The 69544-nt window shown below is 44.4% G+C and overlaps 2 protein-coding genes across 2 annotated transcripts; both read left to right on the top strand.

The window, feature by feature from the left end:
• Window positions 1-9122: 9122 nt before the first annotated feature.
• Window positions 9123-40192, top strand: LOC311121829 (tripartite motif-containing protein 16-like). Its single transcript, XM_084196271.1, has 6 exons — window positions 9123-9795; window positions 12723-12818; window positions 37877-38110; window positions 38215-38374; window positions 38500-38559; window positions 38796-40192. Exons 1-6 carry the CDS (start codon window positions 9199-9201, stop codon window positions 39305-39307), a joined length of 1659 nt encoding a protein of 552 aa, XP_084052397.1. The 5' UTR covers window positions 9123-9198; the 3' UTR covers window positions 39308-40192.
• A 12297-nt stretch (window positions 40193-52489) lies between these two features.
• On the top strand, window positions 52490-68318 carry LOC311121828 (tripartite motif-containing protein 16-like). The gene is made up of 6 exons (XM_084196270.1): window positions 52490-53156; window positions 53581-53676; window positions 65418-65651; window positions 65806-65965; window positions 66091-66150; window positions 66375-68318. Exons 1-6 carry the CDS (start codon window positions 52560-52562, stop codon window positions 66896-66898), a joined length of 1671 nt encoding a protein of 556 aa, XP_084052396.1. The 5' UTR covers window positions 52490-52559; the 3' UTR covers window positions 66899-68318.
• The last annotated feature ends 1226 nt before the right edge of the window (window positions 68319-69544 follow it).

The raw sequence follows: 69544 nt of genomic DNA, 5'->3' as shown, positions 1-69544 counted from the left end.
CGGGGGCTGCCAGAGTGGAACTTTGAAATGGAAGTTATGGAACTCCTTCGCGTGGTTCTTTTTATGGGGGAAAATCCTCAATGAAACTGACATTAAATGAGGAGAATGATACATTTGCCTCTGTTGGCCATCAAGTAGCCTATTAATGTATATGCCATTATAGGCTACCATTTGATACAATAAATATGTTGAAATGACGATATCACTCAATTAGTGCCACTTGTGTAGCCTACCTGGAGCTGAAAAACCTATTTAATAAGTAGCCTATAACTTCAGTTTGTTGTAGACTTGTGTTATTATCTATTATTAATGGACATTTTTAGTTAATTAAATTTGAAATTATCAAAGCCGATCAGTTGTTAGAACGCAGTAGATTGATGGTAACAGTAGTCAGATTAGGCAATAGGTAAAACAAATTCTAAAAAAATAAACACTGGCTGTTGTTGACAAGCATATTTAGTTCATATACATATTATTAATATTTAAATCAGTGATTGGTAACCAGTTTATAATAGTAATAAGGCACCCCGGGGTTTGTGGTATATGGCCATATCCCATACCCCATTGGGCCTTATTGCTTAATCCTAGCAGTTAAACGAGTTAAATCAACATCCATTGATGGAAAATGATCTGGCGATTTTAATTAGGGCGAATTATATTTTCTCTTGCCACATATTCAAATTCCTTTATTATGTTATGTCATAGCTTGCAATAATTATTATTTTGAGGAAACTCGAATTTTGCTTCTAAAGCCGTTACAAGTTACTATGATATTCCTTCTTAATTGGCTTGATAACATTATGGAAAAAGGGTTTATTGTATAATGATGGCAAGTCCTCTCTTGCTGTGAAAAAAAGAAATGGGGCTAGTTTTCAGGCTTTTGTACGGGTTTTGAGTTGTCATTGGGTTAGAAATGTAGCTTCACCTGGCAACCCTGCCTCTGTGGCATACTGTATTGGACACGAAGCCGGCGCAGAAGAGTGTTATGGGTGGGAGATGGCACAATGACGCCATCTGTTGGTAAATGTTAATTACTGCAACTCCAGTGTTTTACCGGTGTACTTGAGATACCCGGATGTATTGCAATATACTGAACAAGACTGGTTACTCGCATCAATGCCTCTGTCTCGTCATTGAACATTCAAACATGGTGTCAGAAGTGGGATAACTAACCATGCTTTCCGCAAATTAGTCACCTGTTCTGGTTTACAAAAAAAAAAAAGAAGCTTAGTTGAGTAAATCTTTGCCGGAATTGTCCTTAGCTAGATTGAGTTTGCTAGTTAGCTTCCGTGTTGTTAGCACCATTTAGACATGGCAGCGAACATTCCCCCTCCCGCCGTTATGAAGCTCAGCAGAGATTGGAGCACAAACTGGGATACGTTTAGAGGTGAATGGGAGGACTATGCACTAGCAACGGGACTTCGGGAAAAGGACGATGAGGTAGTGGCTGCCACTTTGAGGACTATAATGGGAGCTGAATGCCGACACGTATACAAACACAACCTGAACCGAACAGCAGCTCAGCAAGGGAACGCTACAGCTATTCTTGATGCTCTCCAACTTTACTTTAAGCCAGCAAAGAACGTTATCTACGAGGGCTATGTTTTCGGTTGTTGCAAACAGGAGGACGGGGAGTCCATTGACAGCTTTGTCACTAGGCTAAGGGAAAAGGCAGCTACATGTGACTATGGTGCTTTAAGAGATGAACCGATCAGAGATAAGATAGTGCTTGGCATAACTGATGAGGTCACCCGCAGACGTTTGCTGAGAGAACGTGACCTGACACTGGTCTTGGCAGTGGAGACATGCCGTGCAGCAGAGCTTACTGATATACGGATACGGTCCATGGAGCTAGAAAGGCAACATATGGACAATGTCAATGCTACATTCAGGCAGCCAGTAAAGAAATTCCCTTTTGCCACAGCTAATGCTAATACTACAGCCAACTCTGCAGTAGACAACCCCAATGCATGCCGATATTGTGGCATTTCTCATGGACGAGGAAAAGAAGACTGCCCAGCCTATGGAAAAAAGATGCAAATCCTGTGGTACAGCTAATCACTTCGCAAGGGCCTGCATGAAAAGCAAGAGAAAGGAGGGTAAAGTGCACTCCATTGAAATAAACACAGATGAAGGGAACAACAGCACAGAGGATGTATATGCTAGCGAGTGCATAGGGGCAGTAAGGGCAAAAGGAAAAAAATGGTTTGTCACTCTGCTACTTAATAATAAACCACAGCAATGCCAGCTAGATTCAGGGGCCACATGTAACGTTATGAGCCTTAAAGATAAAAGGAGGCTCGCGCACAGAGACAAACTCACACAGAGTAGCACCAAGCTGAAACTGTATTCAGGCCAGTTCATGACCTCTTTAGGCCTGTTTGTGACAGAGTGTGTTTTACGTGGCCAGAAACACACTCTTGAGTTTGAAATAGTTGAGGCTAGTCAACAGCCATTACTGTCAGGTTCTACATGCGAGCGCCTTGGGCTTATTAACTTCACCATCCCAGCTGATCTTAACATTATAGACAAAGTCCAGGCTGGGCCCCTGAGCAAGGAGACACTCTTAAGCAAGTACCATGATGTCTTCAACGCACCGGTCGAGTCAGTTCCCGGCGAAGTCCACTTTGAGTTGGACGCAGCAATCCAGCCTGTCCAGTGTGCACCCCGCAATGTACCAGTGGCCATGAAAGCAGCTACGAAGGCTCAGCTTGACAAATACGAAGCAGATGGCCACATCATATCCGTCACCGAGCCTACAGACTGGATAAGTAATATGGTTATCGTCAAGAAACCAGACAAGCTACGGATATGCATTGATCCTAAACACCTCAACCGGGCTCTGAGACGTTCACATTACATTATGCCCACGTTGAAGGATGATCTTTACAAGCTCCCAAAGGCCAGAGTCTTCACGCTCGTGGACGCCAGAGATGCCTTCCTGCAGTGCAAGCTTGACGAGCCCAGCAGCTACATGACCACCTTTTGGACACCCTGGGGCAGGAAGAGGTGGTTGAAGCTCCCGTTTGGTGTCTCTGTGGCTCCAGAGGTGTATCAGCGGAAACAGCACGAGCTGTTGATGGGACTCAGTGGCGTGGAACCCATAGCAGATGACATCCTCGTAGTGGGCTGTGGGGACAGTGATGAGGAGGCAGAATGTGACCATGACGCCAAGCTGCTGGCCCTGATGGTCAGATGCAGACAGGTCAAGCTAAGGCTAAGCATAAAAAAGCTTCAGTTTAAAGTGCCAGAGGTTCGCTTTCATGGGCACATCTTGTCCTCCACCGGATTGAAGGCGGATCCAGAAAAAGTGAAGGCTGTCTTGGATATGCCCCACCCATCTGACGTGAAGGCAGTGCAGCGCTTCATCGGATTCGTCACCTACCTGGCCAAGTTCCTACCGCGGCTCTCTGAAGTGTGTGAACCACTAAGGAGGCTCATGGACAAGGACACCATCTGGCATTGGCTCCCAAAACATGACACAGCGGTGAGGGAAATAAAACAACTGGTCACCCAGACACCTGTACTGCGATACTACGATGTGTCAAAACCTGTCACGATTCACAGTGACTCAAGCCAGTATGGACTGGGCTGTTGCCTCATGCAAGAGGGCCAGCCTGTGGCATTCGCCTCTAGGGCACTCACTCCAACAGAGCAGAACTATGCCCAGACAGAGAAGGAGTGCCTCAGCATTGTGTTTGCATGTCAACGCTTCCACCACTACCTGTACGGGCGTGACAATATTACCGCAGAGACAGATCACAAGCCACTTATTGCTATATTCAGCAAGCCACTCCTGAATGCCCTGAAACGACTGCAGAGCATGCTACTGGCCCTACAAAACTACAACCTCAAGGTGGTGTATAAGCCAGGGCCAGAGATGTATGTGAGTGACACGCTCAGCAGGGCTACTGCATCAGGCACTCACACACGCTCCATGCATGAACAACACGCAGTGTGCAGCTTACAAACAGAGCAAGTGGATGTTGAACACATCAACCAGGCTGACTACCTCAATGTTACGGACCAGCGCCTTATACAAATCAGACAGCACACAGACAGGGACGAGCAACTCCAGGCATTGAGGTCTGTGATTCTGATGGGCTGGCCCGACTGCAAGGAAGAAACTGCTTTAGCCACCAGAGAATATTGGCCAGTCAAAGAAGAGCTCAGTGTTCAAAACGGAGTAATATTCAAGGGTCAGAGAGTCGTTATTCCCCGGTCTCTGCGCCCTGAGATGTTGGCGCGCGTGCACTCAAGTCACATTGGAGGTGAGGCCTGTTACAGACAAGCACGTGACACACTGTATTGGCCAGGAATGCAGAGTGAAATCAAAGACTATGTCAGTAAATGCACAATCTGCAATGAATATGCCATTGAGCAACAATGCGCCCCTGGCAGATAGTAAGTCTAGATCTCTTCCAGCACAGTGGCAAAGACTTTCTGCTGGTAGTTGATCATTACTCAGACTTCTGGGAGATTGACCTCCTCCCCGACCTCTCAGCAGAGACAATGATCAAACGCTGCAAGGCTCAGTTTGCCCGCTATGGCCAGCCAGATAGGGTAATTTCAGATAATGGACCCCAATTCTCCGGAAGTGAGTTCCGAAAATTGTCTGGAAAGCAATCCTGCAGTGGCGCAATACCCCGACAGAAGGCATGATTAGCAGCCCGGCCCAGCGCCTCATGGCACGGCGTTTAAAAGCAGCTCTGCCAGTAGCAAGCACTCTCCTGGAGCCATGTGTGGTGACAGACGTGCTGGTGAAGCTACGTCACAGAAGACAGGTCTCCAAGTTCATCTATGACAAATCAGCAATAGACTTACCTGAGCTCAGGGTGGGTGAAACGGTGCGAATGAAGCCACTACCAGGGGACCGGACGGGCCTCTGGAGACTCGGATCCTGTGTACAGAAAGTGGCACCACGCTCCTACTTGGTCGAAGTGAATGGATCACTGTACCGTCGTAACGGGGTTGACCTTCGGATTGCTGAGCCAGTCTCTACTCAGAACTCTGATGGTCATAGGGGTCGCATGACAAAAGACGGAACCCCAGCAAGTCACATGGGGCCTGAGGCACTGGGCGAAGTGCCAGGGGATCACAGGTCGGCCACTCCCTCGCCCATCAATACCCCCCTTAGACAGTCAGGTGACACGCCAACTTGACTAACGTTAGCTAACTAGCCACTGGGCTAACGAGACTGAGGTAAAAATAACCACGCCGGAGCTAACGGAGCGTGCAGTGCATGTAGCTAGTCGTTTTGCAGTGCTAGCTGGCTAACGACATGGAGCAGCTAAAGCCTCCAACAGAACTGAAACTGAACGGCAACGTTGAAGAGCAATGGAAGCGGTTCAAGCAGCGTTTCACCCTCTATCTGACGGCGATAGGAGCGGCTGGAAAAGACGACGCACAGAAGGTCGCACTGTTTCTCACAGTCTAGGACACTATTGATGTCTACAACAGCTTTCAGCTAATGGATGAAGAGCAAGCAGATTATGAACTGGTATAAGTCAAATTTCTGTCTTTTTGAACTCCCAGAATAAATTATTATGGACTTGAATCTGAATTGTCAGTGGTGTAATTTCAGTCAAATTGCAGACTTTCTGATATGAGAGAATTGTCATGGGGGTGAGAGACAAGGGGCTGAGAGAAGTTATTTGGTGAGAATGAATTGACACTAGAAAGAGCGATACAAATGTGTCAAGCTAGAGAGGTGACTCAGAGTCGCATACGGCCAATGGACAGCGGTGTTCTTAGTGACACCGTATGCAAAGTGGAGTACGTTAGCGAAGGAAGAGCTACAGCTAAACGGCTAACTTCAAAGGACAGCATCACACTTCAGGGAACCAGCGCTCCTGCAGCAACTGAGGAGGAGAGCACAGACCTTGCCAGTGCCCAGCATATAGAAAAGAGTGTTACAACTGTGGCATGAAGAACCCCTTCTCACTCAAATGCAGGCAGCGGAGACAACAAAATACAGTACACTGTGTCAACGAGGACCAGGACAACAGTGGTGACAACGAGTACAGTGATGGGTCTTTTGGTGATCTCTTTGTGGGAACAGTCGCACTTGCAGGACTAGACGAGGACTGCTACCTACAAGACTAATGGAACTGATATTGTGTTCAAACTTGACACTGGAGCACAGGTCAACATCATTCCAGAGACTGAATTGTTACGGTTACAGGTAAAACCAGTGGTCTTCAGGGACATGCAGGTTGGTGCTGGAGGTAGATGATGAATCTCACAAGGTTCCGTTTGTCATAGTAAAGGGAGAAACAACACCCATCATTGGGTTAAAGTCATGTAACTTACTGGGTCTAGTGAAATGGGTTCATATGGTGAAATGACTAATGTTGAGGACGCATATGCTGATGTTTTTCAGGGAATAGGAAGACTCAAGGTGCAGTACAAAATGGAGTTAGATCAGCCAAATAGACCAGTGATCCATGCACCTAGAAAGGTACCATTATCACCAAGAGACTAGCTAAAAGCAGAGCTGCTGAGGCTAGAGTCCTTAGATATCCTAGCCAAAGTAGAAGAGCCTACTGAATGGGTCCACTCACTAGTAATAGTTGAGAAGGAAGACGGCTCGCTCAGACTGTGTATGGATCCAAAAGAGCTAAACAAGCATGTAAAAAGGGAACCCTTTCAGCTGCCTACCAGAGGGGAGATATTCTGGGACATAGCAGGGGCTAAATACCTCTCAAAGCTAGACGCCTCATCAGGGTTTTGGCAGATCAGGCTAGACAAGGAGAGTACAAGGCTTTGTACTTTCAATACTCCTTTTGGTAGGTAGTCATTTAAAAGGCTCCCGTTTGGTCTCACTTCAGCACCAGAAGTCTTTCACAGGACAGTCCAACAGATATCTGAGAGTGTGTCAGGCACCACAGTGTCCATTGATGATGTGCTAATATGGGCTCAGACTCTTGAAGAGCACAACACCAGGTTGAAAGCAGCACTTGATCTAGTCAGAGTGGCGCAGTGGTCTAAGGCACTGCATTGTGCTAGCTGTGCCACTAGAGATCCTGGTTCGAATCCAGGCTCTGTCGTAGCCGGCCGTGACCGGGAGACCCATGGGGCGGCGCACAATTGGCCCAGGGTAGGGGAGGGAATGGCCGGCAGGGATGTAGCTCAGTTGGTAGAGCATGGCGTTTGCAACGCCAATGTTGTGGGTTCGATTCCCACAGGGGGACAGTATAAAAAAATAATAATAATGTATGCACTCACTAACTGTAAGTCGCTCTGGATAAGGGCTTCTGCTAAATGACTTAAATGTAAAATAATGGGCTAAAGCTAAATGCAGACAAATGGGAATTCAGAAAATGATAGTCCCACTAAGACCAAACCAGATGGGATGGTGTATCGCTGCAGAATGCTGTGGTAGCCATGCTGGTTAATGTGTGCCTTGAATTCTAAAGAAATCCCAGACAGTGTCATAAGTAAAGTACCCCCACACCATCACACCATCTACTCCATGCTTCACGGTGGGAACCACACATGTGGATATCATCCGTTCACCTACTCTGTGTCTCACAAAGACACTGCGGTTGGAACCCAAAATATCAAATTTGGACTCATCAGACCAAAGGACAGATTTCCACCGGTCTAATGTCCATTGCTTGTGTTTCTTGGCCCAAGCAAGTCTCTTCTTCTTATTGGTGTCCTTTAGTAGTGGTTTCTTTGCAGCAATTTGACCATGAAGGCCTGATTCTCCTCTGAACAGTTGATGTTGGGATGTGTCTGTTACTTGAACTCTGTAAAGCATTTATTTGGGCTGCAATCTGAGGTGCAGTTAACTCTAATGAACTTATCCTCTGCAGCAGAGGTAACTCTGGGTCTTCCTTTCCTATGGCGGTCCTCATAAGAGCCAGTTTCATCATAGCGCTTGATGGTTTTTGCGACTGCACTTGAAGAAACGTTCAAAGTTCTTGAAATGTTCCGTATTGACTGACCATGTCTTAAAGTAATGATGGACTGTCGTTGCTCTTTGCTTATTTGAGCTCTTCTTGCCATAATATGGACTTGGTCTTTTACCAAATAGGGCTATCTTCTGTATACCACCCCTCCCTTGTCACAACACAACTGATTGGCTCAAACGCATTAAGAAGGAAAGAAATTCCACAAATTAACTTTTAAGAAGGAACACCTGTTATTTGAAATGCATTCCAGGTGACTACCTCATGAAGCTGGTTGAGAGAATGCCAAGAGTGTGCAAATCTATCATCAAGGCAAAGGGTGGCTATTTGAAGAATCTCAAATATAAAATATATTTTGATTTGTTTAACACTTATTTGGTTACTACATGATTCCATATGTGTTATTTCATAGTTTTGATGTCTTCACTGTTATTCTACAATGTAGAAAATAGTACAAATAAAGAAAAACCCTTGAATGAGTAGGTGTTCTAAAACTGCCTTATTGCTATTAACGTACCAACGTAATTAGAGCAGTAAAATAAATGTTTTGTATACAGTCTGATATACCACGGCTGTCGGCCAATCAGCATTCAGGGCTTGAACTACCCAGTTTATAAATATATTTACACTCCAGACTCCTACATTGCTCGTCCTAATATTTATATATTTCTTAATTCCATTCCTTTACTTTTTAGATGTGTGTATTGTTAGTTATTACTGCCCTGTTGGAGCCAGGAACACAAGCATTTCGCTACACCTGCAATAACATCTGATAAATATGTGTATGCGACCAATAATTTGATTTGATTTTTGAAAGTGTTACATCATTCTCAATCCACGTTGCGTTGTGCCTAAGAACAGCCCTTAGCTGTGGTATTGTATATTGGCCATATACCACACCTCCTCAGGCCTTATTGCTTAAGTAGAACACATAAGTGTATTATAAGGCAATATAAAGGTCATTCAAATAATTATACATATGTACTTCATAGAAACTGTTATCCTTTATATATTCTAACAACTCACATTTTAAGATTCATTATTTCATTTGTTCCATGTTAAGGACTGTAACCTAGGAACAAAACTATTTGTCTCCCTCTTCCTGTTGCATGCAGTTCCTCTCTCTCTTCCTCCATTCCTCTAACCCCTCCCTCCCTCCTTTTAACCCCACCCCTCTGGCAGAACCAGGAAGTCCCTCCCCTCCACAAACTCTCTTCTGAGGAAACGAAACTGATCTGAGTCTCTGTGTCGTCTGTCTGTGTGAGAGTGAACAACCGTCCAAATGGCTCAGCAAGGAGTTCTGCTCGACCAGGACCAGTTCTGTTGTTCTGTCTGTCTGGATCTACTGAAGGAGCCGGTCACCATCCCCTGTGGACACAGTTACTGTAGAAGCTGTATTGAGGGCTGCTGGGATCAGGATGTTCTGAAAGGGGTCTATAGCTGTCCTCAGTGCAGAGAGACCTTCACTCCAAGGCCTACTCTGAGTAAAAATAACATGTTGGCTGAGGTGGTGGAGAAACTGAAGAAGACAGGACTCCAGGCTGCTCCCCCTCCTGCTCTGTGCTATGCTGGACCTGGAGATGTGGCGTGTGATTTCTGCACTGGGACCAGAAAGCAGAAAGCCCTCATGTCCTGTCTGGTGTGTCTGGCCTCTGACTGTGAGACTCACCTCCAATCTCACTATGAATATCCTGCTTTGAAGAAGCACAAGCTGGTCAAAGCCACCGCACAACTACAGGAGAAGATCTGCTCTCATCATGACAAACTGCTGGAGGTTTACTGTCGTACCGATCAGCAGTGTATCTGTTATCAGTGTGTGATGGATGAACATAAAGGCCATGATACAGTGTCAGCTGCAGCAGAGAGGACTGAGAAACAGGTAAGACCAGAACTACTTGTTGGTGACTGTCTGATAAACAAATAATTAAAGATACAGTAGGAACTAAGGCTGTTTGAATATGAGATCATTCAAATGATATCGATCCACGGCAGAACAAATATGAACACAAACCTTGAGTATATTGTGTTTGCTCCAAATGTATCACCATTTTCTAAAGTCAAACACTATTATCATTCCGAATGCCCTTTTAAGAGTTCAAAGTTCAGCCTCAACCAGTGGCGGCTCCTGAAAAAATTCTCAGGAGGGTCAATTTTTCTGATGATTTAGGTGACCTACACACATTTAAAAAAAAGATATGTCCAGCAACAACATGAAGACAGGGGCAGCATATAAGTCAATACCAGAAGCATTTATTGACTGATCTCAAAAGTGTTGGCTTACCAGGGTTGGTGGAGCCCTCAGTTTCATCTTTGCCTCGCAAAGCTAACTCAAACACTCCGCAAAACTTCACACACTGGATTAGCCGGCTGAGGATGTGGCGGTTCTTGCTAATGTCGTAGTAAATATATTTGTTATAGTGAATATGGAATATGATATGTTGAGTAAAATGTTGTGCTAAGATCTATTTAGGTCAGGAGCTGGTTATAAGTTCTGTTCCTATCCAATAACAATGGACAAAAGGGTCCTATCTTGTCAGCCTTGTCAGCAGGTGGCCAAGGACAACACCCACGCCATAGGCCTCTCAGTTCTTCCAACTCACGAGTTCTTGCTCTGAGGACACACACACACACAAACACACACACACACACATCATCACTGTTAAACACACACACACACATCATCACTGTTAAACACACACACACACACACACACACAAAAATCCCCTCTCTTAGGCTGAACATTTGAAGACAGAGAACCCGACTCAGAGCCAATGCAACAGTGACAGTAGCCTGGAGGGGACCTCGCCCAACTCATCAGGACCAATCAGAAGATCAGAACTACTAGATTGAACCTACTTCATTTATTGCATAAAATGTCTGCACACAATGTTTCGGGGCTCTCTTCAGATAATAATAATAATAATAATAATAATATGCCATTTAGCAGACGCTTTTATCCAAAGCGACTTACAGTCATGCGTGCATACATTTTTGTGTATGGGTGGTCCCGGGGATCGAACCCACTACCTTGGCGTTACAAGCACCATGCTCTACCAGCTGAGCTACAGAAAGTGGATACTCATGGATGCGCATTGCAATTGTAAAATGTCAACACAATTGGAGACACCACGTCATTTTTGGAGACATGTTATTGACAGTAAACTATTGTAGATGCGACTGCTAACTAAATAAAACATTTTAGCTGGCTAGCTAATCATCTTAGCTAAATGTGGGGCAAACAATTCAGTTATTTACCGTTAATTTGAGGGATTGGGGTGAAAGAAATCGAGTTACATAGTGATACTTTACGATATACTGTATTGACAATATCGCATTATTTTAGCGCTAGTTGGCTGTACCTGCACCAAAACACCATTATTGTTCCTTCATAGCTTGTTCTCAATCTTTTCAATTTGTTTTCAGCACTTTTATTTCCATGACTGATCAAAACTCGTTCTCATGGCTTTCTGATCCCTCTGCAACAGACATATGGTGCGCAATAAAATCACAGTATCGAATCGCAATACGTATAGAATCATGAGACTCGCAATGCTGATGCATATATCTTATCGTGAGGTTCCTGGCAATTCCCAGCCCAAGTTCATTTGCCACAACAAATCTCTTCGCTAGCAAACGCGATGTCTTCTCCAAAACGGCAATGTGTCTCCAGCAATGTTTACTTTTTTGACGTTCTATGGCATCTCCACTTTCCAAGCATATATGACCACATGTAATATTTTGGTAAGTGATGCAAATAGTGAACTATGTAGGGCCAGGATGTAAAATATATGTAGCTGCAGCAATTTCTCTTATCTGATATGGTAAGTAATGGGGCTTAATTTATAGCTCCCTAAGAGTTTGACGAACGGGTCCGTGAACGCGATTCCAGATATATTTACCTCTGAATAAACTGCCTTTATTACACCATATCCACCCTGTCCAAAGTCTCTACTTGGTCTCAGTTGGTTCTCCAGTAAACTTGTGATTATCAACACTAACCTCATCGTTGTGGCGGCGGACAGCTAGCCTGTATCCCTCGTCATCCAGTTGAGTGAGTGGCAATGTCTTTTTTCGTTCGTACCAATTTTTGGAAAATCCTCGGGTGTAGGACTTTCCGCCTTTAGTAGAAACCTGTTGAATTATTAAATTTGGTCTGGGAGGTCCTAATTGTTTCGTTGCCAATTTATCTTCATTTGTTCGCCGACAAAAAGGAACTTCTTTCAAACAATCCACTCTTTTCTCAGTTACGTTCATGGTTACGTAACGTATGACGAAAGCGCGTAAGTGCAAGCCCACAGACACCCATTGAGATTGTATTGAAGGCTCTGAAATTTGAAAAAAATAGATTTTACATGGGAGTCTATGACAGACTTCTGGGCGATTTTCAACCTGACTGAAATCGCCCCAAAAGGGGGGGGAGCCATTTGAAATACGACTTTAGCCTGATTCGACATTTAGTGGCAGTGTGGCACTGTGGCAGATCAGACGTATAGATTACAACACTGATAACTACTGTTGCCGTGATATAATTGATTAGAAAAAAAATCCCTTCCTTTTCCCGTTTGGCAGTGCGTCGTCCATATCGCCCTATTGAACAGGCCGCCCCTGGCCTCAACCCCTTGATACATGTACGTCTACCATAAAAACTATAATCATTAACATAGCAACATAGAAAATGTCATATGGTAAAGGGACTTCCTCAAGATTTTAGACCTTCCTCTCTATGGACCCTATGTCCCATTACTATACTATTGATCTACTGGACAAATAAAGCTTGATAGCTCATTGAAGAGTGATTCTCCACAGAGGCAGCTGGGGATGAGTCAGCAGAAGGTCCAGCAGAGATTCCAGGAGAGAGAGAAGGAGCTGAAGGAGCTCCAACAGGCTGTGGAGTCTCTCAAGGTGAGTATTGTTGACCAGAGGAGACACACCATTTCACTTCTCTCCTCCAGTCAGAGAGAGAGAGAGAGAGAGAGGGGCCCCTATCCAATCCCACTGGCTCCACTGTTGGGAACAGGCTGTCTGGACCCCTTTCAGAGAATAGACTGCTTAATGTAACTGACGGGTTATGAACCCGGGTCTACTGTGGGAGAAACCATCATCTTGACCAAAAGGACATTCCCTATTGTTCTGACTGATTTAAAGTCGCAAGCGGCTCTACCTCTTCACATAACCATGAGTAACCATGAGCGACTCATGTCTGCTATACATTAACAGGGAGCTCTCTCTCTCTCTCGATTCAATTAAATTGGCTTTATTGGCATTGGAAACATATGTTACATTACCAAAGCAAGTGAAATAAATAATAAACAAATCAGAAATTAACAGTAAACGTTACACTCACAAAAGTTTAAAAGGAATAGAGACATAAAAATAAATCAAAATCAAAATCAAATGTTATAACTCAAGTGCAAACAGAGTGAGCCATTCGCCAGACTGAGTTCTGGAGGTGAAATGGAAATGAATGAGGGAGAGTTAAGTGAGGTAGAAGGTGTGGTGAAGAGCTCAGAACCAGAGCCTGGCATCAATGGACATGATAAAGAAGAATCTGGTGCAGTAGGAGATACATTGTAGGAGAACGTGGATCCATACCTTTTGGTAGATCCATTTGTGGTTTCAGGGTGGGTGGGAAAGGAGTTGGGTGCAGTTGAATCAGTGAAGGTAACCTGTAGTGGACTTGTGATATTTGTTTGTGTTTCTTCTGACCAGAGGGAGTGGGCGCTCCGTGTCACGCAACTTGGATCAAGATCTGTTTCTTGCTTTGCTCTTAGGAACAGGACACCATTGAAAGGAGTGATTTCTGGGATAGCGTTAAGTGTAGAAGTGGAGCAATTCAGGTTGAAGACTGCTGGTGTTTGTGATTCCCGCCGTTTGGTGCAACACAGACCCGGTGGTGAGCGTGGTGAAACAGAGGAGTCACTGTCAGTCCTTTTGAGTTTTGAGTCTTTACCCGATAAAGTCATGGTAGGATATATCAGTTATCCTGTTAGAGCTTTTGTGGCGAATCCACTGCACTGATTCTGGTGCAACATTTATGGTAATGTTGCAGCAGTTTGTAGGAGGGAGATTCCAAGATGTGGGAAGTGTGCAGGAGGGCATGGGATAGAGGATTGTGTAGTTTCGGTCGATAAAGTTGTGTGTGTCAACTGTTGGGATACCCATGTTGCTGGGGATCGGAAGTGTCCGGTGCGAGAGAGGCAGGTTGAGGTGGCTAGAGTCAGAGTAGTGCAGAAGGTGTCGTATGCTGAGACAGTGAAGAAAGTAGAGGAGGATGGGTCAAGGGTGAGAGATCCTGAGAGGATCCCTGTGAGTAGTAGATCTGTGCCAGCACAGAGGGATAGGCCAACGAGTGATATATGCTTTAGTAAAGTTAGCTTCTTAGAGTTCATAGCAATGGTTATCAACTGTACCGCACAAATGGAACGTAAATCAAAGAAAAAATATGTTGTGGTGGCAGCTGCAGAGAAGTATTTGGGCATACAAGATTTGACTTCAGAAGAGTTACAGGGTGTGTTGAGTTGTGGTTTCCTGTCCTCCCAGGCCGTTGGCATGGTGCAGGAGCAGATAGGGTCAAAGTAGTGGAATGGGGTAGTGGGTATTTAATGAGTAGGGTTAGTTGGAAGGGTGTTTTTTCTGTATTATTATAATTTCCCCTTTTCCCATTTTGTGTCACAAAGTAAAATAGATTTATATTATAGTCCAGTTGGGGGCGGTAATGCAACATATTGGATGCCAACCACCGTTAAACTCCAAAGAAGAAGAACCATTATATTATGGCTATGTACAGTGTTGTAACGATGTCTCTGTCTCTCTCATTCATTAACTTTCATGGTAGTTGGTTGTGTTGGTCTCTGGTTATGAATAGGGTGCTGACAGACAATTGTTGATGGATATTTATAGAGCTCTGATCAGGACGCAAATTGATTACTGGTGTACAGTTTATGGAACAGAGGTAAAGACTTGGCTTCAGAAGCTGGACAGAATCCAGTATATAGCTTTAAGGATATGTATTGGTGCATTTAAATCAACATCTGTATGTGCCTTACTGGTGGAGGCAGGAGAGATGTCTTTGGATATACAGCGTAAAAAATTGTCATTATCTTATTGGGTTGAAAGGCTGTGAGGTTGAGCATCCCACTGCTACTGTTCTAGATGACTGTTGGGAATATCCTAGTAGACAAGGCAGTGATTTTGGTTGGACAGTTGGAAAGCTTGCTGATGAGAGTGGTTTGAGGGAGTTGGAGGTTGGCCCTTCTGTGGTGATAGGGGATATTCCTCCATGGTTACTCCCAGACCCTGTTGTTGATCTAACCTTGGTAGAGAAAAGGAAAGATTGGTCAGAAGTCAGTGATATAGAGAAACTGGTTGACAATTACATTGGTAGAGGTTTTTATGCTTTTTTAATGCTTTTCACAGACGGATCCAAGGACCCAGATAGTGGGCTCACAGGAGCAGGCGTTTACGTTCCTGAATTTGATGTGCAGATATGTAGAAGACTAACAGATGAACTGTCAGTATACTCAGTTGAACTGAAGGTATTAATGTTATTATGGAGAATTGAGAGAATGGGTTTAGTAGTGAGATTCTGCTGGGTCCCAGCACATTCGGGTGTGGAAGGGAATGAAATTGTAGACCAGTTAGCTAAAAGAGCTTTGAAACGAGATATAATTGATATTAATGTTCCACTGGGTAGAGGTGAGGCCAAATGTAAGATCAGAGCCATTTTGATAGATGTGTGGCAGAAGAGATGGTACTCTGAGCACAAGGGCCGGCATTTATATGAATAGTTTACAGTTTTACAGAAAGGTTGATGGACCAAGATTCAAAAGTCAGATTAGGAAGGAAGAGGTGGTGTTTACTCAATTGTGCTTAGAACATTGTACATTGAACTCGTCATTACATCTGGTTGGCAAGCATGTGAATAGTTTGAGTGTGGAGGGTATGGTCGATGAAACGGTGGAGCATGTGTTGTTATATTGTTGTAAGTATGTTGAAGAGAGGGAAAGATTGAAGTGTAGGGTCATTGAGGTTGGACGGGGTTGGGGGGGTTTGGAAGGGATTTTGGGGATGGGGGAGGGTCTATCTTGAAGTTAGTAGGCCTCTTCTTTATTTTCTCAGAAGTACTGAGTTAGGTAGGAGGATTTAGAAATGTTGGAAACTGTGATTGACTACACACTCCAGCACAGTAGGTGGCGGCATGCACCTTTAACGTTGGTTTGTGGACCGCCATTATATCATAGAAGAAGAAGTTGGTTGTGTGAGAGATTTGTGGTTCATGAGGAGGGCTACTATTCTTTTTTCTTTTGGTTCTTGCGTATTTTCTGAATGTATTTTCTGATGGTGGAGGGTTTGTTTATTGGTTTCCACTGTTTATCGTTTAGAGTTGAGGGGGGAGTAGGGGTAGTTTGTTAGGGCGGCGTGATGGCCTCAACCGAGTGGAGAAGAAACGCTGTCGCTTCGGGTGCGTTCCGGAGAAAGGTGTGGAGGAAGTTTTGCTCATGGTCGGCGAACAGGTTGGAGCGGAACATCTGCATCCAGAATGAACAAGGCGGTGGTTGTGTTAATGAAAAAGGTTTGTCTTGTTGTGAGTGGGATTTTTGTGAGGGGTGTGTTGGTGCAGATTTCGCCTCTTTCAACAAGAGTTGTGGTGGCTAATCTGCCTCCGTTTATTACTTACGAACAGACCGCAAGTAGTTGGTTCGTTTTGGTAATTTTGCAAGTGGTTTTCGTGTGCTCTCGGCTGGGTGCCAAGCGGAATCCGTTAAACATGTCTCTTTTCGTAGACCAATATTTGTTTCTCAACAATCTTCAAGGTTACGCAGGGGAAGGGTGGAACGCAGGGTTTGCTAGCACAGATAGTTTTCGGTGTTTCTAGTGTGGGGATGTAGGGCATAATGCTAGTGCAGACAAGCGCGACCAGCCGGCAGCGGGGGCTAGGACTAGGCTGGACACAATACATTTTGAACGCCTTTTTCTGATAAAAACTACTTCATTGCATCCGCCATGGAGCCCAGTTTCATAATATTACCATATGTCCCAGATGCTTGCCGTAGTTTAGAAATAATAGGGCATGTTTCACCCTGCCAGCTCCTATTAGTTGTTTTGAGCTCTGTGGCACCAACTCGCCTAATGAAAGTTCTATTCCCAGCCCATTGTTCTGCGTCACAATGCCAGCTTCACTATTGTTGGTGATGAGACCAGCCCATATTAACATTGTAGCTTTACCTCAGGTAACTTATTATTAACAAGGTTATGACTACTTGGTGAGCAAACTCACTGTTCAGCTGGGTACACGTTGTGGTGACCCACAGTGCTACGTATGGTTGGCGCATAGCAATCAAACATTAAACATTTTCTGGTCACAGTTAATCATATTTTATTTCAGAAAAAGGTGTATAACCTAAACAAAACGCATATCTGTCCTCTTTTTCAAGATGTGGCCGATTTAAACAGCCAGAATACATTTTTTCAATTAAGAAATAACCGTAAAAAAATTTTTTTTACATTTATTGTTTCTATATTACTGCTGGGTAATTTGATATGCATCGAAATCTGTAATTTGGTAGGCATTGAATTGAGTGAATGCTGCGCAGGTTCACTGAGTTGTAAACTAAATGGATAGGTGTAGCTCATTGATTTATAGATCTGACACAGTTGCTACCTCAGATAATGAGCCTAGCAAGTGTCGTGAATGAGGTATGTAGTACCCACAGAAGGCCACAGGGAGGAGCAAGAGAGCTATAAACCTATTCATTTTCTTTGCTTTAAATACCCTAAACCTAACAATCAATCAAATGTGTTTATAAAGTCCTTTTTACATCAGCAGATGTCACAAAGTGCTATACAGAAACTCTAACCCTACTTATAACCTATTTTAGCCTTAACTCTAACCCCTAACCCTAATTCTAGGGGAGGGTAGCCTAGAACACGTTTAGAAACTATTTTAGTAATAATTTTATGTTAGTAAATACCATTATAGTAGTAAAAAGCATTTATTGTTATTTTTTAAATAAAACCTATGTAACCTTTATTAGTCATTTTATTATAGGTATTATTGCAAGGCAGAACACTTTATAAACAACACATTTGTTTTATTTTTTAAATGTGGTTTGAACTGGGTGTGACCTAGTAACCTCTATGTGAAAGTCCAGCAATTGGCATTTCATAGGTGGGGCAGGTTTGAGACTGATCTCCAGAATTAATAAGAAAAATACACTTTATTTCTTAGCTGCCTCACCAATGTCTTTACGTGAATTAATAACTTTTAATTGCTAAATGTTTCCAATAGATGGCTGCATAAAACCACAAAGCATCAGTTATAGGCTACAAGCATAAAATAGCGTGCAACCAAAGACTATGTCCTATGATTTTCTAAAAAGGTCACTCATTACTTTACAGTTAGCTATATACCTCGTATTAGGCCTGTGTTGCTTTTGTGAGAGCAACAAAATATTAACTCTAGCAGGTATTGAACACTGGCCAAATAATCACTAGTCAGATGCGCTAACCTCAACCCTAGTAAACATGCATTATATAAAAACGTTCTTAATATCTGATATTGGGAGTAAACAGTCTCGGAATAGAAAAGACAAAACACTGCATCTTCCAGCCCACCAATCAATTACGTCATGCAACCCTCGTGGTTAGCAAATCTACCTCAACATACCCCTCGCTTGTGCGAGAAGGCTTATTGATAATCGTTATAGTACAGAGTGCTCGCTGTCTGTCATGTGAATTTCTATCTCTAATTCAACCTAAGCTTGAATCATTACCAGAGGTTGTAAAGCTCTGGTTTTAATCATCAATGATTCAAGGTCCACAATCCACAAGTAATTATCGGTATATTTATTCATGGAGAGCGCTCTGCCGCCAAAAACACAAACATACTGGTTTTATACTTCTTGACAAACAAAGGCACTATGCTCCTCCCACCTTTAGGTGGCTTTCTTAAACAGTTCCCGCCTTCTCCTTTACCCTTGAATGTTTAGTACCCCCTCTGTTAGTGGGTTGACACTACATGATAATTCTAACATTTATACTGTATTTGGGGTGAAATCCTTTAGTCATTATTCTTAAAATCCAAATTAATCTAACACTGTCGCTGACGGCTCAAGCTTTTGTTGGGACTTGTTGATTTGGCTACTTGTTCGAGAAGGCAGAGTGGCTCGATGCTGGTTGATGAATTTGACAATGAATGTACTAGAAAAATATGTTTTTGTCAAGCAGAGGTGACTGAATTAATGTACAGGCTTATTGATAATCTTTATAGTAATGAAGTATAATTTCAAAACATGACCATAAAACAGGTAATAATAAACATGACTCATCATTATATTACTTCACAGTAATGTGTTTTCAGTCCTTCCTCTTGCGTTAGCAGTGTGGAAAGGGACAGTAAAAAGCTCAGGCAGGAGTTTTCCTGTGAGGGGGAGTAATGATGTAAATTTGGCCAGCGTATTGCTGGTAGTTAAAACGTCAAAAAAAAAAAAACATGTACTCCTGGAACTCTGAGGTTGTCCCATTGTTTCCTTTAGGGGAAATATATGTATGTCTCTTTATTTATATGATTTCTACGCTGCAGTACTGAGGGCTGGAGCTGCCTGAGGAGGGGCCACCACCGTTTCCACCACTGCAAGTGACAGCAGAGACTGGGGACTGGCAGGAGAGTCTGGAGGACTTACTGACTTTTAACACTCTGAGCCTGGGGGAGTTTGAGGAGGTGGGGGGTAAGGTGCTGTATTCCCTCAGTGTCAAGGTTAGACACATCAGGAGCTTAGTGGGAGTGAAGGGGCATCAGTGGCAGGGGGTTGTGGGGGCTGAGAGCATGGCAGGGTATAGGTGGAGGGGCTCTATAAGCTCCCAGTGCTGGAAAGGTCAGGGGTCGTCCAGTGGAGGGTATTACATGGAGCCCTGGACACCAATACCTGGTTGGCTCGGGTTGACCTGGGAGTTGGGGAGGGGTGTCCGTTTTCTGCAATGACAGACTGTTCATCATGTTTTTTCTGTGTTGCCAGGGTAATGCCATTACTGTTGACGCCTTAGGGTTGAGTTTGAGTTGTACAAAATGATCAACAGTGTGGAGATGTTTCAGGAGGTATGGGGGCTCAGGGGGGCTGTCTGTACGGCTGAAGAGGAGGGGTTGGATGGACGGTTGGAATGAGGTGCTGGTTGGTGTATTGTACTGTGGTGTTGGGTACTGGATAATGTGATTGTGTGGAGGTTGTGGTGGCACGCAATGTGCTTTTAGGGGTGGGGGTGTTAGTGTAATGAGGATGGCTCATTAAAGTAAGACAAGTCAGTCTCTCTCTCTCTCTCTTAACAGCGCTCTGCACAGGCAGCAGTGGAGGACAGTGATAAGATCTTTACTGAGCTGATCCGCTCCATTGAGAGAAGGCGCTCTGAGGTGAAGGAGCTGATCAGAGCCCAAGAGAAGGCTCAAGTGAGTCAAGCTGAAGGACTCCTGGAGCAACTGGAGCAGGAGATAGCTGAGCTGAGGAAGAGAAGCACTGAGCTGGAGCAGCTCTCACACACAGAGGATCACATCCATTTCCTCCAGGTAACTCAACTGCCTTGATACATGTGATATGAAATTAAAACTCTCAATCATTTGGTTCTGCTCCCTCTCTCTCTCTCTCTCACCCTCTCTCCCTCTCTCTCTCTCTCCCCAGAGTTATCAGTCTCTCTCCGGTACCAGTGTATCTTCAGACTTACCCAGCATCGTTGTCCGTCCTCTTCAGTACTTTGGAGATGTGAGTAAGACTGTGTCTGAACTGAGAGAGAAACTAGAAGACGTCCTTAAAGGAGAATGGACCAAGATCTCCACTACAGGTGTGTTGAAAATAATAAGAACATCAACTTTAGACCATTGAAAGTTCCCTACTAGTCATATACATGTGGAATATGGTATGATGATAACATTCCCTCTCTCTGTGAATGTGTTTGTGTGTCTGTAGTGAATATAGTGGAGGTTGTACTGCCTCCAGAGCCCAAGACCAGAGAACAGTTCTTACAATGTGAGTCTCTTTATTCTGAAGTAACTAACAGTCTCTTTTTACTGACACTCCTAACAATCCCTCTAGAAATATATAGCAATAGTAGATCTAATCAAAGACTGGGTATCTATCTGACTCCTCATATTTCTCTGATTTGATCTCTGCTGTGCTCTAATCAAAGACAGGGTAGATACAGTATCTGACTTAACGTATTGTTCTAACTCCCCTCATTGGTCTCTGCTCTGCTCTTCTCCCAGATTCCTGTCAGCTCACACTGGACCCAAACACAGCAGACACATGCCTCTCTCTGTCTGAAGGGAAAAGAAAGGTGACCTATACAGACCAAGACCAACCATATCCTGATCATCCAGACAGATTCACCAACTACTATCAGGTTCTGTGTAGAGAGGGTCTGTCTGGACGCTGTTACTGGGAGGTGGAGTGGAGTGGGGAGTGTGTTATTACAGCAGTCTCATATAAAGACATCAGCAGAACAGAGACAGATGGTGGATTTGGAGAGAATGACAAGTCCTGGAGTTTAGTGTGCTCTAGTGGTGGTTATTGTTTCAGACAGAATAATGTTGGGACTAAAGTATCAGGCCCTCAGTCCTCCAGAGTAGGAGTGGACCTGGACCACAGGGCAGGTACTCTGTCCTTCTACAGTGTCTCTGACACAATGACCCTCCTCCACAGAGTCCAGACCACATTCACTCAGCCCCTCTATCCTGGGTTTAATCTCTATAATGGTACTGCTGAGCTGGTTAAACTGTAGTAGGGTCCACATAGATACTAGTCATGCTGGTGTAGTCTATAGCTGAGCTGGTTAAACTGTAGTAGGGTCCACATAGATACTAGTCATGCTGGTGTAGTCTATAGCTGAGCTGGTTAAACTGTAGTAGGGTCCACATAGATACTAGTCATGCTGGTGTAGTCTATAGCTGAGCTGGTTAAACTGTAGTAGGGTCCACATAGATACTAGTCATGCTGGTGTAGTCTATAGCTGAGCTGGTTAAACTGTATTAGTGTCCACATAGATACTAGTCATGCTGGTGTAGTCTATAGCTGAGCTGGTTAAACTGTAGTAGGGTCCACATAGATACTAGTCATGCTGGTGTAGTCTATAGCTGAGCTGGTTAAACTGTAGTAGTGTCCACATAGATACTAGTCATGCTGGTGGTGATGGTCCCCAGATGTGATGATTCATTTTGATCTGTTTTTATGTAAAATGATTTGACTGATTTGATTTATTTATTTATTATTTATTTTTTATTTTTTATATAGCAGACACTCTTATCCAGAGCGACTTACAGGAGCAATTAGGGTTAAGTGCCTTGCTCAAGGACACATCGACAGATTTTTCACCTAGTCAGCTCGGGGATTAGAACCAGCGACCTTTCGGTTACTGGCACAACGCTCTTAACCACTAAGCTACCTGCCGCAGAAGATGTTATGAATTACAATTCAATGCATTCATATTTTTTTTAAGTGCAATGTTTTAATCTTATATATTCACATTAATCATGATGTATGCTGTTAATGTATGTTGGTTGTCATTCAGAACCATTGAAATGTTTTCTCAATTGGTTCTCTGTCTCAATGTCATTTTCCTCAGTATCATGGAACAGGTAGTGTTACTTACTTGCTAATTGAACTATATGGGCCGGTTTCCCGGACACAGATGAAGCCTTGTCCTAGACTAAAAAGCATGTTCAATGGAGATGTCCGGCAATCCGACCCTAAATTTGATATATTTTATTCTCCCATCCTGCTCAGTCAAGCAACATTAAATCTATCCAGCAGGTGGTGCTATTAACCAAACAATAAAAACAGCAGATATCTTGACTTGCCACTCAGTATATCAGTAATGTTCAGAAGTGTACTTTAATATCATTGGAGATTGATGGTCTTTTTAATCCACTACCCAGAGTCAGGAACAGATGAAGTTACGTCTGCTACTGTTCAGTTATTAAATATGATTCATGGTGATGGGAAATAAAAAATCCATCTAGTAGTAGTTTTCCTTTGCTATTTATTCCAAGGTGTGTCTTTAACTTGTAAATGGATTGTGTTGAAGCTGGCATGTGGTGTGGATGATAGAATAGAGTGAATAGAGGAGAGAAGAGAGGAGGAGAGGAGAACATCATATAGAAGACAGATAAGATAGAGAGACAATTCATACCCAGGGGAGTTACTGACTCTGGCCCAAATGACACCCTGTTCCCTACGTAGTGCACTAGGCTACTTCTGACCAGATATAAAGTAGTGCACTACATAGGGAATAGGGTGGAGATTGGAGATTTGCTCACTGTCATTAGAATATTAGAATATCATACTGTAATGTTAGTGGTTGCCTCATTAGAATATCATACTGTGATGTTAGTGGTTGCCTCATTAGAATATTAGAATAGTATAATGTAATGTTAGTGGTTGCCCCATTAGAGCATTAGAATATCATACTGGAATGTTAGTGGTTGCCCCATTAGAATATTAGAATATCATACTGGAATGTTAGTGGTTGCCTCATTAGAATATTAGAATATCATACTGTAATGTTAGTGGTTGCCCCATTAGAATATTAGAATATCATACTGTAATGTTAGTGGTTGCCTCATTAGAATATTAGAATATCATACTGTAATGTTAGTGGTTGCCTCATTAGAATATCATACTGTAATGTTAGTGGTTACCTCATTCGAATATCATACTGGAATGTTAGTGGTTGCCTCATTAGAATATCATACTGTAATGTTAGTGGTTGCCTCATTAGAATATCATACTGTAATGTTAGTGGTTGCCCCATTAGAATATTAGAATATCATACTGTAATGTTAGTGGTTGCCTCATTAGAATATTAGAAAATAAAGTAGTGCACTACAGTGTCTTGTGAAAGTATTCACCCCCCTTGGCATTTTTCCTATTTTCTTGCCTTACAACCTGGAATTAAAATGGATTTTTTGGGGGGTTTGTATCATTTGATTTACACAACATGCCTACCACTTTGAAGATGCAAAATATTTTTTTTGTTGTTGAAACAAACAAGAAATAAGACACAAAAAAAACAGAACTTGAGCGTGCATAACTATTCACCCCCCCAAAGTCAATACTTTGTAGAGCCACCTTTTTCAGAAATTACAGCTGCAAGTCTCTTTGGGTATGTCTCTATAAGCTTGGCACATCTAGCTACTGGGATTTTTGCCCATTCTTCAAGGCAAAACTTCTCCATCTCCTTCAAGTTGGATGGGTTCCGCTGGTGTACAGCAATCTTTAAGTCATACCACAGATTCTCAATTGGATTGAGGTCTGGGCTTTGACTAGGCTATTCCAAGACATTTAAATGTTTCCCCTTAAACCACTCAAGTGTTGCTTTAGCAGTATGCTTAAGGTCATTGTCCTGCTGGAAGGTGAACCTCCATCCTAGTCTCAAATTTCTGGAAGATTGAAACGGGTTTCCCTCAAGAATTTCCCTGTATATAGCGCCATCCATCATTCCTTCAATTCTGACCAGTTTCCCAGTCCCTGCCGATGGAAAACATCCCCACATCATGATGCTGCCACCACCATGCTTCACTGTGTTCTCGGGGTGATGAGAGGTGTTGGGTTTGCGCCAGACATAGCGTTTTCCTTGATGGCCAAATAGCTCAATTTTAGTCTCATCTGACCAGAGTACCCTCTTCCATATGTTTGGGGAGTCTCCCACATGCCTTTTGGCGAACACCAAACGTGTTTGCTTATTTTTTTCTTTAAGCAATGGCTTTTTTCTGGCCCCCTTCCATAAAGCCCAGCTCTGTGGAATGTACGGCCTAAAGTGGTCCTATGGACAGATACTCCAACTCCGCTGTGGAGCTTTGCAGCTCCTTCAGGGTTATCTTTGGTCTCTTTGTTGCCTCTCTGATTAATGCCCTCCTTGCCTGTTCCGTGAGTTTTGGTGGGCGGCCCTCTCTTGGCAGGTTTGTTGTGGAGCCATATTCTTTCCATGTTTTAATAATGAATTTAATGGTGCTCCGTGGGATGTACACATTTTCGGATATTTTTTTATAACCCAACCCTGATCTGTACTTCTCCACAACTTTGTCCCTGACCTGTGTGGAGAGCTTGGTCTTCATGGTGCCGCTTGCTTAGTGGTGTTGCAGACCCTGGGGCCTTTCAGACCAGGTGTATATATACTGAGATCATGTGACAGAACATGTGACACTTAGATTGCACACAAGTGAACTTTATTTAACAAATTATGTGACTTCTGAAGGTAATTGGTTGCACCAGAGGTTATTTAGGGGCTTCATAGCAAAGGGGGTGAATACATATGCACACATCACTTTTCTGTTTTTTATTTTTTAGAATTTTTTGAAATAAGTATTAATTTTCATTTCACCAATTTGGACTATTTTGTGGATGTCCATTATGTCCAAATAAAAATCAATTTAGATTACAGGTTGCAATGCAACAAAATGGAAAAACGCCAAAGGGGATGAATACTTGTCAAGGCACTGTATCTGACTAACCTAACCTCTACTCTAAATCAGCCGACAAGGTGAAAACTCTGCTCCTGTAAGTCACTCTGGATAAGAGCGTCTGCTAAATGACTAAAATGTAAATGTAAATCCCAGTCAGGATGGGAAGGAAGAAGATATGACCGTCTTATGGTAGTTGCAGACTGATAGTCAACTTCAAACATGTTCTCAACAGGGGCTCGGATCAAATAGGCCTCCACATTTCATTTCCTATGGAGCCTTGCCTAAATAAGGAAAGTGTGTATGTGTTTTTAGGGGAGGGGATGTTAAGCCTGCTTGTTGTAGTACAGTACACCTCAACACCCACAGCCCACTCCTCCACTGCAGCTTCCTCCTGCCTCTGCCTCTCCACCTAGACCAGCACCCAGAGACCAGCACCACCTCACAGCCAGGACACTGGGGAAATAAGAACAGAAGACAACATGGTCAATAAACAATAACAACAACAGGCCACTACAGAGACGGACAGAGAAGAACTCAATAAAGGACAGGGTAATGTTTAGAAGGCACCACACAGAAGAAAACCCAGTGAAACAGGAGGTAGAATACTATCTGAACATGTGCTATATCAAATGCGTATTTCCCCTGTTTAACACCTTAAATATGGGCCATTACCCGTCTATCGAGCTATCTGTAGCTAGCTAAACGTAGCTAGCTAACGTTAGCTAACCAAGCTAGCTAGCTGATCGTTTTGTGAACAGAACTCGTGAGCATCGCATTCAGAATTGCTTTTTTTAATTTTATTTATAAAATATATTATTTGTTGCAAACTGACTAAGTAGATATCTGTTCAGCTATCTATCTATACCCATTTCTGATGATCCATTGATCTCATCCATGATGTATTGAGGGCTGTGTCGCAAGCTAAATGCAAAAATATTTAAACAAATCATTAGGACCAATGAGAGTAGAGCTACAGAGTTCAGATGTTATACACACATGTCCATATATGGCATTGCGTTGGCAGCCATATTGGATTTTCTATCCGGTCATGTCCCTGGAACTGGGACCACATTATACCTCAAACTTTTGGCACAATTATTTTTTATTGCAAAAATGTAACTTATTTTGAGAATGAATGCAACATCTGCGACCTGGCCAAGATAAAGCAAAGCAGTGCGATTAAAAATAACAACAACACAGAGTTACATAATAAAAAAAAATTGGTCATTTAGCAGACGCTCTTATCCAGAGAGACTTACAGGAGCAATTAGGGTTAAGTGCCTTGCTCAAGGGCACATCGACAGATTTTTCACCTAGTCGGCTCGGGGATTAGAACCAGAGACCTTTCGGTTACTGGCACAACACTCTTAACCACTAAGCTACCTGCCGCCCAAATGGGATAAACAAAACTACAGTCAAAAACACAATAGAAAATATATAAACAGTGTGGGCAAATGTAGTAAGTTATGGAGTTAAGGCAATAAATAGGCCATAGTGCAAAATAATTACAATTTAGTATTAACACTGGAGAGATAGATGTGCAAAAAATGATGTGCAAATAGAGATACTGGGGTGCAAATGAGCAAAATAAATAACAATATGGGGATGAGCTAGTTGGGTTGGCTAATTTCAGATGGGCTGTGTACAGGTGCAGTGATCGGTAAGCTGCTCTGACAACTGATGCTTAAAGTTAGTGAGGGAGATAAGAGTCTCCAGCTTCAGAGATTTTTGCAGTTCGTTCCAGTCATTGGCAGCAGAGAACTGGAAGGAATGGTGGCCAAAGGAGGTGTTGGCTTTGGGGATGACCAGTGAGATATACCTGCTGGAGCGCATACTACGGGTGGGTGTTGCTATGGTGACCAATGAGCTAAGATAAGGCGGGGATTTGCCTAGCAGTGATTTATAGATGACCTGGAGCCAGTGGGTTTTGTGACAAATATGTAGTGAGGGCCAGCCAACGAGAGCGTACAGGTCACAATGGTGGGTAGTATATGGGGCTTTGGAGACAAAACGGATGGCACTGTGATAGACTACATCCAATTTGCTGAGTAGATGGTTGGAGGCTATTTTGTAAATGACATCGCCGAAGTCAAGGATCGGTAGGATAGTCAGTTTTACGAGGGCACGTTTGGCAGCATGAGTGAAGGAGGCTTTTTTGCGAAATAGGAAGCTGATTCTAGATTTAACCTTGGATTGGATATGCTTAATGTGAGTCAGGAAGGAGAGTTTACGGTCTAACCAGACACCTAGGTATTTGTAGTTGTCCACATATTCTAAGTCAGACCCGCCGAGAGTAATGATTCTAGTCGGGCGGGCGGTTGCAAGCAGCGTTCGATTGAAGAGCATGCATTTAGTTTTACTAGTGTTTAAATCAAATCAAATTGTATTTGCCACATGCGCCGAATACAACAGGTGTAGACATTACAGTGAAATGCTTACTTACAAGCCCTTAACCAACAATGCAGTTTTTTAAAGAAAAATGTAAAATAAAAAAGTGGTAATTAGTAAAATATAAAAGCAAATAGCTAAAGAGCAGCAGTAAAATAAAATAACAGTAAGGAGGCTATATACAAGGTGGTACCGGTGCAGAGTCAATGGGAAATAACAGTAGGGAGGCTATATACAGGGGGGTACCGGTACAGAGTCAATGGGAAATAACAGTAGGGAGGCTATATACAAGGTGGTACAGGTGCAGAGTCAATGGGAAATAACAGTAGGGAGGCTATATACAGGGGGGTACCGGTACAGAGTCAATGTGCGGGGGCACCGGCTAGTCGAGGTAATTGAGGTCATATGTACATGTGGGTAGAGTTAAAGTGACTATGCATAAATAGTAAACAGAGTAGCAGCAGCGTAAAAGAGGGGGATGGGGTGGGGGGGCAGTGCAAATAGTCAGAGTAGCCATTCAGGAGTCTTGTGGCTTGGGGGTAGAAGCTGTTGAGAAGCCTTTTGGACCTAGACTTGGCGCTCCGGTACCTCGTGATAGCAGAGAGAACAGTCTATGACTAGGGTGGCTTGAGTCTTTGACAATTTCTAGGGCCTTCCTCAGACACTCCCTGGTATAGAAGTCCTCGATGGAAGGAAGCTTGGCCCCAGTGACGTACTGGGCCGTACACACTACCCTCTGTATTTTTTACATTTTACGTCATTTAGCAGACGCTCTTATCCAGAGCGACTTACAGTTAGTGAATACATATATATATATATATTTTTTTTATACTGGCCCCCTGTGGGAATCGAACCCACAACCCTGGCGTTGCAAACGCCATGCTCTATCAACTGAGCTACATCCCTGCCGGCCATTCCCTCCCCTACCCTGGACCAATTGTGCGCCGCCCATGAGTCTCCCGGTCGCGGCCGGCTGCGACAGAGCCTGGATTCGAACCAGGATCTCTAGTGGCACAGTTAGCACTGCGATGCAGTGCCTTAGACCACTGCGCCACTCAGGAGACTCTGTAGTGCCTTGCGGTCGGAGGCCGAGTAGTTGCCATACCAGGCGGTGATGCAACCAGTCAGGATGCTCTCGATGGTTTGACCTGAAACTCAGGATTCTGTAAGAGCTTGTCCCAATGAGGATATGTGTTTAATTACAGCTTCCTGTGACAACCGGAAGTGCCTTACATTGTGGTCATAGGTGCTGTTTCGAAGGGTTAAAAAGGTCACATCCTTCCAAAATGTCACATGTGTGATTAGACAACCCTCATGAACCCGTACATATTAGAAAACCAGGTTTTTATCCGTTTGTTTTTTTATAAAGCTAGAAAAAAATATATAAAAAAAAATAAAAAAATGAAGAAAATATGCATCACTAACTGTAAGTCGCTCTGGATAAGAGTGTCTGCTAAATGACTACAAAAAAATATATATATATATTTTTTTCATAAATATGAAAAAGAAAAAAAAGACGACTACCAGGTGAACGCATAACTTACCACGTGCCCGTAGTCAAACACGACTTTAAATGATTAGTGGGGTCGCTAAATGACTAAAAATAAACTACAGTGGTGCCCAAGGGCGCTGTTACTTTCATTCAAAAAATTTTGCAATGCTGTGTTGATCTGCTGTGGAGGTGTTTTTCCCAGCATTGCAACCTCCCTCCTCCCTGACCCAACAGCATAATGCAAGGAGAATGGCATGTTATATAGAAATATTGATTTGGAGAATGGCGTGTTATATATGAACATTCATTTGGAAGACAATTGCCCACCCAAGGTGTTGTCGCCTAGGCCATTGCTCTGATGTTTGAGGCTCATCTAGCTAAGGGATTTCACATGTCTGTGTGTGGTTTTCACAATATGTAAGTTTTATGTCCAGAAGTCTGAAATTAATATATTTCCAGATTATGGTTGGGGGGCATATAAAGAGCAACATATGTGAAGATCAGCAGGCTCTGATGTTTTTTGGGCTAAAATATAGACATCCAGAAAGGTCTCAGGACAAGGCCCAAAATGAAGCCTGGTCTTAAATGTGAGGTGCTTTTGGGTGAGAGCATTAGATCCGGTAAGGATAGAAAAACATTTCAACCACAGGAACGCTCCTAAGGTTCTCCCGATCTGTGCAAGCCTACCCATGACCATGTGCAATTAATCCTTAACAGTGAAAACAGAGGAGTCACTGTCAGTCCTTTTGAGTTTTTAGTCTTTACCCAACAAAGTCATGGTAGGATATATCAGTTATCCTGTTAGAACTTTGTGCCGAATCCACTGTGCTGATTCAGGTGCAACGTTTATGGTCATGTTGCAGCGGTTTGTAGGAGGGAGATTCCAAGATGTGGGAAGTGTGCAGGAGGGCATGGGATAGAGGATTGTGTAGTTTCGGTGGATAAAGTTGTGTGTGTCAACTGTTGGGATGTCCATGTTGCTGGGTATCGGAAGTGTCCGGTGCGAGAGAGGCAGGTTGAGGTGGCTAGAGTCAGAGTAGTGCAGAAGGTGTCGTATGCTGAGGCAGTGAAGGAAGTAGAGGAGGATGGGTCAAGGGTGAGAGATCCTGAGAGGATCCCTGTGAGTAGTAGACACAGAGGGATAGGCCAACGAGTGATATATGCTTTAGTAAAGTTAGCTTCTTAGAGTTCATAGCAATGGTTATCAACTATACCGCAGAAATGGATTGTCAATCACAGAAAATGGATATTGTGGTGGCAGCTGCAGAGAAGTATTTGGGCATACAAGATTAGACTTCAGAAGAGTTACAGGGTGTGTTGAGTGGTGGTGTCCCGTCCTCCCAGGCCGTTGGCATGATAGGGTCAAAGTAGTGGAATGGGGTAGTGGGTATTTAATGAGTGTAGGGTTAGTTGGAAGGGTGTTTTTTTATTATTATTATAATTTCCCCTTTTCCCATTTTGTATCACAAAGTATAATGGATTTATATTATAGTCCAGTTGGGGGCGGTAATACAACATATTGGATGCCAACCGCTGTTAAACACCAAAGAAGAAGAACCGTTACATTATGTCTATGTACAGTATTGTAACGATGTTCATATCTCTCTCATTCATTAACTTTCATGGTAGTTGGTTGTGTGGGTCTCTGGTTATGAATAGGGTGCTAACAGACAATTGTTGATGGATATTTATAGAGCTCTGATCAGGACGCCAATAGGATTCAGTTGAACTGAAGGTATTAATGTTATTATGGAGAATTGAGAGAATGGGTGTAGTAGTGAGATTCTGCTGGGTCCCAGCACATTCGGGTGTGGAAGGGAATGAAATTGTAGACCAGTTAGCTAAAAGAGCTTTGAAACTAGGTATAATTGATACTAATGTTCCACTGGGTAGAGGTGAGGCCAAATGTAAGATCAGAGCCATGTTGATAGATGTGTGGCAGAAGAGATGGTACTCTGAGCACAAGGGCCGGCATTTATATGAATAGTTGACAGTTTTACAGAAAGGTCGATGGACCAAGATTCAAAAGTCAGATTAGGAAGGAAGAGGTGGTGTTTACTTGATTGCGCTTAGGACATTGTACATTGATCTCGTCATTACATCTGGTTGGCAAGCATGGGAATGGTTTGAGTGTGGAGGGTATGGTCGATGAAACGGTGGAGCATGTGTTGTTATATTGTTGTAAGTATGTTGAAGAGAGGGAAAGATGTGTAGGGTCATTGAGGTTGGACGGGGTTGGGGGGGTTTGGAAGGGATTTTGGGGATGGGGGAGGGTCTATTAGAAGTTAGTAGGGCTCTTCTTTATTTTCTCAGAAGTACTGAGTTAGGTAGGAGGATTTAGAAATGTTGGAAACCGTGATTGACCACACACTCCAGCACAGTAGGTGGCGGCATGCACCTTTAACGTTGGTTTGTGGACCGCCATTATATCATAGAAGAAGAAGTTGGTTGTGTGAGAGACTTTGTGGTTCGTGTGGAGGGCTACTATTCTTTTTTCTTTTGGTTCTTGCGTTTTTTCTGAATGTATTTTCTCATGGTGGAGGGTTTGTTTATTAGTGTCCACTGTTTATCGTTTAGAGTTGAGGGGGGAGTAGGGGTAGTTTGTTAGGGCGGCGTGATGGCCTCAACCGAGTGGAGAAGAAACGCTGTCGCTTCGGGTCCGTTCCGGAGAAAGGTGTGGAGGAAGTTTTGCTCATGGTCGGCGAACAGGTTGGAGCGGAACATCTGCACTCTGCATCCAGAATGAACAAGGCGGTGGTTGTGTTAATGAAAAAGGTTTGTCTTGTTGTGAGTGGGATTTTTGTGAGGGGTGTGTTGGTGCAGATGTCGCCTCTTTCGATAAGAGTTGTGGTGGCTAATCTGCCTCCGTTTATTGCTTCCGAACAGACCGGAAGTAGTTGGTTAGTTTTGGTAAATTTGCAAGTGGTTTCCGTGTGCTCTCGGCTGGGTGCCAAGCGGAATCCGTTAAACATGTCTCTTTTCGTAGACAAGTGTTTGTTTCTTAACAAACCTCAAGGTTACACAGGGGAGGGGTGGAACACAGGGTTTGCTAGCACAGATAGTTTTGGGTGTTTCTAGTGTGGGGATCATCAGTTATAGGCTACAAGCAGCAATATGATTGATAGGTAGGACAGGTATTGAACCCAAATAATCCCTACTCAGATGCGCTAACCTCAACCCTAGTAAACATGCATTATAAAAACCTTCTATAGAAAATTATCTCATATTGGGAGTAAATAGCCTCTGAATAGAAAAGAAAAAACACTGCATCTTCCAGCCCACCAATAAATGACATAATGCAACCGTCGCGGTTAGCATATTTACCTCAACATGCCCCTCGCTTGCGTGAGAAGGCAGAGTGCTCGATGCTGGTTGATGAATTTGACAATTAATGTACTAGGAAAATACGTTTTTGTCGACCAGAGGTGACTGAATTAATGTTCAGGCGTATTGATAATCATTATAGTAATGAAGTATAATTTCAAAACATGAAAGTTGTCAAGTGGTGGTGGTACCAGGAAGGAGGAGAGTAGAGCAGGGTCAAGTGGTGGTGGTACCAGGAGGGAGGAGAGTAGAGCAGGGTCAAGTGGTGGTGGTACCAGGAGGGAGGAGAGTAGAGCAGGGTCAAGTGGTGGTGGTACCAGGAGGGAGGAGAGTAGAGCAGGGTCAAGTGGTGGTGGTACCAGGAGGGAGGAGAGTAGAGCAGGGTCAAGTGGTGGTGGTACCAGGAGGGAGGAGAGTAGAGCAGGGTCAAGTGGTGGTGGTACCAGGAGGGAGGAGAGTAGAGCAGGGTCAAGTGGTGGTGGTACCAGGAAGGAGGAGAGTAGAGCAGGGTCAAGTGGTGGTGGTACCAGGAAGGAGGAGAGTAGAGCAGGGTCAAGTGGTGGTGGTACCAGGAGGGAGGAGAGTAGAGTAGAGCAGGGCCAAGTGGTGGTGGTACCAGGAGGGAGGAGAGTAGTGCATGGCCAAGTGGTGGTGGTACCAGGAGGGAGGAGAGTAGAGCAGGGTCAAGTGGTGGTGGTACCAGGAGGGAGGAGAGTAGAGCAGGGTCAAGTGGTGGTGGTACCAGGAGGGAGGAGAGTAGAGCAGGGTCAAGTGGTGGTGGTACCAGGAGGGAGGAGAGTAGAGCAGGGTCAAGTGGTGGTGGTACCAGGAGGGAGGAGTGTAGAGCAGGGTCAAGTGGTGGTGGTTCCAGGAGGGAGGAGAGTAGAGCAGGGTCAAGTGGTGGTGGTACCAGGAGGGAGGAGAGTAGAGCAGGGTCAAGTGGTGGTGGTACCAGGAAGGAGGAGAGTAGAGCAGGGTCAAGTGGTGGTGGTACCAGGAGGGAGGAGAGTAGAGCAGGGTCAAGTGGTGGTGGTACCAGGAAAGAGGAGAGTAGAGCAGGGTCAAGTGGTGGTGGTACCAGGAGGGAGGAGAGTAGAGCAGGGTCAAGTGGTGGTGGTACCAGGAGGGAGGAGAGTAGAGCAGGGTCAAGTGGTGGTGGTACCAGGAGGGAGGAGAGTAGAGCAGGGTCAAGTGGTGGTGGTACCAGGAGGGAGGAGTGTAGAGCAGGGTCAAGTGGTGGTGGTACCAGGAGGGAGGAGAGTAGAGCAGGGTCAAGTGGTGGTGGTACCAGGAAGGAGGAGAGTAGAGCAGGGTCAAGTGGTGGTGGTACCAGGAGGGAGGAGAGTAGTGCAGGGTCAAGTGGTGGTGGTACCAGGAGGGAGGAGAGTAGAGCAGGGTCAAGTGGTGGTGGTACCAGGAAGGAGGAGAGTAGAGCAGGGTCAAGTGGTGGTGGTACCAGGAGGGAGGAGAGTAGAGCAGGGTCAAGTGGTGGTGGTACCAGGAGGGAGGAGAGTAGAGCAGGGTCAAGTGGTGGTGGTACCAGGAAGGAGGAGAGTAGAGCAGGGTCAAGTGGTGGTGGTACCAGGAGGGAGGAGAGTAGTGCAGGGTCAAGTGGTGGTGGTACCAGGAGGGAGGAGAGTAGAGCAGGGTCAAGTGGTGGTGGTACCAGGAAGGAGGAGAGTAGAGCAGGGTCAAGTGGTGGTGGTACCAGGAGGGAGGAGAGTAGAGCAGGGTCAAGTGGTGGTGGTACCAGGAGGGAGGAGAGTAGAGCAGGGTCAAGTGGTGGTGGTACCAGGAGGGAGGAGAGTAGAGCAGGGTCAAGTGGTGGTGGTACCAGGAGGGAGGAGAGTAGAGCAGGGTCAAGTGGTGGTGGTACCAGGAAGGAGGAGAGTAGAGCAGGGCCAAGTGGTGGTGGTACCAGGAGGGAGGAGAGTAGAGCAGGGTCAAGTGGTGGTGGTACCAGGAGGGAGGAGAGTAGAGCAGGGTCAAGTGGTGGTGCGCAGGCCGTGGAGAAAGCGGTGGTGGTGAGGGTTGCAGCTGGGCTACATGAGCTGAGGCAGGTTTCTGTAGTAACAGAGACTCCGGTGGGCGAAGGCAAATATTGCCTGTCATTGGGGAAGAGGCTCTGATCAGGGGGGAAGTGCAGGGGGGCAGAGACTGGGGAGGAGGAGGACGGTACCGTGCCAATGGAGGAGGAGGAAGAGGGGGGAGGTGAGTCTGTGGGAGCGGAGGACAAGGCGTCTCGTTTTCAGACGGCTCATTGGATCCAGAGCTGACAGCCAGTCAGGCTGAGGGCCCAGTATATACGCTGAGAGAACTTTCTAGGTTCCTGATGGAGACTAAAGGGGAAAAAGAAGGTTCTGCTGGAGTCTTATTTGATTGATCCTGGAAGGTTTGTAAGGTCAGTACAACACGTGATGAAGAATGAGGGGTTTAGTGTCCTCTCACCCAGGAAGCGGTATAGGCTGAGAAAATGGGTCATGGGTTCTTATAATAATAATATAATATGCCACTTAGCAGACGCTTTTATCCAAAGCGACTAACAGTCATGAATGCATACATTTTTACATATGGGTGGTCCCGGGGATCAAACCCACCACCCTGGCATTACAAGCACCATGCTCTACCAATTGAGCTACAGAGGACCACATTTAGCAGATGCTCTTATCCAGAGCGACTTACAGTTAGTGAGTGCATACATTTTCATACTGTCCCCCCATGGGAAACGAACCCACAACCCTGGCATTGCAAGCACCATGCTCTACCAATTGAGCTACAGAGGACCACATTTAGCGCTTGTAATGCCAGGGTAGTGGGTTCGATCCCCGGGACCACCCATATGTAAAAATGTATGCACATGACTGTAAGTCGCTTTGGATAAAAGCGTCTGCTAAGTGGCATATTATTATTATTATTATTATCCTGGGTGTTCTCAGTTTCTGCTCACAGACCTTTCCAAACTCTCTCTGTCACAGATAAATCAAACAGACATTTCCCTGGCCTTTCACAAACTCTCAGCTGCTGTCTCTCAGACGGTCTTAAGGGCATGTCTTCAGAATCTGCTTAAATGGATGGTTTTTTCTGGCATTGCGGCTTTATGGGCTTCTCTACTGGTTTCTGATTGTGGTGATTTCCCTCCCACCTCTTATGGAGATTTCACGGTTAGACTTCCTTAACATGAACGGCGGCAAAGACTGGGGGAATATGTAAACCAAAAACATTTAAATGCCATGGCAGAAATCTTAGTGCAGGGGTAGCAAAAGAGGTGTGTAAGGGTAGGTTGTTAGTGTTTAGAGCCCAAATAATGACCTTGTCTTTGCTTTCATAAATGTGTCTGCACCTGGTCCTCTGTAGCTCAGCTGGTAGAGCACGGCGCTTGTAACGCCAGGGTAGTGGGTTCGATCCCCGGGACCACCCATACACAACAAAAAAATATATATATATATATGCACGAATGACTGTAAGTCGCTTTGGATAAAAGCGTCTGCAAAATGGCACATTATATTATATTATAGTACAGGGCTCAGTTCTCTGTTTCACCAGAGGGGTTGGAAAAACAGAGTGGGGAAACCAAGAAAATCCCTTGTTTTACGTTTGTCTGATGGGCGGGTAACTTCTGTTGTGGGGAGATAAGGGAGCCTGATGGGTGGGTAACTTCTGTTGTGGGGAGATGAGGGAGCCTGATGGGTGGGTAACTTCTGTTGTGGGGAGATGAGGGAGCCTGATGGGTGGGTAACTTCTGTTGTGGGGGAGATGAGGGAGCCTGATGGGTGGGTAACTTCTGTTGTGGGGGAGAGGAGGGAGCCTGATGGGTGGGTAACTTCTGTTGTGGGGAGATGAGGGAGCCTGATGGGTGGGTAACTTCTGTTGTGGGGAGATGAGGGAGCCTGATGGGCGGGTAACTTCTGTTGTGAGGAGATGAGGCTGTGGAGTTGTACTCTGATTTATAGAGGGCAGAACTCTGTGGGCCTCTGTAGCTCAATTGGTAGAGCATGGCACTTGTAGTGCCAGGGTAGTGGGTTCAATCCCCGGGACCACCCATATGTAAAAATGTATGCACATGACTGTAAGTCGGTGTACGAGGGGGCGTCTTCTGCTTAGGTAAACTGGGGAAAGAGTGAGGCTCTGTTATGTGGGGCATGGAGGGACAGGGCACCTCCGCAGCTTCCAGGGGGGTTGCAGTGGGGCTGTGAGTGGCTCAAGATGCTTGGGGTGTATCTGGGCTCGGAGGGTTGGGATAGGAAGAACTGGGAAGGAGTGTCACAAGCGGTGGTGTCGAAGGCTGACGAAGTGGAGGTGGCTCATCTCCCAAGTGGCATACAGAGGGAGGGTGCTGATCATCAACAACTTGGTGGCATCCTCTCTATGGCTTAAATTGGCCATTCTCAACGCCCCCGGTGGTCTGCTTGTGGACCTGCAGCGCAAGTTAGTGAATTATTTCTGGTCAGGGTGGCAGCGTTCTGACTCAGCAGCACAGAGGCTACTGTACCGTACGGAGGTGGGCTGGAGGGAACCAGCATGTGCTCTGTTGAGGAGGGCTGGTGGTTTGGGGCTGGATCAGCAGCTCTTCATCATGCGGCCGGAGAGACTCAATACAGCAGGGGTCTCTGATTTCTATGCTGCAGTACTGAGGGCTGGAGCAGCCTGAGGAGGGGCCACCACCGTTTCCACCACTGCAAGTGACAGCAGAGACTGGGGACTGGCAGGAGAGTCTGGAGGACTTACTGACTTTTAACACTCTGAGCTTAGTGGGAGTGAAGGGGCATCAGTGGCAGGGGGTTGTGGGGGCTGAGAGCATGGCAGGGTATAGGTGGAGGGTGCTCTATAAGCTCCCAGTGCTGGAAAGGTCAGGGGTCGTCCAGTGGAGGGTATTACATGGAGCCCTGGACACCAATAGCTGGTTGGCTCGGGTTGACCTGGGAGTTGGGGAGGGGTGTCCGTTTTCTGCAATGACAGACTGTTCATCATGTTTTTTCTGTGTTGCCAGGGTAATGCCATTACTGTTGACGCCTTAGGGTTGAGTTTGAGTTGTACAAAATGATCAACAGTGTGGAGATGTTTCAGGAGGTATGGGGGCTCAGGGGGGCTGTCTGTACGGCTGGAGAGGAGGGGTTGGATGGACGGTTGGAATGTGGTGCTGGATGGTGTATTGTACTGTGGTGTTGGGTACTGGATAATGTGATTGTGTGGAGGTTGTGGTGGCACGCAATGTGTTTTTAGGAGTGGGGGTGTTAGTGTAATGAGGATGGCTCATTAAAGTAAGACAAGTCAGTCTCTCTCTCTCTCTCTCTCTCTCTCTCTCTCTCTTAACAGAGCTCTGCACAGGCAGCAGTGGAGGACAGTGATAAGATCTTTACTGAGCTGATCCGCTCCATTGAGAGAAGGCACTCTGAGGTGAAGGAGCTGATCAGAGCCCAAGAGAAGGCTCAAGTGAGTCAAGCTGAAGGACTCCTGGAGCAACTGGAGCAGGAGATAGCTGAGCTGAGGAAGAGAAGCACTGAGCTGGAGCAGCTCTCACACACAGAGGATCACATCCATTTCCTCCAGGTAACTCAACTGCCTTGTTACATGTGATATGAAACTAAAACTCAATGTGAAACTCTCAATCATTTGGTTCTGTTCTCTCGCTCTCTCTCTCTCTCTGTCTCTAGAGTTATCAGTCTCTCTCCGGTACCAGTGTATCTTTAGACTTACCCAGCATCGTTGTCCGTCCTCTTCAGTACTTTGGAGATGTGAGTAAGACTGTGTCTGAACTGAGAGAGAAACTAGAAGACGTCCTTAAAGGAGAATGGACCAAGATCTCCACTACAGGTGTGTTGAAAATAATAAGAACATCAACTTTAGACCATTGAAAGTTCCCTACTAGTCATATACATGTGGAATATGGTGTGATGATAACATTCCCTCTCTCTGTGAATGTGTTTGTGTGTCTGTAGTGAATATAGTGGATGTTGTACTGCCTCCAGAGCCCAAGACCAGAGAACAGTTCTTACAATGTGAGTCTCTTTATTCTGAAGTAACTAACAGTCTCTTTTTACTGACACTCCTAACAATCCCTCTAGAAATATATAGCAATAGTAGATCTAATCAAAGACTGGGTATCTATCTGACTCCTCATATTTCTCTGATTTGATCTCTGCTGTGCTCTAATCAAAGACAGGGTAGATACAGTATCTGACTTCACTTATTGTTCTAACTCCCCTCATTGGTCTCTGCTCTGCTCTTCTCCCAGATTCCTGTCAGCTCACACTGGACCCAAACACAGCACACACACACCTCTCTCTGTCTGAAGGGAACAGAAAGGTGACCTATACAGGCCAAGTCCAACCATATCCTGTTCATCCAGACAGATTCACCAACGACTACCAGGTTCTGTGTAGAGAGGGTCTGTCTGGACGCTGTTACTGGGAGGTGGAGTGGAGTGGGAAGTGTGTTGATACAGCAGTCTCATATAAAGACATCAGCAGAACAGGGACAGATGGTAGATTTGGATACAATAACAAGTCCTGGAGTTTAGAGTGTTATAGTGGTGGTTATTGGTTCAGACACAATAATGTTGAGACTGAAGTATCAGGCCCTCAGTCCTCCAGAGTAGGAGTGGACCTGGATCACAAGGCAGGTACTCTGTCCTTCTACAGTGTCTCTGACACAATGACCCTCCTCCACAGAGTCCAGACCACATTCACTCAGCCCCTCTATCCTGGGTTTAGGGTCTATTGTACTGCTGAGAGGGTTAAACTGTAGTAGAGTCCACATAGATACTAGTCATGCTGGTGTAGTCTATAGCTGAGCTGGTTAAACTGTAGTAGGGTCCACATAGATACTAGTCATGCTGGTGTAGTCTATAGCTGAGCTGGTTAAACTGTAGTAGGGTCCACATAGATACTAGTCATGCTGGTGTAGTCTATAGCTGAGCTGGTTAAACTGTAGTAGGGTCCACATAGATACTAGTCATGCTGGTGTAGTCTATAGCTGAGCTGGTTAAACTGTAGTAGGGTCCACATAGATACTAGTCATGCTGGTGTAGTCTATAGCTGAGCTGGTTAAACTGTAGTAGGGTCCACATAGATACTAGTCATGCTGGTGTAGTCTATAGCTGAGCTGGTTAAACTGTAGTAGGGTCCACATAGATACTAGTCATGCTGGTGTAGTCTATAGCTGAGCTGGTTAAACTGTAGTAGGGTCCACATAGACACTAGTCATGCTGGTGTAGTCTATAGCTGAGCTGGTTAAACTGTAGTAGGGTCCACATAGATACTAGTCATGCTGGTGTAGTCTATAGCTGAGCTGGTTAAACTGTAGTAGGGTCCACATAGATACTAGTCATGCTGGTGTAGTCTATAGCTGAGCTGGTTAAACTGTAGTAGGGTCCACATAGATACTAGTCATGCTGGTGGTGATGGTCCCCAGATGTGATGATTCATTCTGCTCTGTTTTTATGTACAATGATTTGATTGATTTGATCTTCAGAAGATGTTATGAATTACAATTCAATGCATTCATATTATTTGTAAGTGCAACGTTTTAATCTTATACATTTACATTAATCATGATGTATGCTGTTAATGTATGTTGGTTGTCATTCAGAACCATTGAAATGTTTTCTCAATTGGTTCTCTGTCTCAATGTCATTTTCCTCAGTATCATGGAACAGGTAGTGTTACTTACTTGCTAATTGAACTATATGGGCCGGTTTCCCGGACACAGATGAAGCCTAGTCCTAGACTAAAAAGCATGTTCAATGGAGATGTCCGGGACACCGGCCCTAAATTTGGCATCTTTTATTCTCCCATACTGCTCAGTCAAGCAACATTAAACCTGTCCAGCAGGTGGTGCTATTAACCAAACAATAAAAACATCAGCTATCTTGACTTGCCACTCAGTATATCATTAATGTTCAGAATTGTACTTTAATATCATTGGAGATTGATGGTCTTTTTAATCCACTATCTAGAGTCAGGAACAGATGAAGTTAGGTCTGCTACTGTTCAGTTATTAAATATGATTCATGGTGATGGGAAATAAAAAATCCATCTAGTAGTAGTTTTCCTTTGCTATTTATTCCAAGGTGTGTCTTTAACTTGTAAATGGATTGTGTTGAAGCTGGCATGTGGTGTGGATGATAGAATAGAGTGAATAGAGGAGAGAAGAGAGGAGGAGAGGAGAACATCATATAGAAGACAGATAAGATAGAGAGACAATTCATACCCAGGGGAGTTACTGACTCTGGCCCAAATGACACCCTGTTCCCTACGTAGTGCACTAGGCTACTTCTGATCAGATCTAAAGTAGTGCACTACATAGGGAATAGGGTGGAGATTTGCTCACTTTCATTAGAATGAATATTTCCATACAGGAGTTACTGTCTCTGTCCCAAATCTCTCCCTGTTCCCTACGTAGTGCACTAGGCTTCTTCTGACCAGATCTAAAGTAGTCTTCTAGATTTTACATGTTTTCTCCCTGTCGTTAGAAAATGACAATATGGTAATGACTTTAGTGGTTTCCTCCCCCTTTGTTTTTATTTGTTGTGTGTTATGTGTGTTGTTGTGTTAGGTTTTCCCCCTGTGTTCCTAATGGAAAATCCATTAACAATGAATCACAAACAAATTATATTCCAGTTGTGTTTAGACAACTTCATGGCTGACATCCCCCAGTTCTGTTAAGACCCATTGAACTGGGTCACATTCTAAATGGTCACTTGTATTGATAGTCCATACTGGGCCTAACTGGGGTTAACCATACTGGAGGGTTTCTTTCTGCACACATATTCCCTCATCTCCAGAACTTTACCTGATGTCCTCTCTCTCTCTCTCTCTCTCTCTCTCTCTCTCTCTCTCTCTCTCTCTGTCTCTCTGCCTCTCTCTCTGTCTCTCTCTGTCTCTCTCTGTCTCTCTCTGTCTCTCTCTCTCTCTGCCCCTCTCTCTCTCTCTCTCTCTCTCTCTCTCTCTCTCTCTCTCTCTCTGTCTCTGTCTCTGTCTCTGTCTCTGTCTCTGTCTCTCTCTCTCTCTCTCTCCCATCAAACCGTATAGAAAGCAGCCAACCTCAATATGGTTCCATTCCTGTAGTTATCAGGACACATGGGGTGTGGAACTATTATCTCCTTTCTAAGTTTGAACTTGTCCACTTCCCTTCATGGATTTAAAAGGAAATGACTGGTATATGTAAACTCCCTCTACCCCATGCCAACACCAATCCAATGCTTTTACATTTGAGAGGAGTAGTGAAGGAATGATACACTTTAGGAGGAAGGAGAGATTATTGGGACACACCCATGGAGTGATGATAGAGGGATGTGAAAGAGGAGAGAGGTAATGGTTGGACTTGACTTATTTATTCTCTCATTAGACTTATTCTGTTTCAATAACATAACTGCATAACACAAAATAAGTACATTTAAGGAAGTATCCATGTATTATAGATTTTATAATCACTTTTGTTCTATTTTCACAAGTATGTGGTAGAATTTCACAACTCTTAATCAGTGGCGGCTCCTGAAAAAATTCTCAGGGGGGGCAATTTTTCTGATGATTTAGGTGACCTACACACATTTAAAAAAAGATATGTCCAGCAACAACATGAAGACAGTGGCAGCATATAAGTCAATACTGATATACACATTACTTGCTTCAAAAAGGCCTCATGGTTGAATTGGAAATATGTGCACCTGAGCATAATTCACAACAAGCAAGAAGGAGCTTTTGATAGAGGCTACTGAAAACATTGATGCAAGTTATTGGTAATAGGAAATGTTTATACACTTCCATATTCTGCCCTCTTGTATAGATTTGTGAAAATGAACAGTGATAGACATTTTGCCTGAAAACAGAATTTGAAAATAATTTATAGAAAACGTAAACACAGCTATCTGTATGGCTTTGTAAAAATGAACAACCATATTCTGGCCAATTGTATAGATTTGTAAATATGAACAACCATATTCTGGCCAATTGTATAGATTTGTAAAAAAAAAAGTTTTACTTTTTTTTTAATGAAAAATAACTATTTTAAACAACATCAACTGTGAACTGATTTGGGCGTGTGTGTGTTAAAGAGACAGACAGGGAGGGACAAAGAGAGAGAGAGGCTACATTACTTGTACTGAAACTGTTCTCTTCCCTCTTTCAATGCAGCAAAGCGGTCAATGACTTTCTCATTGAAATCAGGCATAAAATTCAGCTGATGCACATAGCAATGCACGTAATGGGCATTCTTGAAATGCTCACGTACCTTTTGCTGCACACCAGCCTTCTCTCCTCATCACACTGGCTCCATCGTAAGCTTGCACAATGAGTTTGACTCTCAGTTTCAGTCTCTCCAAAAGCACACTGGCGATTGAGACTGAGGTTGATTCCGAGATGGGAAGGAACTCAAAAAAGCGCTCCTGCACTCTGTGGTTGCTATCTATGTACCTCAGCACCAGCTGTGTCTGTGTAGAAACGTCAGTGGTCTCGTCAGCTTGGATAGCTACGAAGTTCGCCGACTTCACCTCCTCCACAATATGTTCCCTCATGACCGCTAGCATACACTCCAGTAGCTCGTTTTGAATGGTCTTTGATGTGAACTTCTTTCAAAGAGACAATCGAGTTGCACTGAACGCTAGCCATCTTGATAGTAGTACGTGAATTGATTGACGCTGCTACCCGCTCTTTTCTTAGTTACGTTCATGGTTATGTTACGTATGACGAAAGCGCGTAAGTGCAAGCCCTCAGAAACCAATAGAGATTGTATTGAAAGCTCTGATATTTGAAAAAAAAAGATTTTACATGAGAGGCTATGAGAGACTTCTGGGCGATTTTAAACCTGACTGAAATCGCCCCAAAACGGGCGGGGCCATTTGAAGCACGACTTTAGCCTGATTGGACATTTAGTGGCAGATCAGACGTCTAGATTAGAACACTGATAACTACTGTTGCCGTGATATAATTGATTAGAAAAAAAATCCCTTGCTTTTCCCGTTTGGCAGTGCGTCGCCCATATCGCCCTAATGAACACACCGCCCCTGCTCTTAATACAAAACTCAAAACAGATCATCAAAAAGGCTGTTTTTTCAAAACTTTAAGCACATTTTCAATTGACTAAGTACAACACACAAAGGAAGTATCCTTGTATTATATCTTAATATGTGAAATGCTCACTTCCTCCCATAAGTCATTAGTAGTTGATGTAGGGTTTCATCTGTCAAAAGGTAAATCACACCTGGTGACTTATGAGTTATAAATGTTATTACTGTGGAGTCACCATGATCAGATTACTGTGGTGTGTGTGTGTGTGTGTTAGTCTTTGATTAGTTTAGTCATCAAGGCTGAGAGGATGTATCTATTTGAAAGGGTGTCCTGGTCTTTGATCAGACCAAATGGTTGTAAAGTCCTCAAGACAATAGAATGGTTGTCAGGCAGTGGAGTCTGGTGGGAGGAGCTATAGCAGGACAGGCTCATTGTGATGTCTGGAATGGAATAAATGGAACTCAGTCAAACATGTGGTTTCATATGTTTGTGTTTGATACGTTCCATTGATTCCATTCCAGCCATTACAATGAGCCCGTCCTCCTATAGCTCCTCCCAACAGCCTCCTCTGGTGTCAGACCTGCATGGTGCCTCAGGGTCTGTGTAGGAACTGTGAGGTGGGTGTGTTGGGAACATTATTCCCTATTTTTCATAGTTCCACAATCTATTAATAGCCAGAGATGTGAATTAAACATTCTGCCAATCATGGTTATTTTATTTATAACCGGAGAATTGGGCTGATTCAAACAAGACCAAACATGCTTATTTTTAAAGTAAGGACATGTCCAAGAAATGTTACTTGGAAAACTAAAATAACCAACACCCTTTCTTGTGATTGTAATATATAAACATTCCATTCACATTGTGTGTGTGTGGTCCAATGTGTGAGGGGCTTGTTGTGATCCTGGGGGTAGTGCATTGGTCTGTACACTGACTGTATGCCTTCTTAATATTGAGTTGCATCGGGTGGGGGGCTGTTAAAACTGTTTTGAATGGGGTGTGTTTTGGGGTCTGGGGGTGAAATCAAACAGTGTATTCAAACTGGTTAGGGGTAGACTTAGACCCCCCAGAACATTCACACCTGCTCCTTTGTTGCAGGATTTGTTTTAGACATGTTTGTACATTAATTGCTTAAATTTCCATTCCCAGGTTGAATGTCAATAAGAAGTAATATAATTGTGTGTATGACTTTACAATGTCCAGCTACATTATACTACACATAGCTTTATAGGAAGCAGACTTTACAATGTCCAGCTACATTATACTCCACATAGCTTTATAGGAAGCAGACTTTACAATGTCCAGCTACATTATACTACACATAGCTTTATAGGAAGCAGTTCCTAATCTACTGAAACTTCTTCATGGCCAAGTTGTTTTATTGAATAATTTTGACCCACCCTTGGTTTTTGAATTTATTCAACTATGAATTTGGCTCTATACTCCAGCATTTTAGATTTGATATTAAATGTTTTATATGAGGCGACAGTACAGAATGTCACCTTTTATTTGAGGGTATTTTCATTAATGTCTGTTTTACTGTTTAGAAATGAATATACTGTATTTATCTAGGCCCTCCATTTGTAGGTGTCATAAATATTTGGAAAAATTCACTTATAGTGTATAACACTTTGTCAAAAGTTTAGTATTTGGTCCCATATTCCTAGCAGGCTATGACTCCATCAAGCTTGGGACTCTTGTTGGATGCATTTGCAGTGTGTTTCGGTTGTGTTTCAGATGATGTTGTGCCCAATAGAATTGAATGGTAAATAATGTATTGTGTCATTTTGGAGCCACTTAAACATATTATGTTCTTATTTACAATACAAGTGACTCCAAAATGATTCAATACGTAATTTACCATTCAATTCTATTGGGATATTGTTTATAGATGAGGATATTGTTTTTATGCAGATTTTTGAATATTCGCATGAAAATCTGTTTCCATTTGACTGACGTCAGATTTTCATGTGAACAATGTAAAATCTTCATAAAAACATGTGCATTTTACCAGCAGAGATGTTTCCATCAAATTGACGTGTTGAAGATAAATGGCTGTGCGTGATGACGTAATGCACATACAAATATATATTTTAGAAAATACTAATATATTTTTGCAGTTAAATTCCCATGTACCGGTTAAAAACGTTCTGTTAAATGGGTTTCCATCACATTTTCAACTCTACTGATGGTTTTGTCAGATTTGGTTGTGCATTATATAGTGAACGTGCCCACTCTGGACAGGCTGCCTACATGATGACATTATTATGGACAAAAAGACCCTCGATATTTATTGGAAAGGAGCATCAAGCTCATCACCGTGCACTTTCACCACCCTGTGAAGTTCAGCATAACTTATTTCATCTGTAGCTTAATAAACTGCATGGTTTCCTGAGTCGTAGTGGGAGGACCACACCACATATCATCGTGTGACTCCAAGTTTACTTCAATATGATGGTTATTATATCAATATTTGTGCATAAAGCCGTTTCCACCGCCATTTCTCGCTTAATTAATTCTACAGAGGTATTTGCACCCCACTGCATCCACATGTTTCTTTACAATTTATGATCATTTTACATGACTGAAAATGAAAGAAAACTTTTGATTTGACATATTCATCATTCACCACTGTGGCTTCTGAATAGGTCACTGTACATTTATGGAACCTTTAAAACGTTGTAATGTTTTACCACAACCTTATATTTGGTTACACGTCACTATGGCTTCCATCCCTATATACCTCAGTGCATCCATCCAGGACTAACGTCTCCAAACAGATCTAAAAGGCCTCCCCCACCACTCAGACTTTCAAAGAAATTAAAGTTATCTCTGATACTCTGCTGTGCAGTTTGTTGTATGGACATTGCAGAGGCCCTTTTAAAATATCCACTCTGCTGTCTGGATCTACCAAAGGATCCAGTTACTATTCCCTGTGGACACAGCTGTATGCAACGTCATCTTCTTAGCTTGACTTCCATCCCCCAAAAACCTGTAGATACAGAGTACACAGTCAAGAGGAAGCCACTCCCTGTCCTCTGGTGTAGAGTTCCATGAACAGAAAGTCATTTTTGACACCCTGTTGCTCAACCTTCAGGTGAAAGCACTAAAATGGCTGACAATCTAGAACTGTTCTGTTGCTCCGTCTGTCTGGATCCACTGAAGGATCCGGTGACTACTGCCTGTGGACACAGCTACTGTATGGGCTGTATTAAAGAAAGCTGGGATCAGGATGATCTGAAAGGTGTCTACACCTGTCCCCACACTCTAAACAATACTGGGTTGTTTGGTTGACCCAAATGTTGGGTTGCAGGCGTTGGGTCACTTAGTTGGGTTGTTTTCTTTAAAAACTGCTGGGTGTTGGGTTATTGTTGTTTGGTTATTGAGATATGACCCATCAGGTCAGATCAGAAGACTGTAGGCATAGTTTAGTAGGGGTGTGGCTTTCAGATAGTTATTTTTAACCACCCATGAGAGTAAATATAATTCCTGTTCATCTGGTCAGTTGCGTAGTTAGCACATGTTAAGGTTGAACATTGACATTTTTGTAGCTTCAATTATGCTTATAGAGTTTCCTAAAAGTCCACGTATGTCTCATTGTTGGGCTATGATACAGTGGTATACCTTATTATAATATGTAATAAATACTCTACATATTATAGAATAATTTAATAAGGAAAAATTGAGTTTACAGTATGTAAACGCCTTAAAATAACCTACAGTAAGGATGACATTAAAACAGACCCAGTTGCTAAGGCAACCAAGCATGACATTAAAACAGACCCAGTTGCTAGGTCAACCAAGCATGACATTAAAACAGACCCAGTTGCTAGGTCAACCAAGCATGACATTAAAACAGACCCAGTTGCTAGGTCAACCAAGCATGACATTAAAATAGACCCAGTTGCTAGGTCAACCGAGCATGACATTAAAACAGACCCAGTTGCTAGGTCAACCAAGCATGACATTAAAACAGACCCAGTTGCTAGATCAACCAAGCATGACATTAAAACAGACCCAGTTGCTAGGTCAACCGAGCATGACATTAAAACAGACCCAGTTGCTAGGTAAACCAAGCATGACATTAAAACAGACCCAGTTGCTAGGTCAACCAAGCATGACATTAAAACAGACCCAGTTGCTAGGTCAACCAAGCATGACATTAAAACAGACCCAGTTGCTAGGTCAACCAAGCATGACATTAAAACAGACCCAGTTGCTAGGTAAACCAAGCATGACATTAAAACAGACCCAGTTGCTAGGTCAACCAAGCATGTCATTAAAACAGACCCAGTTGCTAGGTCAACCGAGCATGACATTAAAACAGACCCAGTTGCTAGGTCAACCAAGCATGACATTAAAACAGACCCAGTTGCTAGGTCAACCGAGCATGACATTAAAACAGACCCAGTTGCTAGGTCAACCAAGCATGACATTAAAACAGACACAGTTGCTAGGTCAACCAAGCATGACATTAAAACAGACCCAGTTGTTAGGTCAACCGAGCATGACATTAAAACAGACCCAGTTGCTAGGTCAACCTAGCATGACATTAAAACAGACCCAGTTGCTAGGTCAACCAAGCATGACATTAAAACAGACCCAGTTGCTAGGTCAACCGAGCATGACATTAAAACAGACCCAGTTGCTAGGTCAACCAAGCATGACATTAAAACAGACCCAGTTGCTAGGTCAACCAAGCATGACATTAAAACAGACCCAGTTGCTAGGTCAACCAAGCATGACATTAAAACAAACCCAGTTGCTAGGTCAACCAAGCATGACATTAAAACAGACCCAGTTGCTAGGTCAACCAAGCATGACATTAAAACAGACCCAGTTGCTAGGTCAACCAAGCATGACATTAAAACAGACCCAGTTATAGATGAGGATATTGTTTTTATGCAGATTTTTGAAAATTCGCATGAAAATCTGTTTCCATTCGACTGGCGACAGATTTTCATGTGAATATTTTAAAATCTTCATAAAAACATGGTCATTTTACCAGCAGAGATGTTTCCATCAAATTGACGTGTTGAAGATAAATGGCTGTGCGTGATGACGTAATGCACATACAAATATATATTTTAGAAAATACTAATATATTTTTGCAGTTAAATTCCCATGTACCGGTTAAAAACGTTCTGTTAAATGGGTTTCCATCACATTTTCAACTCTACCGATGGTTTTGTCAGATTTGGTTGTGCATTATATAGTGAACGTGCCCACTCTGGACAGGCTGCCTACATGATGACATTATTATGGACAAAAAGACCCTCGATATTTATTGGAAAGGAGCATCAAGCTCATCACTGTGAACTTTCACCACCCTGTGAAGTTCAGCATAACTTATTTCATCTTTAGCTTAATAAACTGCATGGTTTCCTGAGTCGTAGTGGGAGGACCACACCACATATCATCGTGTGACTCCAAGTTTACTTCAATATGATGGTTATTATATCAATATTTGTGCATAAAGCCGTTTCCACCGCCATTTCTCGCTTAATTAATTCTACAGAGGTATTTGCATCCACATGTTTCTTTACAATTTATGATCATTTTTCATGACTGAAAATGAAAGAAAACTTTTGATTTTACATATTCATCATTCACCACTGTGGCTTCTGAATAGGTCACTGTACATTTATGGAACCTTTAAAACGTTGTAATGTTTTACCACAACCTTATATTTGGTTACACGTCACTATGGCTTCCATCCCTATATACCTCAGTGCATCCATCCAGGACTAACGTCTCCAAACAGATCTAGAAGGCCTCCCCCACCACTCAGACTTTCAAAGAAATTAAAGTTATCTCTGATACTCTGCTGTGCAGTTTGTTGTATGGACATTGCAGAGGCCCTTTTAAAATATCCACTCTGCTGTCTGGATCTACCAAAGGATCCAGTTACTATTCCCTGTGGACACAGCTGTATGCAACGTCATCTTCTTAGCTTGACTTCCATCCCCCAAAAACCTGTAGATACAGAGTACACAGTCAAGAGGAAGCCACACCCTGTCCTCAGGTGTAGAGTTCCATGAAACAGAAAGTCATTTTTGACACCCTGTTGCTCAACCTTCAGGTGAAAGCACTAAAATGGCTGACAATCTAGAACTGTTCTGTTGCTCCGTCTGTCTGGATCCACTGAAGGATCCGGTGACTATTGCCTTTGGACACAGCTACTGTATGGGCTGTATTAAAGAAAGCTGGGATCAGGATGATCTGAAAGGGGTCTACACCTGTCCCCACACTCTAAACAATACTGGGTTGTTTGGTTGACCCAAATGTTGGGTTGCAGGCGTTGGGTCACTTAGTTGGGTTGTTTTCTTTAAAAACTGCTGGGTTATGGATGCTGGGTGTTGGGTTATTGTTGCTTGGTTATTGAGATATGACCCATCAGGTCAGATCAGAAGACTGTAGGCATAGTTTAGTAGGGGTGTGGCTTTCAGATTGTTATTTTTAGCCACCCATGAGAGTAAATATATTTCCTGTTCATCTGGACTGTTGCGTAGTTAGCACATGTTAAGGTTGAACATTGACATTTTTGTAGCTTCAATGATGCTTATAGAGTTTCCTAAAAGTCCACGTAAGTCTCATTGTTGGGCTATGATACAGTGGTATACCTTATTATAATATGTAATAAATACTCTACATATTATAGAATAATTTAATAAGGGAAAATTGAGTTTACAGTATGTAAACGCCTTAAAATAACCTACAGTAAGGATGACATTAAAACATACCCAGTTGCTAGGGCAACCAAGCATGACATTAAAACAGACCCAGTTGCTAGGTCAACCAAGCATGACATTAAAACAGACCCAGTTGCTAGGTCAACCAAGCATGACATTAAAACAGACCCAGTTGCTAGGTCAACCAAGCATGACATTAGAACAGACCCAGTTGCTAGGTCAACCAAGCATGACATTAAAACAGACCCAGTTGCTAGGTCAACCAAGCATGACATTAAAACAGACCCAGTTGCTAGGTCAACCAAGCATGACATTAAAACAGACCCAGTTGCTAGGTCAACCAAGCATGACATTAGAACAGACCCAGTTGCTAGGTCAACCAAGCATGACATTAAAACAGACCCAGTTGCTAGGTCAACCAAGCATGACATTAAAACAGACCCAGTTGCTAGGTCAACCAAGCATGACATTAAAACAGACCCAGTTGCTAGGTCAACCGAGCATGACATTAAAACAGACCCAGTTGCTAGGTCAACCAAGCATGACATTAAAACAGACCCAGTTGCTAGGTCAACCAAGCATGAGAGTAAAAAATACCCAACTGATGGTTAAATTAACCCGTGTTCTGTTAATACTAACAATCCAACATATTGGGTTATTCACGCAACCAAACTGTCTGGGTCAAAATAACCCAACATGTTCTTTCCACTACTTAACCTGCGCTGGGGTACTAAATAAACCAGATTGAGTGCAGTGCAGACATACCTTCACCCCAAGACCTATTCTGAACAGGAGTGCTGTGCTCGCCTAAGTGGTGGAGAAACTGAAGAAGACAGGACTCCAAGCTGCTCCCCCTCCTGCTCTGTGCTATGCTGGACCTGGAGATGTGGCGTGTGATGTCTGCACTGGGACCAGAAAGCAGAAAGCCCTCATGACCTGTCTGGTGTGTCTGGCCTCTTACTGTGAGACTCACCTCCAACCTCACTATGAATCTCCTGCTTTGATGAAGCACCAGCTGGTCAAAGCCACCGTACAGCTATAGGACCAGATTTAACATTGCAGATATATTGGGGCTTCTATCTGTGGAATTGTCTGCATCATTTCCAATCCCCCATATATATGTTTTGTAAATATTATTTTAAATATATTTTCCTTCTTTATTATTTTCCCCTAACCCTACCACCCCTCCTAAACTAATGGACAAACAATACTTAGGCTTCCACTTCCAGCTTATAAATGTACATACTACATACATTTCCCAGACACTACATTTTACATTAGTTATCTTTTGTTTGTTTTTAGTCCCCGCCTTCAGCTACCCGAAGCCCCTCCCATCTATCTCTGAAGACCATCCAGTTTTGATTTCTAGCTGCCATACAGTGCATTCGGAAAGTATTCAGACCCTTTGACTTTTTCAACATTTTATTACGTTACAGCCTTATTCTAAAATTGATTAAATAAAACATTTTCCTCATCACTCTACCCACAATACCACATAATGACAGTGTGTCTCTATACCTCAGTCTCTGAAGACACCCAGCAATGGTTAGGATTATTAGAGAAGCTTTTCCTGGTGAAAGGCAGTTTCATTTCATCTGGTTGCAGAAAACAATTCATTGGATATGTTCATAACCCCGTCCACCTATAAGATGTGGGGGGTTTCTGTCTGACTAAGAAGAGATACAAAGAACTCTGATTGTAAAACGTCTTCTCTTTTTAGTCCTAGATATGGCTAGGGTTAGGGTTACTGCTGAATGTAGTAACTCTAACCCTGACCCTAGGCCTAACAGTAATACCCACACTGTAATGTAAAGTATTACCTCATTCTCAATGATCAGTCAATACATACAGTATTCATTTAAACTACAGTGTATTGTATCAATATCAAACCCCCCCCGCCCGCCCCCCCCCCCCCCGCACCCCATTACAACCACTTATGAATTATTATAGACACTTATAATCAGTGTTATAACACATAAGTGTATTATAAGGCATTATGAAGCTTATTAAAATAATTATAATATGTACTTCATAGGAACTGTTACCCTTTATATATTCTAACAACTCATATTTGTTAGATTCATTCCAAATGAAGGGCCCTAACCTAGAAACTAAAATATTTGTCTCCCTCTCCACGTTGAACGCAGTTCTCTCTCTATCCCTCCCTCCCTCCCTCCCTCTAACCTCACCTATCTGGCAGATCCAGAAAGTCCACGCCCTCCCAAAAACTCACTTATGTGGAAACGAAACTGATCTGAGTCTCTGTGTCGTCTGTCTGTGTGAGAGTGAACAACCGTCCAAATGGCTCAGCAGGGAGTTCTGCTGGACCAGGACCAGTTCTGTTGTTCTGTCTGTCTGGATCTACTGAAGGAGCCGGTGGTTATTCCCTGTGGACACAGTTACTGTAGAAGCTGTATTGAGGACTGCTGGGATCAGGATGTTCTGAAAGGGGTCTATAGCTGTCCTCAGTGCAGAGAGACCTTCACTCCAAGGCCTAATCTGAGGAAAAATACCATGTTGGCTGAGATGGTGGAGAAACTGAAGAAGACAGGACTCCAGGCTGCTCCCCCTCCTGCTCTGTGCTATGCTGGACCTGGAGATGTGGCGTGTGATTTCTGCACTGGGACCAGAAAGCAGAAAGCCCTCATGTCCTGTCAGGTGTGTCTGGCCTCTTACTGTGAGATTCACCTCCAACCTCACTATGAATCTCCTGCTTTCAAGAAGCACAAGCTGGTCAAAGCCACCGCACAACTACAGGAGAAGATCTGCTCTCATCATGACAAACTGCTGGAGGTTTACTGTCGTACCGATCAGCAGTGTATCTGTATGCTGTGTACAATGGATGAACATAAAGGCCATGAAACAGTGTCAGCTGCAGCAGAGAGGACTGAGAAACAGGTAAGACCAGAACTACTTGTTGGTTACTATCTGATAAACAAAGAATTAAAGATACAGTAGGAACTAAGTCTGTTTGAATATGAGAGAAATCAAATGAAATTGATCCTCAGCAGAACAAATATGAACACAAACCTTGAGTATATTGAGTTTGATCCAAATGTATCACCATTTTCTGAAGTCAAACACTATTATCATTCCGAATGCCCTTTTAAGAGTTCAAAGTTCAGTCTCAACCCCTTGATACATGTACACCTACCATAAACACTATAATCATTAACATAGCAACATAGAAAATGGCATATGGTAAAGGGACTTCCTCAAGATTTTAGACCTTCCTCTCTATGGGCCCTATGTCACATTACTATACTATTGATCTACTGGACAAATAAAGCTTGATAGCTCATTGAAGAGTGATTCTCCACAGATGCAGCTGGGGATGAGTCAGCAGAAGGTCCATCAGAGATTCCAGGAGAGAGAGAAGGAGCTGAAGGAGCTCCAACAGGCTGTGGAGTCTCTCAAGGTGAGTATTGTTGACCAGAGGAGACACACCATTTCACTTCTCTCCTCCAGTCAGAGAGAGAGAGAGAGGGGCCCCTATCCAATCCCACTGTTGGGAACAGGCTGTCTGGACCCCTGTCAGAGAATAGACTGCTTAATGTAACTGACTGGTTATGAACCCGGGTCTACTGCGGGAGAAACCATCATCTTGACCAAAAGGACATTCCCTATTGTTCTGACTGATTTAAAGTCGCAAGCGGCTCTACCTCTTCACATAACCATGAGTAACCATGAGCGACTCATGTCTGCTATACATTAACAGGGAGCTCTCTCTCTTGATTCAATTAAATGAATTTATTGGCATTGGAAACATATGTTACATTACCAAAGCAAGTGAAATAAATAATAAACAAATCAGAAATTAACAGTAAACGTTACACTCAAAAAAGTTTAAAAGGAATAGAGACATAAAAATAAATCAAAATCAAATGTTATAAATCAAGTGCAAACAGAGTGAGCCATTCGCCAGACTGAGTTCTGGAGGTGAAATGGAAATGAATGAGGGAGAGTTAAGTGAGGTAGAAGGTGTGGTGATGAGCTCAGAACCAGAGCCTGGCATCAATGGACATGATAAAGAAGAATCTGGTGCAGTAGGAGATACATTGTTGGAGAAAGTGGATCCATTCCTTTTGGCAGATCCATTTGTGGTTTCAGGGGTGCAGGTGCAGTTTAATCAGTGAAGGTAACCTGTAGTGGACTTGTGATATTTGTTTGTGTTTCTTCTGACCAGAGGGAGTGGGCGCTCCGTGTCACGCAACTTGGGTCAAGATCTGTTTCTTGCTTTGCTCTTAGGAACAGGACACCATTGAAAGGAGTGATTTCTGGGGTAGCATTAAGTGTGGAGGTGGAGCAATTCAAGTTTAAGCTTCCTGGTGTTTGTGATGCCCGCCGTTTGGTGCAACACAGACCCGGTGGTGAGCGTGGTGAAACAGAGGAGTCACTGTCAGTCCTTTTGAGTTTTGAGTCTTTACCCGACAAAGTCATGGTAGGATATATCAGTTATCATGTTAGAACTTTGTGCCGAATCCACTGTGCTGATTCAGGTGCAACGTTTATGGTCATGTTGCAGCAGTTTGTAGGAGGGAGATCCAAGATGTGGGAATTGTGCAGGAGGGCATGGGATAGAGGATTGTGTAGTTTTGGTGGATAAAGTTGTGTGTGTCAACTGATGGGATTCCCATGTTGCTGGGGATCGGAAGTGTCCGGTGCGAGAGAGGCAGGATGAGGTGGCTAGAGTCAGAGTAGTGCAGAAGGTGTCGTATGCTGAGGCAGTGAAGAAAGTAGAGGAGGATGGGTCAAGGGTGAGAGATCCTGAGAGGATCCCTGTGAGTAGTAGATCTGTGCCAGCACAGAGGGATAGGCCAACGAGTGATATATGCTTCATTTACATTTACATTTTAGTCATTTAGCAGACGCTCTTATCCAGAGCGACTTACAGGAGCAATTGGGGTTAAGTGCCTTGCTCAAGGGCACATTAACGTCATTTAGCAGACGCTCTTAGCCAGAGGGGGGGGGGGGGGGGGGGGGGTAGAAGGATTACTTTATCCTATCCCAGGTATTCCTTAAAGAGATGGGGTTTCAAATGTCTCCGGAAGGTGGTGAGTGACTCCGCTGTGGGGTGGGGGGGGGGGTAGAAGGATTACTTTATCCTATCCCAGGTATTCCTTAAAGAGGTGGGGTTTCAAATGTCTCCGGAAGGTGGTGAGCGACTCCGCTGTGTGTGTGGGGGGGGGGTGGGGAGGGGGTAGAAGGATTATTTTATCCTATCCCAGGTATTCCTTAAAGAGGTGGGGTTTCAAATGTCTCCGGAAGGTGGTGAGTGACTCCGCTGTGGGGTGGGGGGGGGGGGGTAGAAGGATTACTTTATCCTATCCCAGGTATTCCTTAAAGAGGTGGGGTTTCAAATGTCTCCGGAAGGGGGTGAGCGACTCCGCTGTGTGTGTGTGGGGGGGGGGGGGGGTAGAAGGATTGCTTTATCCTATCCCAGGTATTCCTTAAAGAGGTGGGGTTTCAAATGTCTCCGGAAGGTGGTGAGTGACTCCGCTGTCCTGGCGTCGTGAGGGAGCTTGTTCCACCATTGGGGTGCCAGAGCAGCGAACAGTTTTGCCTGGGCTGAGCGGGAACTGTGCTTCCGCAGAGGAAGGGGAGCCAGCAGGCCAGAGGTGGATGAACGCAATGCCCTCGTTTGGGTGTAGGGACTGATCAGAGCCTGAAGGTACAGAGGTGCCGTTCCCCTCACTGCTCCATAGGCAAGCACCATGGTCTTGTAGCGGATGCGAGCTTCAACTGGAAGCCAGTGGAGTGTGCGGAGGAGGGGGGTGACGTGAGAGAACTTGGGAAGGTTGAACACCAGACGGGCTGCGGCATTCTGGATGAGTTGTAGGGGTTTAATGGCACAGGCAGGGAGGCCAGCCAACAGCGAGTTGCAATAGTCCAGACGGGAGATGACAAGTGCCTGGATTAGGACCTGTGCCGCTTCCTGTGTAAGGCAGGGTCGTACTCTCCGAATGTTGTAGAGCATGAACCTGCAGGATCGGGTCACCGCCTTGATGTTGGCGGAGAACGACAGGGTGTTGTCCAGGGTCACGCCTAGGCTCTTCGCACTCTGGGAGGAGGACACAGCGGAGTTGTCAACCGTGATGGCGAGATCATGGAACGGGCAGTCCTTCCCCGGGAGGAAGAGCAGCTCCGTCTTGCCAGGGTTCAGCTTGAGGTGGTGATCCGTCATCCATACTGATATGTCTGCCAGACATGCAGAGATGCGATTCGCCACCTGGTTATCAGAAGGGGGAAAGGAGAAGATTAGTTGTGTATCGTCAGCGTAGCAATGATATGAAAGGCCATGTGAGGATATGACAGAGCCAAGTGACTTGGTGTATAGGGAGAAAAGGAGAGGGCCTAGAACTGAGCCCTGGGGGACACCAGTGGTGAGAGCACGTGGTGCGGAGACAACTTCTCGCCACGCCACTTGGTAGGAGCGACCGGTCAGGTAGGACGCAATCCAGGAGTGAGCCGCGCCGGAAATGCCCAGCTCGGAGAGGGTGGAGAGGAGGATCTGATGGTTCACAGTATCAAAGGCAGCAGACAGGTCTAGAAGGACAAGAGCAGAGGAGAGAGAGTTAGCTTTAGCAGTACGGAGAGTCTCCGTGACACAGAGAAGAGCAGTCTCAGTTGAATGACCAGTCCTGAAACCTGATTGGTTTGGATCAAGAAGGTCATTCTGAGAGAGATAGCAAGAGAGTTGGCTAAAGACGGCACGCTCAATAGTTTTGGACAGAAAAGAAAGAAGGGATACTGGTCTGTAGTTGTTGACATCGGAGGGATCGAGTGTTGGTTTTTTGAGAACTTTTTGAACTTCAGTAAAGTTAGCTTCTTAGCGTTCATAGCAATGGTTATCAACTGTACCGCAGAAATGGAACGTAAATCACAGAAAATAGATATTGTGGTGGCAGCTGCAGAGAAGTATTTGGGCATACAGGATTAGACTTCAGAAGAGTTACAGGGTGTGTTGAGTGGTGGTGTCCCGTCCTCCCAGGCCGTTGGCATGGTGCAGGAGCCGATAGGGTCAAAATAGTGGAATGGGGTAGTGGGTATTTAATGAGTGTAGGGTTAGTTGGAAGGGTGTTTTTTTTTATTATTATAATTTCCCCTTTTCCCATTTTGTGTCACAAAGTATAATGGATTTATATTATAGTCCAGTTGGGGGCGGTAATGCAACATATTGGATGCCAACCGCCGTTAAACTCCAAAGAAGAAGAACCGTTATATTATGTCTATGTACAGTATTGTAACGATGTTCATGTCTCTCTCATTCATTAACTTTTGCGGTAGTTGGTTGTGTGGGTCTCTGGTTATGAATAGGGTGCTGACAGACAATTGTTGATGGATATTTATAGAGCTCTGATCAGGACGACAATTGATTACTGGTGTACAGTTTATGGAACAGAGGTAAAAACTTGGCTTCAGAAGCTGGACAGAATCCAGTATATAGCTTTAAGGATATGTATTGGTGCATTTAAATCAACATCTGTATGTGCCTTACTGGTGGAGGCAGGAGAGATGCCTTTGTATGTACGGCGTAAAAAATGGTCATTATCTTATTGGGTTGAAAGGCTGTGAGGTTGAGCATCCCACTGCTACTGTTCTAGATGACTGTTGGGAATATACTAGTAGACAAGGCAGTGGTTTTGGTTGGACAGTTGGAAAGCTTGCTGATGAGAGTGGTTTGAGGGAGTTGGAGGTTGGCCCTTCTGTGGTGATAGGGGATGTTCCTCCATGGTTACTCCCAGACCCTGTTGTTGATCTAACCTTGGTAGAGAAAAGGAATGATTGGTCAGAAGTCAGTGATATTGAGAAACTGGTTGACAATTACATTGGTAGAAGTTTTTATGCTTTTTTACTGCTTTTCACAGATGGATCCAAGGACCCAGATAGTGGGCTCACAGGAGCAGGCATTTACGTTCCTGAATTTGATGTGCAGATATGTAGAAGACTAACAGATGAACTGTCAGTATACTCAGTTGAACTGTTGGTGATAATAGTTGCCCTCCAGTGGGTGGAGGACGTACAACCTGTTAGAATTATAGTATGCTCAGATTCTCTGTCTGTATTGAATAGTTTATCATATGGTAAATCTAATAGGAGTGACCTGCTATTGGAGGTATTAATGTTATTATGGAGAATTGAGAGAATGGGTGTAGTAGTGAGATTCTGCTGGGTCCCAGCACATTCGGGTGTGGAAGGGAATGAAATTGTAGACCAGTTAGCTAAAAGAGCTTTGAAACTAGATATCATTGATATTAATGTTCCACTGGGTAGAGGTGAGGCCAAATGTAAGATCAGAGCCATTTTGATAGATGTGTGGCAGAAGAGATGGTACTATGAGCACAAGGGCCGGCATTTATATGAATAGTTGACAGTTTTACAGAAAGGTCGATGGACCAAGATTCAAAAGTCAGATTAGGAAGGAAGATGTGGTGTTTACTAGATTGCGCTTAGGACATTGTACATTGATCTCGTCATTACATCTGGTTGGCAAGCATGGGAATGGTTTGTGTCTGGGGGGTACGGTCGATGAAACGGTGGAGCATGTGTTGTTATATTGTTGTAAGTATGTTGAAGAGAGGGAAAGATGTGTAGGGTCATTGGGGTTGGACGGGGTTGGGGGGGTTTGGAAGGGATTTTGGGGATGGGGGAGGGTCTATTAGAAGTTAGTAGGGCTCTTCTTTATTTTCTCAGAAGTACTGAGTTAGGTAGGAGGATTTAGAAATGTTGGAAACCGTGATTGACCACACACTCCAGCACAGTAGGTGGCGGCGTGCACCTTTAACGTTGGTTTGTGGACCGCCATTATATCATAGAAGAAGAAGTTGTTGCTGTGAGAGATTGTGGTTCGTGAGGAGGGCTACTATTCTTTTTTCTTTTGGTTCTTGCGTATTTTCTGAATTTATTTTCTGATGGTGGAGGGTTTGTTTATTGGTTTCCACTGTTTATCGTTTAGAGTTGAGGGGGGAGTAGGGGTAGTTTGTTAGGGCGGCGTGATGGCCTCAACCGAGTGGAGAAGAAACGCTGTCGCTTCGGGTGCGTTCCGGAGAAAGGTGTGGAGGAAGTTTTGCTCATGGTCGGCGAACAGGTTGGAGCGGAACATCTGGACTCTGCATCCAGAATGAACAAGGCGGTGGTTGTGTTAATGAAAAAGGTTTGTCTTGTTGTGAGTGGGATTTTTGTGAGGGGTGTGTTGGTGCAGATGTCGCCTCTTTCGATAAGAGTTGTGGTGGCTAATCTGCCTCCGTTTATTACGTACGAACAGACCGCAAGTAGTTGGTTAGTTTTGGTAAATTTGCAAGTGGTTTTCGTGTGCTCTCGGCTGGGTGCCAAGCGGAATCCGTTAAACATGTTGTCTCTTTTCGTAGACAAGTGTTTGTTTCTTAACAAACTTCAAGGTTACACAGGGGAGGGGTGGAACACAGGGTTTGCTAGCACAGATAGTTTTCGGTGTTTCTAGTGTGGGGATCATCAGTTATAGGCTACAAGCAGTAATATGATTGATATGTAGGACAGGTATTGAACCCAAATAATCCCTACTCAGATGCGCTAACCTCAACCCTAGTAAACATGCATTATAAAAACCTTCTACATAAAATTCTCATATTGGGAGTAAATAGCCTCTGAATAGAAAAGAAAAAACACTGCATCTTCCAGCCCACCAATAAATTACATAATGCAACTGTCGCGGTTAGCATATTTACCTCAATATGCCCCTCGCTTGCGTGAGAAGGCAGAGTGCTCGATGCTGGTTGATGAATTTGACAATTCATGTACTAGGAAAATACGTTTTTGTCGACCAGAGGTGACTGAATTAATGTTCAGGCTTATTGATAATCATTATAGTAATGAAGTATAATTTCAAAACATGACCATAAAAACAGGTAATAATAAACATGACTCATCATTATTATTACTTCACAGTAATGTGTTTTCAGTCCTTTCTCTTGCGTTAGCAGTGTGGAAAGGGACAGTAAAAAGCTCAGGCAGGAGGAGTTTTCCTGTGAGGGGGAGTGGTGGTGTATCCAGGGAGAGAACTAAACTAATCTTCCTAAATGTCATTCATGGTCTTATGCTGCCATCTATTGGAATTATTAAGCAACTGCAGTAGTACTGAATAAAGTGTTTTTCCTTACTAATCCTTACTAAAGTAATGATTACTCAGAATTGCAAAATAAATGGCAGGGGTACCAGGAGGGAGGAGAGTAAACTTTTTACATTTTAGTCATTTAGCAGATGCTCTTATCCAGAGCGACTTACAGTTAGTGAGTGCATACATTTTCATACTGTCCCCCCATGGGAAACGAACCCACAACCCTGGCGTTGCAAGCGCCATGCTCTACCAACTGAGCTACACGGTAGTAGTGCATGGCCAAGTGGTGGTGCGCAGGCCGTGGAGAAAGCGGTGGTGGGGAGGGTTGCAGCTGGGCTACATGAGCTGAGGCAGGTTTCTGTAGTAACAGAGACTCCGGTGGGCGAAGGCTTGGTGGGCTCATCCCAGGAAATATTGCCTGTCATTGGGGAAGAGGCTCTGATCATGGGGGAAGTGCAGGGGGGCAGAGACTGGGGAGGAGGAGGACGGTACCGTGCCAATGGAGGAGGAGGAAGAGGAAGAGGAAGAGGGGGGAGGTGAGTCTGCGGGAGCGGAGGACAAGGCGGTCTCGTTTTCAGACGGCTCATTGGATCCAGAGCTGACAGACAGTCAGGCTGAGGGCCCAGTATATACGGTGAGAGAACTTTCTAGGTTCCTGATGGAGACTAAAGGGGAAAAAGAAGATTCTGCTGGAGTCTTATTTGATTGATCCTGGAAGGTTTGTGAGGTCAGTACAACACGTGATGAAGAATGAGGGGTTTAGTGTCCTCTCACCCAGGAAGGTGGTGGTACCAGGAGGGAGGAGAGTAGAGCAGGGTCAAGTGGTGGTGGTACCAGGAGGGAGGAGTGTAGAGCAGGGTCAAGTGGTGGTGGTACCAGGAGGGAGGAGTGTAGAGCAGGGTCAAGTGGTGGTGGTACCAGGAGGGAGGAGAGTAGAGCAGGGTCAAGTGGTGGTGGTACCAGGAAGGAGGAGAGTAGTGAATGGCCAAGTGGTGGTGCGCAGGCCGTGGAGAAAGCGGTGGTGGGGAGGGTTGCAGCTGGGCTACATGAGCTGAGGCAGGTTTCTGTAGTAACAGAGACTCCGGTGGGCGAAGGCTTGGTGGGCTCATCCCAGGAAATATTGCCTGTCATTGGGGAAGAGGCTCTGATCATGGGGGAAGTGCAGGGGGGCAGAGACTGGGGAGGAGGAGGACGGTACCGTGCCAATGGAGGAGGAGGAAGAGGGGGGAGGTGAGTCTGCGGGAGCGGAGGACAAGGCGGTCTCGTTTTCAGACGGCTCATTGGATCCAGAGCTGACAGACAGTCAGGCTGAGGGCCCAGTATATACGCTGAGAGAACTTTATAGGTTCCTGATGGAGACTAAAGGGGAAAAAGAAGGTTCTGCTGGAGTCTTATTTGATTGATCCTGGAAAGTTTGTAAGGTCAGTACAACACGTGATGAAGAATGAGGGGTTTAGTGTCCTCTCACCCAGGAAGCGGTATAGGCTGAGAAAATGGGTCATGGGTTCTTAAGGGCATGTCTTCAGAATCTGCTTAAATGGATGGTTTTTTCTGGCATGGCGGCTTTATGGGCTTCTCTACTGGTTTCTGATTGTGGTGATTTCCCTCCCACCTCTTATGGAGATTTCACGGTTAGACTTCCTTAACATGAACGGCGGCAAAGACTGGGGGAATATGTAAACCAAAAACATTTAAATGCCATGGCAGAAATCTTAGTGCAGGGGTAGCAAAATAGGTGTGTAAGGGTAGGTTGTTAGTGTTTAGAGCCCAAATAATGACCTTGTCTTTGCTTTCATAAATGTGTCTGCACCTGGTCCTCTGTAGCTCAGCTGGTAGAGCACGGCGCTTGTAACGCCAGGGTAGTGGGTTCGATCCCCGGGACCACCCATACACAAAAAAAAAAAAATATATATATATATATATATATATATATATATGCACGCATGACTGTAAGTCGCTTTGGATAAAAGCGTCTGCAAAATGGCACATTATATTATATTATAGTAGAGGGCTCAGTTCTCTGTTTCACCAGAGGGGTTGGAAAAACAGAGTGGGGAAACCAAGAAAATCCCTTGTTTTACGTTTGTCTGATGGGCGGGTAACTTCTGTTGTGGGGAGATGAGGGAGCCTGATGGGCGGGTAACTTCTGTTGTGGGGAGATGAGGGAGCCTGATGGGTGGGTAACTTCTGTTGTGGGGAGATGAGGGAGCCTGATGGGTGGGTAACTTCTGTTGTGGGGAGATGAGGGAGCCTGATGGGTGGGTAACTTCTGTTGTGGGGGAGATGAGGGAGCCTGATGGGTGGGTAACTTCTGTTGTGAGGGAGATGAGGCAGCCTGATGGGTGGGTAACTTCTGTTGTGGGGAGATGAGGGAGCCTGATGGGTGGGTAACTTCTGTTGTGGGGAGATGAGGGAGCCTAATGGGTGTGTAACTTCTGTTGTGGGGAGATGAGGGAGCCTGATGGGTGGGTAACTTCTGTTGTGGGGAGATGAGGGAGCCTGATGGGTGGGTAACTTCTGTTGTGGGGAGATGAGGGAGCCTGATGGGTGGGTAACTTCTGTTGTGGGGAGATGAGGGAGCCTAATGGGTGGGTAACTTCTGTTGTGGGGAGATGAGGGAGCCTGATGGGTGGGTAACTTCTGTTGTGGGGGAGATGAGGGAGCCTGATGGGTGGGTAACTTCTGTTGTGGGGAGATGAGGGAGCCTGATGGGTGGGTAACTTCTGTTGTGGGGGAGATGAGGGAGCCTGATGGGTGGGTAACTTCTGTTGTGGGGAGATGAGGGAGCCTGATGGGTGGGTAACTTCTGTTGTGGGGAGATGAGGGAGCCTGATGGGTGGGTAACTTCTGTTGTGGGGAGATGTGGCTGTGGAATTGTACTCTGATTTATAGAGGGCAGAACTCTGTGGTCCTCTGTAGCTCAATTGGTAGAGCATGGCGCTTGTAATGCCAGGGTAGTGGGTTCGATCCCCGGGACCACCCATATGTAAGAATGTATGCACATGACTGTAAGTCGCTTTGGATAAAAGCGTCTGCTAAATGGCATATTATTATTATTATTATCCTGGGTGTTCTCAGGTTCTGCTCACAGACCTTTCCAAACTCTCTCTGTCACAGATAAATCAAATAGACATTTCCCTGGCCTTTCACAAACTCTCAGCTGCTGTCTCTCAGACGGTCTGCCTGTGGATTTTTATAAAAAGTTCTGGGAAATTATTGGACAGGACGTGTGTTGCGTGAGTGCGTCGGGGTGGGGGAGCTGTCGCTAAGCTGTAGACGGGAGGCTTTGACTCAAAAAAGGGGATTTGAGCGACATAAAGAACTGGAGGCCTGTGGCATTGCTCTGTTTGGACTATAAGATGGACGGGTAACTGTGTATCAGGACACCCAATCACAGACAATCTGTTCATAATCAGGAGAAAGCCTTTGATAGGGTGGACCATGAATATCTGTTCAATGTGTTGTTTTGGTTGTGGGGAGAATTTTGTGGCCTGTGTTCAAATGCTGTACGCTGGGGCTTCATGTATGGTCAAGGTGTGGGGAGGGCTCAGTAGGCCAGTCTGGGTAGGGAGGGGCATTCACCAGGGATGCCCTCTGTCAGGGCAGCTACACACTCTTGTTATTGAGCCTTTTCTGGGCCTGCTACGCAGGAGGCTACAGGGAGTGTGGGAGCCAGGCATAGGGTTGGGGACAGGCATAGCAGTGGCAGCATACGCTGATGACGTCTGTGTTGGTTAGGGATGAGCAGAACCTACAGGCCCTGGAGAATAGTTTGAGGGTGTACGAGGGGGCGTCCTCAACTTAGGGAAACTGGGGAAAGAGTGAGGCTCTGTTATGTGGGGCATGGAGGGACAGGGCACCTCCGCAGCTTCCAGGGGGGTTGCAGTGGGGCTGTGAGTGGCTCAAGATGCTTGGGGTGTATCTGGGCTCGGAGGGTTGGGATAGGAAGAACTGGGAAGGAGTGTCACAAGCGGTGGTGTCGAGGCTGACGAAGTGGAGGTGGCTCATCTCCCAAGTGGCATACAGAGGGGCGGTGCTGATCATCAACAACTTGGTGGCATCCTCTCTATGGCTTAAATTGGCCATTCTCAACGCCCCCGGTGGTCTGCTTGTGGACCTGCAGCGCAAGTTAGTGAATTTTTTTCTGGTCAGGGTTGCAGCGTTCTGACTCAGCAGCACAGAGCCTAATGTACCGTACGGAGGTGGGCTGGAGGGAACAAGCATGTGCTCTGTTGAGGAGGGCTGGTGGTTTGGGGCTGGATCAGCAGCTCTTCATCATGCGGCCGGAGAGACTCAATACAGCAGGGGTCTCTGATTTCTATGCTGCAGTACTGAGGGCTGAAGCAGCCTGAGGAGGGGCCACCACCGTTTCCACCACTGCAAGTGACAGCAGAGACTGGGGACTGGCAGGAGAGTCCGGAGGACTTACTGACTTTTAACACTCTGAGCCTGGGGGAGTTTGAGGAGGTGGGGGGTAAGGTGCTGTACTCCCTCAGTGTCAAGGTTAGACACATCAAGAGCTTAGCGGGAGTGAAGGGGCATCAGTGGCAGGGGGTTGTGGGGGCTGAGAGCATGGCAGGGTATAGGTGGAGGGGCTCTATAAGCTCCCAGTGCTGGAAAGGTCAGGGGTCGTCCAGTGGAGGGTATTACATGGAGCCCTGGACACCAATAGCTGGTTGGCTCGGGTTGACCTGGGAGTTGGGGAGGGGTGTCCGTTTTCTGCAAATACATACTGTTTATCATGTTTTTTCTGTGTTGCCATGGTAATGCCATTACTGTTGACGCCTTAGGGTTGAGTTTGAGTTGTACAAAATGATCAACAGTGTGGAGATGTTTCAGGAGGTATGGGGGCTCTGGGGGGCTGTCTGTACTGCTGGAGAGGAGGGGTTGGATGGACGGTTGGAATGTGGTGCTGGTTGGTGTATTGTACTGTGGTGTTGGGTACTGGATAATGTGATTGTGTGGAGGTTGTGGTGGCACACAATGTGCTTTTAGGGGTGGGGGTGTTAGTGTAATGAGGATGGCTCATTAAAGTAAGACAAGTCTCTCTCTCTCTCTCTTAACAGCGCTCTGCACAGGCAGCAGTGGAGGACAGTGATAAGATCTTTACTGAGCTGATCCGCTCCATTGAGAGAAGGCGCTCTGAGGTGAAGGAGCTGATCAGAGCCCAAGAGAAGGCTCAAGTGAGTCAAGCTGAAGGACTCCTGGAGCAACTGGAGCAGGAGATAGCTGAGCTGAGGAAGAGAAGCACTGAGCTGGAGCAGCTCTCACACACAGAGGATCACATCCATTTCCTCCAGGTAACTCAACTGCCTTGTTACATGTAATATGAAATTAAAACTCTCAATCATTTGGTTCTGCTCCCTCTCAATCTCTCTCTCTCTCTCTCTCTCTCTCTCTCTCTCTCTCTCTCTCTCTCTCTCTCTCTCCCTCCCTCTCTCTCTCTCTCTCCAGAGTTATCAGTCTCTCTCCAGTACCAGTGTATCTTCAGACTTACCCAGCATCGTTGTCCGTCCTCTTCAGTACTTTGGAGATGTGAGTAAGACTGTGTCTGAACTGAGAGAGAAACTAGAAGACGTCCTTAAAGGAGAATGGACCAAGATCTCCACTACAGGTGTGTTGAAAATAATAAGAACATCAACTTTAGACCATTGAAAGTTCCCTACTAGTCATATACATGTGGAATACGGTATGATGATAACATTCCCTCTCTCTGTGAATGTGTTTGTGTGTCTGTAGTGAATATAGTGGATGTTGTACTGCCTCCAGAGCCCAAGACCAGAGAACAGTTCTTACAATGTGAGTCTCTTTATTCTGAAGTAACTAACAGTCTCTTTTTACTGACACTCCTAACAATCCCTCTAGAAATATATAGCAATAGTAGATCTAATCAAAGACTGGGTATCTATCTGACTCCTCATATTTCTCTGATTTGATCTCTGTTGTGCTCTAATCAAAGACAGGGTAGATACAGTATCTGACTTAACTTATTGTTCTAACTCCCCTCATTGGTCTCTGCTCAGCTCTTCTCCCAGATTCCTGTCAGCTCACACTGGACCCAAACACAGCAGGCACACACCTCTCTCTGTCTAAAGGGAACAGAAAGGTGACACATACAGACCAAGTCCAACCATATCCTGATCATCCAGACAGATTCACCAACTACAGTATGGTTCTGTGTAGAGAGGGTCTGTCTGGACGCTGTTACTGGGAGGTGGAGTGGAGTGGGGTGTTTGTTGTTACAGCAGTCTCATATAAAGACATCAGCAGAACAGAGACAGATGGTGCATTTGGACACAATAACAAGTCCTGGTGTTTAGAGTACTATAGAGGTGGTTATTTGTTCAGACACAATAATGTTGAGACTAAAGTATCATGCCCTCAGTCCTCCAGAGTAGGAGTGGACCTGGATCACAAGGCAGGTACTCTGTCCTTCTACAGTGTCTCTGACACAATGACCCTCCTCCACAGAGTCCAGACCACATTCACTCAGCCCCTCTATCCTGGGTTTTGGCTCTCTGGGACTGCTGAGCTGGTTAAACTGTAGTAGGGTCCACATAGATACTAGTCATGCTGGTGTAGTCTATAGCTGAGCTGGTTAAACTGTAGTAGGGTCCACATAGACACTAGTCATGCTGGTGTAGTCTATAGCTGAGCTGGTTAAACTGTAGTAGGGTCCACATAGATACTAGTCATGCTGGTGTAGTCTATAGCTGAGCTGGTTAAACTGTAGTAGGGTCCACATAGATACTAGTCATGCTGGTGTAGTCTATAGCTGAGCTGGTTAAACTGTAGTAGGGTCCACATATATACTAGTCATGCTGGTGTAGTCTATAGCTGAGCTGGTTAAACTGTAGTAGGGTCCACATAGATACTAGTCATACTGGTGTAGTCTATAGCTGAGCTGGTTAAACTGTAGTAGGGTCCACATAGATACTAGTCATGCTGGTGTAGTCTATAGCTGAGCTGGTTAAACTGTAGTAGGGTCCACATAGATACTAGTCATGCTGGTGTAGTCTATAGCTGAGCTGGTTAAACTGTAGTAGGGTCCACATAGATACTAGTCATGCTGGTGTAGTCTATAGCTGAGCTGGTTAAACTGTAGTAGGGTCCACATAGATACTAGTCATGCTGGTGTAGTCTATAGCTGAGCTGGTTAAACTGTAGTAGGGTCCACATAGATACTAGTCATGCTGGTGTAGTCTATAGCTGAGCTGGTTAAACTGTAGTATGGTCCACATAGATACTAGTCATGCTGGTGTAGTCTATAGCTGAGCTGGTTAAACTGTAGTAGGGTCCACAAAGATACTAGTCATGCTGGTGGTGATGGTCCCCAGATGTGATGATTCATTCTGCTCTGTTTTTATGTACAATGATTTGATTGATTTGATCTTCAGAAGATGTTATGAATTACAATTCAATGCATTCATATTATTTGTAAGTGCAATGTTTTAATCTTATACATTTACATTAATCATGATGTATGCTGTTAATGTATGTTGGTTGTCATTCAGAACCATTGAAATGTTTTCTCAATTGGTTCTCTGTCTCAATGTCATTTTCCTCAGTATCATGGAACAGGTAGTGTTACTTACTTGCTAATTGAACTATATGGGCCGGTTTCCCGGACACAGATGAAGCCTAGTCCTAGACTAAAAAGCATGTTCAATGGAGATGTCCGGGAAACCGGCCCTAAGTTTGGCATCTTTTATTCTCCCATACTGCTCAGTCAAGCAACATTAAACCTGTCCAGCAGGTGGTGTTATTAACCAAACAATAAAAACCCAGCAGATATCTTGACTTGCCACTCAGTATATCAGTAATGTTCAGAATTGTTCTTTATTATCATTGGAGATTGATGGTCTTTTTAATCCACTACCCAGAGTCAGGAACAGATGAAGTTAGGTCTGCTACTGTTCAGTTATTAAATATGATTCATGGTGATGGGAAATAAAAAATCAATCTAGTAGTAGTTTTCCTTTGCTATTTATTCCAAGGTGTGTCTTTAACTTGTAAATGGATTGTGTTGAAGCTGGCATGTGGTGTGGATGATAGAATAGAGTGAATAGAGGAGAGAAGAGAGGAGGAGAGGAGAACATCATATAGAAGACAGATAAGATAGAGAGACAATTCATACCCAGGGGAGTTACTGACTCTGGCCCAAATGACACCCTGTTCCCTACGTAGTGCACTAGGCTACTTCTGACCAGATCTAAAGTAGTGCACTACATAGGGAATAGGGTGGAGATTGGAGATTTGCTCACTGTCATTAGAATGAAGATTTCCATACAGGAGTTACTGTCTCTGTCCCAAATCTCTCCCTGTTCCCTACGTAGTGCACTAGGCTACTTCTGACCAGATCTAAAGTAGTGCACTACATAGGGAATAGGGTGGAGATTTGCTCACTGTCATTAGAATGAAGATTTCCATACAGGAGTTACTGTCTCTGTCCCAAATCTCTCCCTGTTCCCTACGTAGTGCACTAGGCTTCTTTTGACCAGATCTAAAGTAGTCTTCTAGATTTTACATGTTTTCTCCCTGTCATTAGAAAATGACAATATGGTAATGACTTTAGTGGTTTCCTCCCCCTTTGTTTTTATTGGTTGTGTGTTATGTGTGTTGTTGTGTTAGGTTTTCCCCCTGTGTTCCTAATGGAAAATCCATTAACAATGAATCACAAACAAATTATATTCCAGTTGTGTTTAGACAACTTCATGGCTGACATCCCCCAGTTCTGTTAAGACCCATTGAACTGGGTCACATTCTAAATGGTCACTTGTATTGATAGTCCATACTGGGCCTAACTGGGGTTAACCATACTGGAGGGTTTCTTTCTGCACACATATTCCCTCATCTCCAGAACTTTACCTGATGTCCTGTCTCTCTCTCTCTCTCTCTCTCTCTCTCTCTCTCCTCTCTCTCTCTCTCTTCTCTCTCTCTCTCTCTCTCTCTCTCTCTCTCTCTCTCTCTCTCTCTGTCTCTGTCTCTGTCTCTCTCTCTCTCTCTCTCTCTCTCTCTCTCTCTCTCTCTCTCTCTCTCTCTCTCTCTCTCTTCTCTCTCTCTCTCTCTCTCTCTCTCTCTCTCTCTCTCTCTCTGTCTCTGTCTCTGTCTCTTCTCTGTCTCTGTCTCTCTCTCTCTGTCTCTGTCTCTGTCTCTGTCTCTCTCTCTGTCTCTGTCTCTGTCTCTGTCTCTT

The sequence above is a fragment of the Coregonus lavaretus genome, assembly GCF_964263955.1.
Source record: "Coregonus lavaretus genome assembly, contig: HAP1_SCAFFOLD_3011, whole genome shotgun sequence".
Taxonomy (NCBI): domain Eukaryota; kingdom Metazoa; phylum Chordata; class Actinopteri; order Salmoniformes; family Salmonidae; genus Coregonus; species Coregonus lavaretus.
The sequence above is the reverse complement of the archived record's forward strand: the minus strand, read 5'-3'. Positions and strand labels throughout refer to the sequence as shown.

What these genes read in the sequence shown, in the direction of transcription:
- LOC311121829 (XM_084196271.1), top strand. Translation starts at nt 9,199, where the DNA reads ATGGCTCAGCAAGGAGTTCTGCTCGACCAGGACCAGTTCTGTTGTTCT. An exon ending in AGGCTGTGGAGTCTCTCAAG is followed by an intron (nt 12,819 to 37,876) that starts GTGAGTATTGTT and finishes CTCTCTTAACAG; the next exon opens with AGCTCTGCACAGGCAGCAGT. An exon ending in CAGAGAACAGTTCTTACAAT is followed by an intron (nt 38,560 to 38,795) that starts GTGAGTCTCTTT and finishes CTCTTCTCCCAG; the next exon opens with ATTCCTGTCAGCTCACACTG.
- LOC311121828 (XM_084196270.1), top strand. Translation starts at nt 52,560, where the DNA reads ATGGCTCAGCAGGGAGTTCTGCTGGACCAGGACCAGTTCTGTTGTTCT. An exon ending in CAGAGAGGACTGAGAAACAG is followed by an intron (nt 53,157 to 53,580) that starts GTAAGACCAGAA and finishes GATTCTCCACAG; the next exon opens with ATGCAGCTGGGGATGAGTCA. An exon ending in AGGCTGTGGAGTCTCTCAAG is followed by an intron (nt 53,677 to 65,417) that starts GTGAGTATTGTT and finishes CTCTCTTAACAG; the next exon opens with CGCTCTGCACAGGCAGCAGT.